A 52,173-nucleotide genomic window follows, 5' to 3' on the forward strand; every position below is an offset into this window, starting at 1 on the left:
CCTCGGCCTCCCAAGGTGGTGGGATTACAGGCGTGAGCCACCACGCACAGCTTGTTTTTGTTTTTTTGAGACAGTCTTGCTCTGTTACCCAGGCTTGAGTGCAGTGGTGCGATCTGGGCTCACTGAAACCTCTGCTTCCCAGGTTCGAGTGATTCTCCTGCCTCAGCCTCCCAAGTAGCTGGGATTACAGGCGTGTGCCACCACACCTGGCAAATTTTTATTTATTTTTGTTTTTAAATTTTTTTATTTATTTTTTATTTTTTTATTTTTATTTATTTATTTTTTTTTTTGAGACACAATCTCGCTCTGTCGCCTGGGCTGGAGTGCAGTGGCCGGTTCTCAGCTCACTGCAAGCTCCGCCTCCCGGGTTTATGCCATTCTCCGGCCTCAGCCTCCGAGTAGCTGGGACTACAGGCACCCGCCACCTCGTCGGGCTAGTTTTTTTGTATTTTTTAGTAGAGACGGGGTTTCACTGAGTTAGCCAGGATGGTCTCGATCTCCTGACCTCGTGATCCGCCCGTCTCGGCCTCCCAAAGTGCTGGGATTACAGGCTTGAGCCACCACGCCTGGCCTGTTTTTAAATTTTTTTTAATTTTTATTATTTTTTATTTTATTTATTTTTTTTTTTTTGAGACGGAGTCTCGCTGTGTCACCCGGCTGGAGTGCAGTAGCGTGATCTCAGTTTACTGCAACCTCCGCCTCCCCAATTCAATCAATTCCTCTGTCTCAGCCTCCCGAGAAGCTGGGACTATAGACGCACGCCACCATGCCCAACTAATTTTTTGTATTTTAGTAGAGACAGGGTTTCACCATGTTGGCCTGGATGGTCTCCATCTTCTGACCTTGTGGTCCGCCCATCTCGGCCTCCCAAAATGCTGGGATTACAAGTGTGAGCCACGGCACCCGGCCTAATTTTTTGTATTTTTAGTAGAGACAGAGTTTCACCATGTTGGCCAAGCTAGTCTCAAACTCCTGACCTCAGGTCATCTGCCTGCCTCGGCCTCCCACAGTGCTGGGATTACAGGCGTGAGCCACTGTGCCCAGCCTCTTTTTTCTTTTTTTTTTTAAGCCTGGAGTGCAGTGGATCGAACACGGCTCACTAGTCACTGCACCCTAGGCCTCCTGAGCTCAGGTGATCCTCCTGCCTCAGCCTTCCTAGTAGCCGGGACCACAGGCATGCACCAGCACACCCAGCTTATTTTTGGATTTTTTTGTTTTGTTTTGTTTTTGTTTTTTTGAGACGGAGTCTCACTCTTTCGCCCAGGCTGGAGTGCAGTGGCGCCATCTTGGCTCACTGCAAGCTCCGCCTTCTGGTTCACGCCATTCTCCTGCCTCAGCCTCCGGAGTAGCTGGGACCACAGGCGCCCGCCACCACACCCGGCTAATTTTTTATATTTTTAGTAGAGACGGGGTTTCACTGTGTTAGCCAGGATGGTCTCAATCTCCTGGCGCCGTCATCTGCCCTCCTCGGCCTCCCAAAGTGCTGGTTATTTTTGTATTTTTTGTAGAGAAGGGATTTTGCCACATTGCCCAGGCTCATCTTGAACTCCTGGTCTCAAACGATCTCCCCACCTCAGCCTTCCAAAGTGCTGGGATTACGGGCATGAGCCATCATGCACAGCCCAGTATATTCTTAGGAATTCTTTTTACCCTCTGATTTCTACCTTGCTCACTTCCATTTCCAGGAGATGGGAAAAAAGTGAACATTCCACAAAATCTTGTTTTCAACTTTTAGTAACTTGAAAACTATGAATGTGTGTGAATCATTTGAAATCATTAATACTTTCTAGGCTATATATTTTCAGCGTTTCACATCGTGAATCTGACCCACACATAGAAGAATCAAATGAGTTTCTTGAGTTCATACTGGTAGAATACAAAGGTAATAGCTAGGCTGGGTGCGGTGGCTGACACCTGTAACGCCAGCACTTTGGGAGGCCAAGGCAGGCGGATCATGAGGTCAGGAGTTAGAGACCAGCCTTGCCAACACAGTGAAATCCCATCTCTACTAAAAAAATTAGCCAGGCATGGTGGCACGCACCTGTAGTCCCAGCTACTCAGGAGGCTGAAGCAGAAGAATCGCTTGAACCTGGGAGGCAGAGGTTGTGGTGAGCCGAGATGGCGCCACTGCACTCCAGCCTGGGCAGCAAGACTCTGTCTCAACAAATAAATAAATAAATAATAAAGATAATAGCTAAAGGCTGGGTGCTGTGGCTCACGCCTATAATCCCAGAACACTGGGAGGCCAAGGCAGATGGATCACTTGAGGTCAGGAGTTGGAGACTATCCTGGCCAACATGGCAAAACCATGTCTTTACAAAAAATACAAAAATCAGCTGGGCATGGTGACAAGTGCCTGTAATCCCAGCTACTCAGGAGGCTGAGGCAGGAGAATGGCTTGAACATGGGAGGTGGAGGTTGCAGTGAGCTGAGATCGTGCTACTGCACTCCAGCCTGGGGGATAGAGCAAGACTCTGTCTCAAAAAAAAAAAAAAAAAGATAATAACTAACACTATATGTCAAACACTGTTTAAATGTTTTTACTTACACGATCTCATTTATGTATGTAAATGCATTTAATAAATAGAGAATAGTGCAACATGGCCGGGCGCGGTGGCTCAAGCCTGTAATCCCAGCACTTTGGGAGGCCGAGACGGGCGGATCACGAGGTCAGGAGATCGAGACCATCCTGGCGAACACTGTGAAACCCCGTCTCTACTAAAAAATACAAAAAACTAGCCGGGCGAGGTGGCGGGCGTCTGTAGTCCCAGCTACTCGGGAGGCTGAGGCAGGAGAATGGCGTGAACCCGGGAGGCGGAGCTTGCAGTGAGCTGAGATCCGGCCACTGCACTCCAGCCCCGGCGACAGAGCAAGACTCCGTCTCAAAAAAAAAAAAAAAGAGAATAGTGCAACATGGCTTAAAGAAAAAACGTTTAGGTTGGGCACAATGGCTTATGCCTGTAATCCTGGCGGAGGCTGAGGTAGGCAGATCACCTGAGGTCAGGAGTTCAAGACCAGCCTGGCCAGCATGGTGAAACCCCATCTCTACAAAAAATAGAAAAAGTAGCCAGGTGTTGGGGTGCATGCCTGTAATCCCAGCTACTCCAGAGGCTGAGGCAGGAGAATCACTTGAACTCAGGAGGTGGAGGCTGCAGTGAGCCAAGGTCGAGCCACTGCACTCCAACCTGGGCGACAGAGGGAGACTTCGTCTCAAAAAAAAAGAAAAGAAAAATAAGTTATATATGGTGAGTGCATTATACACTATACCTTAGAAAACCTGGAATCTGAAAAAATCAGGGTATATGATACAAGAAAAGGCACAATAGCTGTGGACTTTATCGGGGCTAAGGGTTGTGTTCCTAAATATTCTTAAAGAAGAAAAAAGAATAACAACGCCTTTTTTTTTTTTTTTGAGACAGCGTCTTGCTCTGTCCTCCATGCTCAAGTGCCACGATTTTGGCTCACTGCAACTTCCGCCTCCTGGGTTCAAGTGATTCTCCTGCCTCAGCCTCCGAAGTAGCTGGGATAATAGATGTGTGCCACCACGCTTAGCTAATTTTTGTATTTTTAGTAGAGATGGAGTTTCACCATGTTGGCCAGGCTGTAAACAGCCACTTTTAAAATGACCTTAGGGTCTGGCATGGTGGCTTATGCCTGTAATCTCAGCACTTTGGCTCAGCACCAAGGCTGGAGGATTGCTTGAGTCCAGGAGTTTAAGAGCAACCTGGGTATCATAGCGAAACCCCATCTGTATAAAAAATTTAAAAAATTACCCAAGTGTGTTGGCTCATGCCTGTAGTCCCAACTCCTTGGGAGGCTGAGGTGGAAGGATCACCTGAGCCTGGGAGGCAGAGGTTGCAGTTAGCTGAGATTGCGCCACTGTACTGCAGCCTGGGCAACAGGGAGATCCTGTCTCAAAAAGTAACATGGCCGGGCGAGGTGACTCATGCCTGTAATCCCAGCACTCTGGGAGGCCAAGGCGGGTGGATCATCCGAGGTCAGGAATTTGAGAACAGCCTGACCAACATGGAGAAACCCTGTCTCTACTAAAAATACAAAAGTAGCCGAGAGTGGTGGCGCACGCCTGTAATCCCAGCCACTCAAGAAGGCTGAGGCAGGAGAATTGCTTTAACCCAGGAGGCGGAGGTTGCGGTGAGCCGAGATCGCACCACTGCACTCCAGCCTGGGCGACAGAGCGAGACTCCGTCTCCAAAAAAAAAAAAAAAAGGTAACATGATTTTAGTCACCTCTTGCTCTGTCTGCCTTAAATTAGAATTTAAATACCAAAATTAAGTTGTTTTTTTTAAAATAATATTATTTGTTAAATAACATCACAGATTAAATCACTTTTTAATTTTTAGCCTCAGAATGTTCAGGTAAATCACATTATCTTAAGTTACTTAGGTAATGACCATTTTTGTAATTTTAATTTTTTTTTTTTTTTGAGATGGAGTCTCACTCTGTTGCCCAGGCTGGAGTGCAGTGGTGCGATCTCGGCTCACTGCAACCTCCTCCTCCTGGGTTCAAGCTTGAAGTGTTTGAACCCGGAGGCAGAAGTTGCAATGAGCTCAGATCATGCCACTGCACTACAGAGTGAGACTCCGTCTCAAAAAACAAACAAACAACATTTCATCTAGGTGGTTATGTTCATTTTGTTTTTGCTTGCCTGCATTCTCTTTCTGTATTACACGTACATTATCTGTTAACTTAAGTTCAAAATAAAATTAAGAATTCATATCTTGAGAAAAGAAGTATTTCATTGATAACCCAGGCCTACCAGGCATGTGAAACCTTGTATATATATATAGCTAAGTCAACAAAGGAATGTGGTGAGAAAAGAAAGGAACCAATTTAGACCTATCAGCTGTGTTAGGAATATTGAATAACCTACTAACCCAGGCATGCTATTTAGCTCTTTCTTTTTTTTAGGGGTGGGGCAGGCAGAGTGGGAGCAGTGGAACAATGACAGCTCACTGTTACCTGGGCTTATGTGATCGTCCCACTTCAACCTCCCAAGTAGCTGAGACTACAGGTGCATGCCACTACGCCTGGCTAATTTGAAAACTTTTTGTTGAGACTCAAAATATTGGGTCTCACTATGTTGCCCAGGCTGGTCTCAAACTCCTGGCCTCAAGAAATCCTCTTGCCCCAGCCTCATCCTCCGAGTAACTGGGATTACAGGCGTGCGCGACCGCACCCAGCTAATTTGTTTTATTTTTAGTAGAGACAGGGTTTCGCCATATTGGCCAGGCTGGTCCGGAACTCCCCATCTCAGGTGATCCACCCACCTCGGCCTCCCAGAGTGCTGGGATGACAGGCGTGAGCCACTGCGCCTGGCCGAAAATGTTAACTTCGTAATTTTTTTTAGGCATATAAATACATATAACAATTTGGGTGATACAATGAGTTATCTGATTTTTCACTTTATAGCTTGAACAACTTTCCATTTAAATAAATACATCATTATTCAAGGCTACATAGTAAGACTGAAAAATGACATTTAAAAATAACCTGTTATTGGGAATACAGAAGAACCGTACTCAATCCTCAACTATGGAAACATTATTGACTTAATCATTGGACTTATGCAAGATGGGTAAGCTGACCCGGGGGACGGGAGTTCATTTCCCTACAGACATTCCACTTCCTGGCTACTCAGGCTTTCTTGTCACAAAGCCTGTGCAAGGAAGCTATTGGCCCTGCTCCTGGGCCCAGGAATGCTGCCGCTGCCTTGAATAGCTGTGTGAACAGTCCTTCTATGGGCAACAGGCAGCCCGCCTGGGTACCTGAATGTTTTCTGATTTGGGCCTGTGCTGCCCATGCTCACCCTGAAATTCAGACCAGATGCATTCTTATGGCAAAATGACGTGAAACTTGAAGTAGAAGAGAAAGCCTGCGGTTCTCATTTCAGAGGTGGAATAAAAACAAAATGTCTTCTAGAAAGGCTGCGCGGACCTAGACCTCGCTGGAACCAGGGAATGATAGCCAGCTCCCATGCGCCTGGCCTGCTCTGGGACCCACGTGGGCGGGCGCCTTCCTCAGGAATGCGTTCTCAAAGGCCCACCGGGTGTAGGGGGGGCTGGAAAATGCACAAACTCAAGTGTCCTCTGCAAAGCAGCAGTGCTGGTGGTGAAATAGGGGTCTTTTCTAAAACTGAGCAAAGCCTACCTTCCACTGAAGAAAAAATGGCTTCCATGGGAGGGCTCTTTTTTCCCTACAAGTGACATTCAAAGAGGTGCTGTCTCTATGGGAGCTAAAACAAGGGCGATTCCTTCTTTCACCATTCCCCACCACAATACAAGTGAAGGGAGGACTGTGCTGAGTGGCATCATCTCCTAGTTTCAAGGCGGTCTCCCATCTGACTTTGAGCCCTCGCTCTTTGTACCCAGTTCCCCTCTCATGGAGTCCGAGCAGCTGCTGCAGGGAGGCCCGGGAGCCCCTCGGGCGGGCAACCCGGGAGCCGGCAGCTGCGCCGCAGGCTCTGAAACTACAACTGCGCCTGAAGCCGACTAAAGTTAACGCCTGTGTGGTCGAGTCAGAAGCTCCTGCAGGAACACAGGAATGGGGCCGACTACTGGAATCCGGCCCCGAGTCACTTATAAATGCGCCAAGAAAAAAAGTCATCGAAAAACTTTATACGCGTTCTTGCTTTGGTCCAGAATGCTAAAAAGCCTATCCTTTGAGTGTGTCCCGTGATGGGGTTAACTAGCAACCCCTGAAACTAGTGGAACTCAAAAAGCAAAACAAAAAGCCATTGTACCCAGCCGCCCCAGGACCTGGGCCGGCGCCCTTGGGACGTCTGGCGTGAAAGGAGGGGTGGCTTTGGTTTCTGGGCCGAGCTCGCCTCTCCCGGGTTGGGTTCAGCAGCCGGGCCGGGTGGGTCATGGGCAACCCCGGGAGGCCCCCGGTCCCGGCGCACGGCGAAGCCGCCCTCGGAGCTGGCACTTGTCACTCACTGTCCCCGGCCCGGGTGTCAGCTGGAAGACGCGGAAGGGCGGAGGGAGGGAGCGGACGGCGGTGACTCATACTGTGGAGCCGGGGGCGGGCGCTGCGCCGGTGGCGGGCGAGCCCGCGCTCGCTGGGGGAGGCAGCGCCGGACACGGAGGGGTTAAGGGGGCGGTGCCGACGTCTCCCCGCCCATCCCGCCCCTCGAGGGCAGCGGCGCTCCGCCCTATTTATAGCAGCGGTGCCGGGCGCGTCGCGTTTCTCCGCAGGCCCCGGCCGCGGCGTCACCGGCAACGTAGCGAAGGTGCTATGGAGCGGCCGGCTCCCCTAGCCGTGCTGCCTTTCTCGGACCCCGCGCACGCCCTGAGCCTGCTGCGCGGCCTGAGCCAGCTCCGCGCCGAGCGCAAGTTCCTGGACGTGACCCTGGAGGCGGCGGGCGGGCGCGACTTCCCGGCTCACCGGGCGGTGCTGGCCGCCGCCAGCCCCTACTTCCGCGCCATGTTCGCGGGGCAGCTGCGCGAGAGCCGCGCCGAGCGGGTGCGCCTGCACGGAGTGCCTCCCGACATGCTGCAGCTGCTGCTCGACTTCAGCTACACGGGCCGCGTGGCGGTAAGCGGCGACAACGCCGAGCCGCTGCTGCGCGCCGCCGACCTGCTGCAGTTCCCGGCCGTGAAGGAGGCGTGCGGCGCCTTCCTGCAGCAGCAGCTCGACCTGGCCAACTGCCTGGACATGCAGGACTTTGCCGAGGCCTTCAGCTGCTCGGGGCTGGCGAGCGCGGCGCAGCGCTTCATCCTGCGCCACGTGGGCGAGCTGGGCGCCGAGCAGCTGGAGCGGCTGCCACTGGCGCGCCTGCTGCGCTACCTGCGGGACGACGGGCTATGTGTGCCCAAGGAGGAGGCCGCCTACCAGCTGGCGCTGCGCTGGGTCCGCGCTGACCCGCCGCGCCGCGCCGCCCACTGGCCGCAGCTGCTGGAGGCCGTGCGCCTGCCCTTCGTGCGCCGCTTCTACCTGCTGGCGCACGTCGAGGCCGAGCCGCTGGTGGCGCGCTGCCCACCCTGCCTGCGCCTGCTGCGCGAGGCGCGCGACTTCCAGGCGGCGCGCTACGACCGCCACGACCGCGGGCCCTGCCCCCGAATGCGTCCTCGCCCCTCCACCGGTCTCGCCGAGATCCTCGTGCTCGTGGGTGGCTGCGACCAGGACTGTGACGAGCTGGTCACTGTCGACTGCTACAACCCGCAGACGGGCCAGTGGCGCTACCTGGCCGAATTCCCAGACCACCTGGGCGGGGGCTACAGCATCGTGGCGCTGGGCAATGACATCTACGTGACGGGTGAGTGAGCCAGGGGCTGGCTAGGCTCTCTGGGGTTAAGCCCCGCCAGTACGGGAGCCCAGCTACTCGCGGGGGAAACGCACAGAGCCTGGAATCCTAGGGCCTCACCTGAGTCCATGCTGGGGCCCTGGTGACTACATTTATCTGGGCTATACTTTCAACCTTGAAGAAGGGCCCCTTGTGTGAGCCGGGACAAGTAGCTGCTTGTGGGTCTCTGTGTCCCGTGCGGCCGGGGCTGCCAGGCTGAGCCAACTCCGTGCCCCGGAGGTGCCTCCCCACTTGGTTGGAAGATACTGGGGCATTCACCCCGCACAATGGGTGCTTTCTTTTTCTGCTTAAGGAATCCAGGGACAGGCAGGAGGCCGACGCCCGGTGAGGCATCTGTTCCCCACAAGCCGGGGAATTTCTCTCTCCCTGCTGAGCCACAGCGGGCCCCCTGACTCACTCTTTGTCACCGGTGACAAAGTTCCCTTGGGCTTGCACCTAGGCTCTGTGCTCTGGTCACATGGTGTTTAGGCTGAACTCCCCAGAGACTGTAAACATGGTCACATGTTAAGAGGTTTTCTTCCAGTTACTTGGCCCAAACCCCAAAACACTGCCGAGTCATGGTAGGCGGGTCCCAATCCGACTGAGTTTGGGCTTCTACAGTTTTTATTCAAGATAAATCCCAGTTCAAACCCGAGGCTACCTCCTTTGCTGGGGTGAGGAAGGGCGGTCTCTGTGACTGCTATATAAGGAAAGAACCCACCAGGCAGGCATGTGAGGCGGTTATCAGGCAAGGAGGTGGGGACTGGGATGTCACAGCTGCCGTGCCCAGCCTTGCTTGTTCGCGAGAGAGCCCACTCTGGGACGTGCTCCGAGTTCCCGTGGGGCTCTGAGGTGTCAGGGGACAGTTGCTGGGCTCTGTTGCCACAACTTCCTTAGCCTGCAGCTCTGAGTCCAGCCTCTACTGGATTCTGCCGGAATCTGTGCCTCTTTTCAATCCGAGGTTGTCCCCAAGTTGATTGGGGACTGTGTCCCTTCCCTCTCCCCAAAGTCTGACTAGTGGCTTTGAGCAGAGAATTCCTTCCCGGAACTGGTGAGACTGGCCCCAGCTTTCTGCACACCCTTCCATAAATGTCCCAGCAGAGCAGTTAATCCCTCGGGTTTAGGCAGGTGGCTGGGTCATTCCTTTCAGCTGCCTTTCACACAGCTCCATGGAAGGGAGTAGGCCGGCAGAGCTCACTTCCTAAGAACAAGAACTTGCTCTTCTCGCTTTAGCGCTCAGGGCTGTGAAACAGAATGTCCTGTATGCTGTGTCCTGTGGCGCCAGCCTGGGAGGCCAAGGGGTACACCCCCAGGATGCTTGGGTTCCCTTCATGTCCTGGGGTTTCTAACAGACCTGGTGTAATTTATGATTACAGCCAGTACTACTTTTTATTTTTAGCTTTTTATTGAAGTTAAAAATACAGGGCCGGGCGCAGTGGCTCTTTGTAATCCCAGCACTTTGGGAGATCAAGGTGGGTGGATCTCTTCAGCTCAGGAGTTCAAGACCTGCCTGGGCAACATGGCGAAACCCCGTCTATACAAAAAACATAAAAATTAGCCGGGTGTGGCGGCGCTTCCCTGTTGTCCCAGCTACTCGGGAGGCTGAGGTGGGAGGATTGCTTGATCCCAGGAGGTGGAGATTGCAGTAAGCTGAGATCATGCCACTGCACTCCAGCCTGGGTGACAGGCAAGACTCTCTCTCAAAAATTAATAATAATAATACAGGTAGAAGAGTATGTATGTACATGTGTGTGTATATGTGTGTGTGTGTGTATATATATACGTATATAAAATGCTTACACAGCTTCATGGATTTTTCTAAACCAAACACAGCTTTGTAACCTGCACCAGAATCAAGAAGTGGCCTCGCAGTGTAGTGTTAGGTCTCTTGCTTACAGCAGGAAGTGGGTTTCCGCTCATCTTGTCCTGACAGAACCTTGCTTAGAGGGTGCCCAGGAAGCCTAGGAGTTAGTGAGCAAGTCCCTGTGCACCCTACCGACAAGCTCTGTGGCTCCCCAGGAGAACTGTCCCAAGGCCCAGGGCTTTGGTCTGCTGATGTGTATGCATGGCTGTGGGGCAGTGTCGAGAGGAGGCTGCTGGATTCTTCACCGTGGCACCCAAGACCTTTGTTTGGTAGAGGCTTGGTGGCAGTCATCTTGCTGGGCAGTGGTCAGCGTGTGCTTTGCCTTAGCCACAGCATGGGGCCTGGGCTTTGGGGAGAGGATGTGTGTCAGGGGTGAAGTCCAGTGATGTTAATTCCTCCCAAGAGAGAGGCCCTCGCTGAAGTTTGGGAGGGTGCAGTTGGGTGACTCACCTCGAGTGGGCTGACCATCTGTCCATCATGCGTCCTGGCAGGTGGGTCCGATGGCTCCCGGCTCTATGACTGCGTGTGGAGGTACAACTCGAGCGTGAACGAGTGGGCAGAGGTGGCACCCATGCTGAAGGCCCGCGAATACCACAGCTCCTCTGTGCTGGACGGACTGCTGTATGTGGTAGCCGCCGACAGCACCGAGCGCTATGATCACACCACCGACTCCTGGGAGGCCCTGCAGCCCATGACCTACCCCATGGACAACTGCTCCACCACCGCCTGCCGTGGCCGGCTCTATGCCATCGGCTCCCTGGCGGGCAAGGAGACCATGGTGATGCAGTGCTACGACCCGGACACCGACTTGTGGTCGCTGGTGGATTGCGGCCAGCTCCCGCCCTGGTCCTTCGCCCCCAAGACTGTGACTCTAAATGGACTCATGTACTTTGTCAGGTGAGTTCCAGGTGCCGAGCCCCACTGTGTGTTTGGCGGCTCTTACCAGGCCCTGTGCTGAGCACATCGTGGCTGGTCTCCCTTTCTACAGATGAGAAACTGAGGCCTAGCTGGGGTCGGAGCCTGGGTCTGGCTCTTTTTGTTTTGTTTTTGATTTGTTTTGTTTTGTTTTCCAGACAGAGTCTAGCTCTGTCGCTCAGGCTGGAGTGCAGTGGTGCCATCTCGGCTCACTACAAGCTCCGCCTCCCGGATTCTTGGCATTCTCCTGCCTCAGCCTCCAGAGTAGCTGGGACTACAGGCGCCCGCCACCACGCCCGGCTAATTTTTTTGTATCTTTAGTAGAGACGGGGTTTCACTATGTTAGCCAGGATGGTTTCGATCTCCTGACCTCGTAATCCGTACGCCTCCGCCTCCTAAAGTACTGGGATTACAGGCATGAGCCACCGCGCCCAGTCTGTTTTTTTTTTTTTTTTTTTTTTTTTTTGAGACGAGAGTTTCGCTTTTGTTGCCAAGCTGGAGTACAGTGGCGCAATCTTGGCTCACTGCAACCTCTGCCTCCCGAGTTCAAGCCATTCTCCTGCCTCAGCCTGCCAAGTAGCTGGGGTTATAGGTATGCACCACCATGCCCGGCTAATTTTTGTATTTTTAGTAGAGACAGAGTTTCTCCATGTTGGTCAGGCTGGTCTAGAACTTCTGACCTCATATGATCCGCCTGCCTCAGCCTCCTAAAGTGCAGGGATTATAGGCATGAGCCACAGCGCCTGGCTTTGTTTTTTTCTTGGAAATGAAACAATTTTTTTTTTTTTTTTTTTTGAGACAGAGTCTCGCTCTGTCGCCAGGCTGGAGTGCAGTGGTGCAGTCGTGGCCCACCGCAGCCTCGACCTCCTGGGCTCAAGCAGTCCTCCCACCTCAGCCTCCCAGGTAGCTGGGACCGCAGACATGCGCCACCACACCTGGCTAAGTTTTTGTAGAGACAGGGTCTCGCTGTATTGCCCAGGCTGGTCTCAAAATTCCTGGCCTCAAATGATCCTCCCGCATTTCCCGCCTCCCAGAGTGTGGGGATTGTAGGCGTGAGCCCCACATCCAGCCAGGCCGGGTGTTTCGGAGCCCAGACTGCTTGTTCCATTCCTCTGGGTGTAAGGAAAACCCCAGGCTTTCTTTTAAGGGATTTCACGGGTGGTGGAGTTGGGCTTTTCCAGCAAGAGCAGGCTGTAGCCTGGGCAGCACGGAGCAGAGACAGGCAGCCTGTGGGTCATCATGTGTCTCCTGGCCTTGATGACCTCTCTGGTCACAGCCAAATGCTGCCTCTGACTGGTTGGTGGGCATCAATGATGGCACGGGGCAGACCCTGCCTACTATCCTCTGCTGCTTGTTCACACATCCTGCTGCTCCCTCCCAGCCTAGAGCCTGCCTGAAGCTCTGGGTCCAGGTGGGCAGGGGAGGAACTGAATGACAGTCCCCACTGTGCCCTTTTGGTCTGGGGCATTGAATGGGGAGCTTGGGGGATGGGAGCTCCCTGCTCCTCGGCCTCCTGCCTCATACCGCCAGAGCCGCCCTGGCCTTGGCGTATGCCCCACCGTCCCCCCAGGCAGGAGGCTCCTTACCAGGCTTTGGAGTGACCACCAAGAAGAACGGGTGGCATTGCTTCTCATGCAAGTAGCTGGGCACCACCATGTGCCCAGAACCAATGGTCTTGCTCTGAGAAAGCCCTCGAATCTCAGCCAGCTCTGGTCCCATTATGAAACATCATCTGACCCTTTGCCCAGCTCTCCCTCCCTCAAGTTGTGAAGGTGTCTTCAAAGAGGGGGTGGAGATGGCTATAAATACAACTTATCAGAGCGCCAGAGCCTTCCTTTCAGCCCCTAGGCAGTGGTGCCAGGCCCTGTGCCTTTGAGAGTCCTCCTCCCCTCCCCCATCTGTCCCCAGGGAGGTCTACCTGCTGGGTTAACCTTCCCACAGGGAAGCATGAGGGTCTGCCTCCCACCATCCCCCCACCCCACCCACTGCTAGCCGTTACAGGGGTTTCCTGAGCCACCTGCGCATGTGGGAGGAAGCGGTGCTCTGGAAAGGCTGCATCCGTTCATCTTACTAATGTGACCTGTGTCAGAGGACAGAGGAGGGGCGCCCAGGCTCGGCCTGAGTGGAGGCTGCTTGAGCCCGAAAGAGAAGGCTAGGCATGCAGGGGCCCTGCCTCTCACTTTGGGATCAAGACCCTTCAACTTCATCTGGTCCCCCCAGGGTATTTGTCCCAGTGTCACCTTGTCTGTGCACTTTGACTCTTCAAGAGCCACATAACCCTCTGCCCAGAACACCACCTGTCTTTGGGCAGCTTGTGCCTAGGATGTGCCATTTTCAGGGAGGCCACAGCCTCAGCCGTTGTCCATGTGACCCACAAATGACCTGGGCCTCCCTCCCCTTGGTTCTGGTACAAGATGGCTCCTTGGCTGGGGTGTAATAGCGCCCTCTGGGAATGCTGGCGAGCTCTGTCCAACCTCTGGGCTGTGGTTTGCAAGTCTCTGCTGGGGAAAGAGAAGGCAGCCTAGCAGGTTCCAGTGTTTAATCACCACCACCACCACCACTATAGGGCCCCCAAACTGAGGGTGGCTTTGACATTTTGAAATGATTGGAGGCAAGAAATCAAGACAAGAATAACATTTCAAGTTAGACGAGATGTAAATGTCTGTCCATGGATAAAGTTTTCTTGGCTCACAGCCAGCCTTGTGTCTATGCATTGTCTGTGGCTGGTTTTGTGCGGCAGTGTCAGGTTCACAACTACTATTATTTGTCTTGTAGTATCTTTGCATTTCTTTTTTTTTTGTTTTTGAGACGCAGTCTCACTGTCACCCAGGCTGGAGTGCAATGGCACACTCTTGACTCACTGCAATCTCCGCCTCCCAGGTTCAAGCGATTTTCCTGCCTCAGCCTCCCGAGCAGCTGGTATTACAGGCACGCGCCACCACACCTGGCTCATTTTTGTATTTTTAGTAGAGATGGGATTTCACCATGTTGGCCAGGCTGGTCTCGAACTCCTGACCTCAGGCACTCCACCCGCCTCAGCCTCCCAAAGGGCTGCATTGCAGGCGTGAGCCACAGTGCCTGGCCTAATCTTGGCTTTTCAAGGCTGTGCCTTTGAGCCTTTTACTCTGGGGATATAAAGGGTGTCAGATGAAATTGAAGGGTCTTGACCCCAAAGTGAGAGGCACTTGAATATGGTAGTGAACAGGACAGGGTCGGGGCTCACGGTGATATTGGGGACAGTGGCAAGGAGTGTTCCAGGGCACGTGAGGATGCACAGTGGAGCAAGGAGCCTTTTTTAAGATCTGAAGGGAGCTGCTGTAGCCTTGGGGGGTGGGGGACAGCCACCTTGGTACTGGGTGATGGGGAGGCACTGAATGGGCTTCAAGTACTCAGAAGCCTGATCTTCAGGTTTGGGAGTGAGGATTCTGGCCCTGGAGGCCTGGCCGAGTGGGCACAGGGGACTGAAATTGGCTCCTAAGAGCTGGGGATGAAGCCTACCTTGCAAGGGTGCTGCTGGATGGCATCAGAAAGATCCAGGTCACTGGAGGAGTCAGTGACTCAGGGGAGGACTCCACTCCAGAGCTGCACACCTGAGGGCACTTCCTCCTGGCTCTGAGCAGTCGTCCTCCTGCTGCCCCCTCCACAGGGACGACTCCGCCGAGGTGGACGTGTACAACCCGACGAAGAACGAATGGGACAAGATCCCGTCCATGAATCAGGTAAATGCAGGCGGGCCAGTGTTGGAAGCACAGGCTGGTCCTGATTTTGCAACCCCAGTGTCATGATGAGTGTTTGGGATCCACAGCCATGATGGGTGGGTCTCATTTCAGTTAATAGAAGGCTGCTCTTATCCTCATTCTGCACTTGAGGCTCACTCCCTGAGACATAGACGTTCAGTAATATCCCAGGATGACACAGCTTAGCACGCATTTGAGCAGTGTTTACTGAGTATCTACTGTAAGCCAGAGAGCAGAAGGAAGTGAGGGAGCAAGGCATGCAGTCATCTGGAGTCACCTGTTCCAGAGAGGGACAGCAGGTACAGAGGCCCTGCACCAGGGCAGTGGCTCAATTTTGGCTCACTGCAAGCTCCGCCTCCCAGGTTCACGCCATTCTCCTGCCTCAGCCTCCCGAGTAGGTGGGTCTATGGGCGCCCGCGACTGTGCCCAGCTAATTTTTTGTATTTTTAGTAGAGATGGGGTTTCACTGTGTTAATCAGGATGGTCTTGATCTTCTGACCTCATGATCCCCCCGCCTCAGCCTCCCAAAGTGCTGGGATTACAGGCATGAGCCACCGCACCTGGCCTTACCTTTTTTATTTTTGAGACAGGGTCTTGCTCTGTCACCCAGGCTGGAGTGCAGTGGTGCAATCATGGCTCACCGCAGCCTCTACCTCCTGGACTCAGGCAGTCCTCCCACCGCACCTTGAATAGCTGAGACTACAGGCGTGTGCCACCACACCCAGTTATTTTTTTTTTTTTCTCATATGTAGATACTAAAGAATATTCTTAAAATTTTTGTAGAGGCAGGGTCTTGCTGTGTTACCCAGGCTGGTCTCAAACTCCTGGCCTCAAATGACCCTCCTGTTTCAGCCTCCCAAAGTGCTGGGATTACAGGCGTGAACCACCATGCCCAGCTGGTTCCTGAGGAACTCACTGTGGGAATACTGCTTTTTTCTTTTTTTTTTTCTTTTGAGACAGAGTCTCGCTCTGTCGCTCAGGCTGGGGTGCAGTGGCCCGATCTCGGCTCACTGCAAGCTCCATCTCCCAGGTTCCTGCCGTTCTCCTACCTCAACCTCCCAAGTAGCTGGGACTACAGGCGCCCACCACCACGCCCAGCTAATTTTGTTTTTGTATTTTTAGTAGAGAGGGGATTTCACTGTGTTAGCCAGATGGTCTGGATCTCCTGACCTTTTGATCCCACCCGGCTCAGCCTCCCAAAGTGCTGGGATTACAGGCGTGAGCCACCATGCCCAGCCCACTGTGGGAATACTTCTATTAAGCACCTACTGTGTGTTCTGAATAGGACAGCCAGGGTCCACTCCTTCTCTCTGAGCTTGTTGAGAAGAGGGGTGCCCTACCTGACAGTGTGATGGGACGGGGAGGCCTCAATGCCATTTGGCCATGTGAGCAATCTCAGTCCAAGGTACACATTATACTGCCTACAGCCTTCTTTCCTATGTCTTCCAGCGTTTCCAAACCCACACTCTGTGATATCTAGCCTCACAGCTTACACCGCAGCTTAATGTCCTTGCAGTTAAGATACCCAGCTTTCTGTTTTCCCCACAGTAAGCTGCACATAGTCATAGCGAATTTGGGAAAGATAGAAGGAATCATCCAGCCTTGTGGTTCAGAGCCCAGCTCTGCCAGAGTCAGCCATGCAAGCCTCAGTTTTCCCATCTGTAACATGGGGAGCAGAGCACTGCCCAGCCCAGAGGGCCACTGCAGAGATTCTGAGAGAGAACCTCGGAAGCACTGCTCAGCACCACCTGCACACGGGGAGGCCTGGCACTGCAGCGGGCACCCTCATCACCATAGGGAAGGCCCAGCTGCCCCCGGGGAGGCCTGTTCTCCTAGGCAGGGTGTGGGAAAGGAGTTGGCCTCTGCTGCTTCCTGGGAGAGCCAAGGCCACCCCGTGGGGTGCTGACGGGGAAGCCTTGTCTCCAGTGGTTCCCCAGGTGGGGCCTTGCCCTACCCCCTCCTCTGGCCTCCACTCACTCATCCCTTTGACCCACAGGTGCACGTTGGGGGCAGCCTGGCTGTCCTTGGGGGAAAGCTGTACGTCTCTGGGGGATATGACAATACATTTGAGCTCTCGGACGTGGTAGAGGCCTATGACCCAGAGACTCGCGCATGGAGCGTGGTGGGGCGGCTCCCAGAACCCACCTTCTGGCATGGCAGCGTCAGCATCTTCCGCCAGTTCATGCCCCAGACCTTCTCAGGTGGGCGCGGCTTCGAGTTGGACAGTGGCAGCAATGACATGGACCCGGGCCGACCCCGGCCGCCGCGGGACCCTGACGAGCTGCACTAGCCCCGGTCTGGCCCTGCATGGGCCTTGGTGCAGGTAACTGGCACCTCTGCGGGGCAGTGCCCCACTCCTTTGTGCACGAGGACAGGTTGGGCTCACAGGAGGAGCACAGGCTCTTGGGTGGCCGAGCAAGCCCAGGATCCATTACCTGGAAGGTTTCTGTGCCTTGAGAGCCTAAATCTGAGGCCATCGGGAACGCCCTTTCCGCAGTTGAGGAAGAGCTACCTTCCTGCTGGCACGTTTCTGGGTCTTGGAGGTCACCCCCACCCTGCGGATCACAGCTCACCCACGCGGCGCACACCCCTCCTGCTGCTGTCATCTGCACCTACTTGCTCCCATGTTGGGAGAGGAGGACAACTTGGGAGGGATGCGTGAAGGGAGGAGGGGTCCTCCCATGAGGCTGAGGATGGCCTGAACCTGAAACAGCAGACCAGGCACCAGGCAGAGGCTGAAGTGGGGTCCCAAATTCCACATCCAGAGGTGTGGGGAGCCTGCCTCCCTAGCTCCTGGCCCCTGCCAAGGGCTTACATCAAAACACCTCGGAGTGCGGGTCTCCAGAGGCTGCACCCAGGACAGTGGGACATGAGCAGGGGTGTGGGCTGGGAGGGTGAAGAGGATGTGGCCATATCAGATGCTGGACCTCCCCTGCCATAGCCCCCCGCTCCCGCCCCCTGACTGGCTGTTGTGTCCTCACCTCTCACCCTATCCTTCACCGGCCGGGGACAGAAGCCCAGGGGAGGTGTCAGCGCTCCTGAAAGGTCATAGCTCCTTCCCAGGAGGCGGTCATTGACACCCAGCCAAGCAGACAGCTGCGGGTGCCCAAGCCCTTGCTGGACCTGCGCATGAAGAGTCCCACCACTTCCAAAGGAAGTCCTGGGTAGGAGGTGGCCTTGGTGGTTGGTTCCAAAGTGGAAAATGCTTGCAGTTTGACCTTAGAAGAAGAAGTGGGAAGGAGAGGGAGCTCTACGGGGTCAGCTTTGTTCCATTTTTCGAGTCTAGAAAGTCCTGTCGCCAAAGCTTTCTGCAGGAGCTCCTGGGCGAAGGCCGCAGCTTGGCGGCCCCTGGTTTTCTTAGAAATGGTCAGTTTCCCCTCCAAGTACCCAAAGTAGCCGTGGCTTGAGTTTTTGTCTTTGCCTTCCTTTTCAGAGAAGAGGGCGTTTAGACTGCATCTTCCTCGTTAAAGAAAATTAAAGCAAATGTGTGTTGCCTTTTCTAGTGAACTAACTTGTAGAGATGTTCTCAGCAGGAAGACAGTCTTAGCACTGTCACTTAGATTGCACTTAAGACCCTTGTGCTGGCCAGATGGCATGGCTGGTTGCCTTAATATGTCCCCTAGGAAGGGCTAGGGGACACCTGACAGGGCTGCCTGGCCTCTCCCTCGTGCTCTTGAAGAGCCCAGTCCATACACTGTGGATGTCATTGCTGTCGGGTTAGAAAGTCTTGTCCTAGAACGCCCTGGCTGGTGTGGTTACAGTTCGTGGCGGCTCTTGTCCCTTGAGTCATGGTCATCTCCCAGCACCTGCTGTGTACCAGGTGCTGGTCGGAAGGCCGAGGATGGGGGCCCAGCACTGTCCAGGCCTGCTGGGACCTGGCTGAGAGTCCTGTGGGCAGCGTGGAACATGCAGCTGGGCTTCCTGCGACCAGGCGCCCTCTGGCATGGTTGCTTGCCCTGTGCCCTGGGCCTTTTCCTGCCTTCCTCCTTCCTCTGCTCCCTTGGGGCTACCCCTTGGCCTCTCCTGGTCTGTGCAAACTCCCTCAGGGAGCTTCCCTGCCCTGGAGCACTCACTTAACTTCCTAGGGGACTGCTGAGCCCATCCAGAGGTTGTTGGAGCTCAGTGGGGCAGCTTGTCTCCCTTGGCAGCAGGGGCATAAGGGCTGGGTTTGGCCATACAAGGTTGGCTATGCCCTCAATCCCTGACTGTCCCAGGCACTGAGCTCAGCACCCAAGGAAGGACATGCTGTCCAGACTGTGTGATGACTGCCGGCACAGGGCATCTCAGGCAGGCTGGGCTGTGAGGCCTTGCCTCTGCGGAAGAGAACTCTGGGTTCCTGTTTTCTCACTCACTCTTTGCGGCTTTGCTGTGGTTGGCAGCTGCCGTACTCCAGGCCTGTGGTGGCCACTCAGACCGGCTGTGGTGCGAGCCAGTGCAGGAGAGCTGGGTTTGGGATTGTACCCTTTCCTGTGTCTGTCCTCCGGACCTGCCCAGGTCTCCACCATCAGGACCCCGTCTTTGGGTTTAGAAGACCAAGTATGGGGAAGAGCAGGCACCAGCCTCTGCAGCAATGGGTCCCTCTAGCCTGTGGACACCAGCTGAGGGATCCAAGGTCAGGCCCTCTCCTTTCCCCAGGTCCCCTCTGCTGTGGGTTCTGGGCTGTCATGTCCCCACCACTTAAGGATGTCTTCACACTGACTTCAGGACAGATGCTGGGAAGCCTGGGCATGGCCACGTGTTATGTGTACAGAATTTTGTCTACAGCACAAATTAAGTTATGTAAACACAGTGACTGGTATTTAATGCTGATCTACTATAAGGTATTCTATATTTATACGACTTTAGAGACGCGTATGTAATAAAGGACGCCCTCCCTGCAGTGTCCACATCCAGTTCACCCCAGAGGGTCGGGCAAGTTGACATATTTATTTTTGTCTATTCTGTAGGCTTCCATGTCCAGAATCCTGCTTAAGGTTTTGGGGTACCTTCAGTACTTTTTGCAATAAAAGTATTTCCTATCCATTTGGGGTCACTGCCTTTGTCCTCCTGCTACTGTCTTCTGGGACTCCTTTGGGCTGAGGCCAGATGTCGGGGGAATAGGCAGCATGGAGTCGAGGGCTCACACTGAGGGTCTTAAAAAGCCTTCCAGGCCCTTTCTCATCTCAGATTGTAGCAAGAGATGAAGCACTGGAAAAGACATGCCCGAGAGGCAGGGTGTGGTGGCTCACACCTGAGATCCCAGTGCTTTGGGAGGCTGAGGAGGGAAGATCACTTGAGCCCAGGGGTTCAAGACCACCCCGGGCAATACAGGAAGACCTTGTCTCCATTTAAAGAGAGGAGAGGCTTGAGAAGTAAATGCTGTGGCGTGGATGATGCCCGGGAAACCTGCCTGCTCCAAAGCTGGTCTCTGCCTGTTTGTCCTCGACCCAGGCCCAGCTGCCACAGCCCTTCCTGAGGTTGCGGTACATACAGGTGGTGGTGAGACTCCCATCTGCAATGGGATGGCCTTTGGACCTGGGGAGGTGGAGCCCTTCAAATACGGTCCCAAACCAGGCTATGAATCCACAAAATCTGTCTGGCTCAGGATGTTTTTCACATCTGCAGAGTCCGTCTGAACCTGAGGGAGAGGCCAGTGTCTTGGCTGGGAAGGGGAGCAGTGTTGAGACCACAGTTTTGTTTTGTTTTGTTTAAGACAGGGTCTCATTCTGTTGCCTAGGTGGAATACAGTGGTGCAATCTCGGCTCACTGTATCCTTCACCTCCTAGGTTCAAGGGATTCCTGTGCCTCAGCCTCCCGATGCGCCACCACACCCAGCAATTTGGTATTTTTAGTAGAGAAATGAAACTGTCAGTAACTTGCCCAGGGCCAACTTAGGAAGAAATTTAAACATAAGCAATCTGCTCTAGGGCCCACGTGCATTTGCTCCTTGACACACGTACCCCACAGCTGTAGAACGTGGGGACCAAAGCCTCCTGGACACAGACCAGGCTGCTCTTGAGGGAAGGGCCCCAGCCTCCTCAGGCCCCAGGCGTGCTTAGCTACACTAACTGGGCCCAATCCTTGATTCTGCCCAACAAGGCCAGCCCCATGGGTCCTGACCACTCGACTGAACTCCAGAAGCTTAGTAATGAATTCTATCCTCAGAAGCTGGTACCACCTCAGCTCTAAATGAGGAACACTAGTGCTCTATCTAGACCCCACTGTAAAATCTTGCAGTAACGAGGAACATAATATAGAGGTGGAGAGCAGCCAAGGCCAGAGGTTTGGTCCCCAAAGGAACCCCATCCAAGCCTCACTCAGCTGAGGTTTCCTGACAGGAGGGAAAGCTGCCAGCTGAGCTGAGGCCCACACAGGACCGGGCAGGACACCACTCTGTCCTGAGGGCATGGGTGGGAAGGCAGCACTTCCCCGACTCCAGGACACTGGAGAAGAGACTGTCAGGCTGAAATACGTGAGTCCAAAGCCACATGGTTTATTGGGTGGGGCCAAGTGGGCTCTGGCGGCCAAAGTGGGCTATGTGTCACAGTCCTCGGGGACAGCAGCTGTGATGATGAGGGAGGGCTCCAGGACACCTGGGCTGGTGAAGCTCTCCTCTGTACACAGTCTCTGGCCTGGGAGCTGGGAGGCCAGGCCGCCCTGGGCCAGGGACTCCACAATGACCTCCGCTGAGCCCACCTCCAGCTCCGCAGGCGGCTGCAGCGCCACCACCACCATCTTCTCGTCCTCGATGATCAGGTTGCGGAGCTTGCGCTGCCGCGGGTTGTAGTTCTCCACCCGGTCGTGGATTTCCATGTGCCTCCGCAGGTGGGCCTGGCAGGGAAGGAGAGCTCAGGACTTCAGGGGATCCTGGGGGAGGGGAAGGGGCCCAGGGCCTGGCCTACCTGCCGGGTAAACTTGTAGCCGCACTCGGTGCACTCGAACTTCCTCACCCCCTTATGTCGTCTGACATGCACACGCAGTTGCTCCACGGCTGCAGGAGGGAGGAGAACACGGAGGGGATCGTGCAGGAGCCCCGGGCCCCGGGACCCTCAAGGAAGCCCAGCAGGAGGTCGGGACAGGCAGCAAGGGAGGGGACCAAGCCATGGGCAGGGGGTTCTTTCTGCAATATGCGGGGCCAGTGGTTTAAAAGTGCTGCACAGGCCCTGCCAGGCTCTCCAGTGCCACCCAAGGTCACTACTGCACAGGACACCCCTGCCTTCGAAGCAGGTCCACTCTCAACTCTACCGTGTGGGGCACAAGAGAGGTTCACTGGCAAGAAAGGAGCGTTTCCTCCTCAGAGACCCTCCAACTCAGATGAACAGGAAAAGGCTCTCCCAGGGTCGCCCAGGTACCTTTGAAGGTCTTGCCGCAGATCTGGCAGAAGTGGGGCCGGCCCTCCTGATGGCGGCTGGCCACGTGCCTCAGGAGGGGCCCCTTCTCAGTGAAGCGCTGTTCACAGAACTCGCAACTGAAGGGCCTTTCCCCGGTGTGAGTGCGGTTGTGCTTGTCCAGGCTGGCTGCAGGTACAAGGCAAGAGCTCAGCCTGGGGCCTTGGCCTCGGGATGGGGATGGGGAGGGGAGGGGCGGGGCATACCTCACCTTGGGTTCGGAAGGTCTTGCCACAGAGGTGGCACTGGAAGGGCTTCTCGCCCGTGTGTGTGCGCAGGTGCATGTTGAGATTGGCCTTTTGGGTGAAGGCGTGGCTGCAGAACTCACACACGTGTGGCCTCTCATTCCTGTTAGGGTGGGGACATAGGGCAGAGGCCATCACCAAGGGAAATGACCCCCTTCGCTCTGCTACAGCTAGGAGCATGGCTGGTGGAAAGAGGGCTTGGGCAGTGCTAGGAAAGGGGCACCACCTCCACCCCAGAGCAGGACAGTCTATGAGCAGGGAATCACAAGACACTAAGGAAGCTCAGAATCTGCCCCGGAGGCACAGAGGCTTGTCGGAGCCTGAAACAAGTGCCCCCAGCCTCTCTGCCTGGCACAGCTGCTTGCCCTTCGGGTCCCACTACCCCAGAAAGGCTGTAGGCACTAGATTCAGGGTGGAGGCCGAGGGCACACTCATCTGTGTAGAAGTCAGCAAACTCTTCCCTGCCGGTGCAAGCCTGGGCTGGCAGCAGGACTGGGCCCCAGGAGTGAACAGGTGACACACACCTGTGCTTGGCCTTGATGTGCATCTGCAGGCCATTCCGGCTGGAGGCCCGGTGCCCACACTCCTCACACACAAACAGCTTCTCACCACGGTGCTTGAAAGCTTCATGCAGCTGCAGCTCTGTCCGAGACAGGAAGCACTTGGCACAGGTGGGGCACTGCAGGCAGACCAGGCAGGCAGAGGGAGGGACCAGGGCCAGGGTGAGAGTAGGGAAGGGCTGCCTGAGAGACCCACAAGCCCCCTCCCCCTGAACAACAGAAAGCACACGGCTGGCTGCCCACTCTGGGCACAGCTCACTCTTGCTCATGCCAGCATCAAAACATGCCCAGCCCTGCCTGTCACTTACTGCATGGGGCTTTGGGGCTCCATGCAGCTTGATCATGTGGCTCTGCAAGTCCTTCTTCTGCATGAACTGCTGGGAGCAGGAGGAACACTGAAAAAGAGGCCCACAGTCATGTCCAGGGCAGCCTGCACCCTCCAGGGCAGCCTGCACCCATGACACCCTGCCACCCACCCTTGGACTGTAGGGCGGGAACAGGGGGCCCCAGGGAGATGATACTGAGAGGACCCCGATCTGGTGTGAAGGATGGCGCAAGGAAGGGCCCTCAGAGCTCAGCTGCCCAGAGGATGCCAAGCCTGTCCTCCATGGAAAGAAACAAGGGCCTAATAAGGACCCTGGAGGTGAGGCTGCAGCCAGCAATCCTGTCCAGATAAGGGGGCGCTGGACAGGCAGGGAAGGCAGGCTCCCTGACAGCTACTGTGAGGGAGGTGCCTGATAGCACCCCACGTAAAAGGCTCAGCAGGAGGGATCCTGGGGCTACCCACCCCTGGCCCTGGAGACAGGCCAAGCCTGACCTTGTAGGGCATCTCCCCCGTGTGAGACACCATGTGCACCCGCAGCTCCATCCTCCGGCGGAATGTCTCCTGGCACACGGAGCACGTGAAGACCTGGCAGTGTGAGGGGCAAGCAGGGCCGGCATCAGCGGGGGCCTCTGCCTGTGACAGCAGCCTCTGCCCGGGCTTCCGCTTGCTGCTGGGAAGAGTCTGTCTGGACGGGGGGGGGATGCTAGGGTAGGAGAGGGCAACAGGTAACCTGCCTGGCCTGACCGTCACTGAGTGCTGCAAGCCCACCGCACACCAGGCCCTTCTCAAGCCCAGACAGACTGGGGGCAGGGTCCGAGTGGCCTCACCCACAGTCCCTGGCCCCAGTGGCTGCTGACAGGCCTCTAGAAAAAGTAGGTCTGGGTTTCAGCAGGCCCTGACACAGAAGCCAGCAGTGGGGTTGCTGGGGGTGGCCAGGGGGCCTTTCCCTGCTGCCATTCCCTGTAGAGGCTCCCCTTCTCCAAAGCCCAAGGTGGAGGTGGGCAAGGGGCCTAGAAAGGCCAACCCCAAATGCCTCCCACAGAGTCCCTCCTATGCCTGTCCCTTCCGCCTTCAGGACCTGTGTCCCCACCTGTACCAGGGCATGGACCTGATGACATCCAAGGACCCCACAGCTTTCCTGAGTTTACAGTACCCCTCTCAGACAGTCTCCTGGGGCCCTTCCCGGATGGCAGGAAGACAGGGAGGCCAGTGTGCCCTGCCCACAAGTACCTGGGCCAGCTCCCAAGTACCTGTTCCGAGCGATTCATGCAATTCCGGGCTTCATGCTCCAGGAGGTTCTCCTTCCGAAAGTAACACTTGCCACACTTGGGACACTCAAAGGGTTTCTCCCCAGTATGTTTCCTGCCAGGAGAAGCCACAGGGGTGGGGTGGCTGCGAGGGTTTCCCATCTCTCCCTCACCCAGGGCCCCTTCTGGGTCCCTTCTAAGGGGAACAAGTGTTCTGAGGTGACACCAGCTGGTTAAGGTGCAGGGACAAGCCCAGAAGCCTCTCCCAGCATGGAGACTCTCCACAAGGGAGAGAGCCGTGGCAAGAAGCTCACAAAGGTCCTAAGAGGCTGCCATGATCTGACCAGCACAGAGGCCTATGGGGAGGCCCAGGTGGCCGCATTCTGTCTGAAGACAGAGGCAGATCTTGGGTCCTGGCTACTAGAGAAGCAACTCAAGGCTTCCAAGAGCTTCAAACCCAAGGCCAGATCCTCACCTGACTCCACTGCCCCACCTAGCTCGGCAACAGTTTCTCCCGGGTAGCCAGGGGAGCTGCCTATCTGGTCTCCCGGCTCTGTGACTGCCTCCCCCACAGGTTTCAGTTCAGGAGCCAGAAAGACCCTTTAGTTTAAGGGAGACCTCAGCACCTCTTGGCTCACATATCCCCAGTGCTCCCCACTCAAAGGGCCCGGGAGCCCCTCAGGGCAGAGGCAGCCCTCCCCTTGCCAGGGTGTCATCTGGCCACCTGGATCAGGCATGTGCCTCCTTGCTGCCCCTGTCACGCCCCCAGGATCCTCCTACCCCAGCGCCCTGGCTCTCCCCTCTACCCAGATGCTCCCCAGTCACCCACTTGGTCAACTTCTTTGCCTTTGAGTCTCTGCGTAAATCTCACCTTCTGAGTAAGACTGCCGAGACCCTGGCTACTTAAAATCGCAATCGAACCCAACCCCCAACCCCCCAACCCCTTGGCCCGCCTCTGCTTTTTTTTTCCACAGCACTTCCTCACCATCTACTGCAGGCAGATGGACTTATCTGTTACCTGCATTGCCCGGCAAGCAGGTCGGCTGCACAAGGACCTTTATTTAGTTCCCTTAAATGCATCCCAAGCACCCACACAGCCTTGCTGGCCACCTGGTAGACTGTTGAATGAATGAACTAAATGAACTCGACCTCAGAGTCCCTGTGCAGCCTGCGACAGCCCCTCCCACCTGCCAGAGGCCAAGCAACTCTCTCATCCTCTTCCTCTACAGCAACTATCTTCATCCCCCATCAAAATGACTTCATGAAGCCATCCCCTCCCAGTTCTCAGGGCCAGTTCAGCAAGCTGAAGCCCAAGGAAGGGATGGAAACCACCCCAGCCTTACCCCGGCAAGGCACTTGAGAGCGAGCATCCAGTAGCACACAGGCTGCCCCAGGACCCCCCCCACACTGGAGTCATCCCAACATTCCACTGGCAGCAGCTGCCCCAAACACGGTGCACAGGGACAGCAAATAGATTTCCCCCTGCTCCCATTCCAGGTGATTACTCGTGTGCCGCCCTACCTGGCTTGGCAAAAAAAAACACCATGATAGACTAGTGATGTCTTGGCTGGGAGTGGCAGCATTGGAAGGCATGTCACTGGGCCACCATTCCCACAGGGCTTGAAGGGACTCCAGAGCAGTGCTGCCCAAGGGGACTCTCCATGATGATGGAAATGTGCTATGTCAGCACTGCCCAATTCAGCCACCCGGAGCCACGTGGTTCCTCACCACTTCAGATTTGGCTAACATATCTGAGGAACTGAATTTTTATTTAATTTAAAATTTTAAGTTAAAATAGCCCCTGGGGGCTGGGCACAGTGGCTCACACCTGTAATCCCAGCACTTTTGGGAGGCCGAGGCAGGTGGATCGCAAGGTCAGGAGGTTGAGATCAGCCTGGCCAATATGGTGAAACCCGTCTCTACTAAAAAGTAAAAAAATGGCTGGGCGCAGTGGCTCACACCTGTAATCCCAGCACTTTGGGAGGCTGAGGCAGGCGGATCACGAGGTCAGGAGTTCAAGACCAGCCTGACCAACATGCTGAAACCCCGTCTCTGCTAAAAATACAAAACAAATTAGCCGGGTGTGGTGGCACACGCCTGTAATCCCAGCTTCTCAGGAAGCTGAGGCAGGAGAATTGCTTGAACCTGGGAGGCAGAGGTTGTAGTGAGCAGAGATGGAGCCACTGCACTCCAGCCTGGGTGACAGAGAGACTTGTCTCCAAAAAAAAAAAAAAGTAAAAAAATTAGCTGGACGTAGTGGCGTGCGCCTGCAATACCACCTACTCAGGAGGCTGAGGCGGGAGAATCACTTAAACCTGGGAGGTGGAGGTTATAGTAAGTCAAGATCATGCCACTGCACTCCAACCTGGGCGACACAGTGAGACTCTGTCTCAAAAAAAAAAAAAAAAAAAAAAGGCCGGGCATGGTGGCTTACGCCTGTAGTCCCAGCACTTTGGGAGGCCAAGGCAGGTGGATCACGAGGTCAGGAGTTTAATACCAGCCTGGTCAAGATGGTGAAACCTCATCTCTACTAAAAATACAAAAATTAGCTGGTCGTGGTGGCAGGCACCTGTAATCCCAGCTACTCAGGAGGCTGAGGCAGAAGCATCACTTGAACCTGGGAGGTGGAGGTTGCAGTGAGCCGATATCATGCCACTGCACTCCAGCCTGGGCAACAGAGTGAGACTCCGTCTCAAAAAAAATAAAGTAAAATAAAATAAAATAAAAAATAACATAGGCCAAGCGTGGTGGCTCACACCTGTAATCCCAACACTTTGGGAGGCCGAGGTGGGCAGATCACAAGGTCAGGAGATCAAGACCATCTTGGCCAACATGGTGAAACCCTGTCTCCACTAAAATACAAAAAATTAGCCAGGTTTGGTGGCGCATGCCTGTAATCCCAGCTACTTTGGAGGCTGAGGCAGAGGAATCGCTTGAACCCAGAAGGCAGACATTGCAGTGAGCTGAGATCGTGCCACTGCACTCTAACCTGGTGACAGAGGAAGACTCCAACTCAAAAACAAAAACAAACAAAAAAAACATAGAATAGCCCCTGGGGGCTGGGCATGGTGGCTCAAACCTATAATTCTAGCACTTTGGGAGGCCAGGGTGGGTGGATTGCTTGAACCCAGGAGTCTGAGACCAGCCTGGGCAACACAGCAAAACCTTGTCTCCACTAAATGTAAAAATAAAAATTTTAACAGCCCCTGGAGTTCCTGGTTACTTTATTTGACACTGAAGGTTTAGGTAACTGGACTTTAATACTCCACTGACACCCCAGAGTGAACACTTCCCTGGAAACACAGGTAGCACTGACCCAAGGCTCAGCACTGTGGCCCAAAGCCCACACTGCCAGGCTTCAGAAACACCTAAGGTTGGGCCTCAGCTCTAGCACACGGGCCACAGGTTTCTCATTCTGTCAGCAGAGGCCAGCTGAAGGTCAAGGTCCACAGTGGGTGGAACCTGTTGACAAGATGTCCACAAACCCATCTCCAACCACAGTCCTCACAGGACAGTGAGGAAGAAGAATCTAACCCAAAGCAGACTCTCACTTCCTGATTGTCAGAGGTGTGCCAAGGCCAGGCACTACGTGGGTCCGCGATGGGTCCCCCAGCCCCTACCTCACCCAGAAGTGGGACGTGCAAGACCCCTCCCCCGACGCGGGAATGGCAGACAGGAAAATAGAAAAACAGAATGTTTACCTGTTGTGGACTTTTAGATAATATTTGCTGAGGAACTTTTTATGACATGTGGGGCATTCGACCGGCACCGCTGTACCTTTTCTGTTTTCAGCAGGCTCAGCTGCTACGGAGCCCGCGCTCAGGGCTGGCTCAGCTGCACAGGGCTTTCGGATTACATTTGACTTCCTCCTGGTCAGCACAGCCTCAGGCTCAGACATGTCATCACCATCCCCGTCGGCCTCCACTTGAACCACCACTTCCCACTAGAGCACAATAGGCAGCAGGAGGGGGTGGGGTCACCAAATGAATTAGCAGGAGTTGCAGGGACCCAGCTCCAGTTCCATCCCAAGCCCCAACCCTGACAAGTCCCTTCATCAGACACTGTTCCTTCAGGGGCCCAAGGCAGAGCATCTGAATCTTGGATTCAGAGGAAAGTGACTGTGTGTGTGGGGAACCGGAAGCTCGGATGGAAACACTACCCTGGGGAAACACCTGTAACCCTGATGCTGCCCACTCCTCTCAGGAAGGTGGCAACCATGAATAGCTGGGGCTTGCACAAAGGTCAGCCTGAGATCACCAGCTTCCTTTGTTTGGAGAAAGCCTGTTCCAAACCCACATTAACAGAGATTGTCTTAAGGTCTTTTTTTTTTTTTTTTTTTGAGACAGGGTCTTGCTCTGTCACCTAGGCTAGAGGGTAGTGGTACCATCTCAGCTCACTGCAACCTCCACTTCCTGGGCTCAAGTGATCCTCCCACCTCACCCTCCCAAGTAGCTAGGATTACATGTGTGTACCACCACACTCGGCTAATTTTTGTATTTTCTTTGTACAGATGAGGCCTCGTCATGTTGCCCAGGCTGGTCTCGAACTCCCAAGCTCAAGTGATCCACACCCCCCTTGGCCTCCCAAAGTGCTAGGATTACAATGGACTTCGTCCATCCCTGTCGCCTTCCACTTGAACCACTCACGTGAATGAGCCATCACACCCAGCCCAGGGTCCCTATTATACCAAAAAAAAGCGTCTGTTCCCTCTACTTGTCTCCCCAGTCCCAGCACCCTGGGCACAGTACCTCATTACTCCCGCCCTGTAGCTGGCCACCTTCAGCCTCGAAGGGCCTTGGGGGCACTCTGCAGTCCTCAGGTTCCTTGTCCTCGGGGGAACAAGGCTTCAAGGCCTGCTTGAGTTTCCCACAGAGGGAGGAGGGGCTCTCTCTCTGAGCTGGGGAATGGAGCTGGGGCCTCTGAGGACTATGACTGTCTCTGGGCTCCTGATCTCTGGGGACTAGACCCAGAGTCCTCGAAACTTCCTCTTCTTGCAAGCCTGCCGGCTCCTTGACGAGGCTGTTCACATTCTGGGAGGCAGGGAGCCCCAGCCCACTCTGGCCACCTGCTGCCTGTCCCACTGAAGTTTTGGGCTTGAAGCTCTGGCACAGCTCTACGGCCTCTGGCACTCGCAACTCCCTGGCTGCCAGAAGCACCTGATCCCGGTTCCCCGAGGTGAGAGCGAGGTGACCAGTGTAGAAAAAGTCCAACAAGAGGCCAAAGATCTCAGCGAAGCCAGCAGGGAGGACGACACTACCTCCTGAGCCATCCCCGTAGAGGCTCTGGAAGAAGTGGCTGCAGCAGGCAAGGACACTCCAGTGCGCCTTAAACACCAATCCCCCCACGTCCAGAGTGGCGTCGCAGTACTGGCCCTTCTCCCGCTGCTTGTTGAGCTCCTGCAGAACCCTCACACTGTGCTGGACGAAGGAGCCGTCCATGGTCTGGAAGGCGGGGAGGCAGAAGTGACACCCTGGCCAGCCCAAGCGAGGGTATGCAAGAGAAAGCCCCTGGAGTCGAAGAGAGAGAAAGGGGAAGTTGGCCTCCACTCAAATAATCACATTTATCAGCACGAGGGCTTCGGTCAAGGTGAGGGGTGCACGCGGAGGGCAGGAACACACTTGACAGCCTCCCGGGGACTGGGGGCCATATTGGATTGGCCAGGGGGGATGCTGACGGGGGGTCAGGGTCATGAAAAAGGGCCTGGTGGGAAAAATCCAAGTTTGGGGAAAGAAGGCACGGGATGAGCGCGAACTGACGCCCGGCAGTGAGAGGATCCTGGACTGGGAAGGACGGCGGCCGCGGACAGGTGAGCGGAGCCCACGCCGCGCCCACAGGTCCCGAGTGGCCGAGCGGAAGGCAGCCACGGCGGCCCGCAGCCCCTCCCTCCCTCACCCCGCGCCCTCCTCACCCAGGCAGGTCCTCCCTGAGCCGGCCCCACCAGCCCCTGGCTCCGTCGCCTCCACAGCCCACGAACCAACGTGCCCCGCCGACCGTGCGGAGTCGCCGCCGTCTCCGCGCCGGACGTGACGTCAGAGCGTGCCGGCCAGGAGGGGAGCCTCGGAAGCGTAGAGCTTCTAGCTCCGGCACCCGCGGGCGGGGCCCCGCAGAGAACGGCCAATGGGATGAGGGGATGAAGCCACGCCTTGTTCTTTTGGCGCTGGGCCCGCCTCCGGGGTTGCCTAGCAACGTCAAGCTGGGCATCCAGCGTTTTCCAGGTTCTGGGTTCAGACTTGAATCCGCGACACCTCACCCTCTTCCCCGACAGGAGACCAGATACGCATTTCACTTCTTTATTTTGGCAGCCCGGAGCCTGGTCTGGGCCCTCCCGGGCGCTTACACGTCCCAACCCCAGACTGAGGTGCCCAAAGGCCTCCCAAACAGCCCCGGCCTGCTCGACCTTCGACCCTCAGGACAGAGAAGGCTACCAGCTATGCCTGCTGATCCCACTGGTCAGGTGGTGCCGCGGTGCCTCGTGTAGTCCTGAATGGAGGCCTGGAAGTGCTCTGTGCTGTTGAGGTCTGGGCGGCAGAGGATCACGTAGCACTTGGGCAGAAAATACCCGCCGAAGCCGCTGCTCAGGCTGCTCAGCCCAGCCAGCATGTTGACCGCGGGCAGATACTTGCCGTCGTAGATGCTGGCCGTGGTGAAGAAGGCGATCCAGGACATGAAGTTGAAGAGCAGGCTGAAGGTGACACATTTGGCCTCGTTGTAGTTCTCTGGCAAGTCCTTGCCCAGGTAGCTGCAGGCAAAGGCACTGATGGAGAGAAGGCCATTGTAGAGAAAGGCCAATATGAAGCCCAGGGAGTTGGCCTCTGTGCACTCAAGCATCACCAGATGGGGGAAGCGCTGGTATTCCCTAGTGGGCAGCGGAGTCCACACCACCAGCCAAGTTAGACAGATAAGCAGCTGAGCCGCTGAGCTGATCATCACAAACAGGCCAGCACCATGGTTTTGGACCCAGGCGTGGTAGAATGTAGGTGCCTTGGTGGAAAACTTGAAGATGATGATTAGTTGGAAGGAGCGAACTGTCAGGCAGGACAGGAAGATGGTGAAACCAAGGGCAAAGAGGGCCTGGCGCAGCAAGCATGCAGGCCTCGTGGGCTCCCCAAAGAAGCCATAGAGGCTGCTGCTACCTGCTGCCAGGGAGCCCAGCATAAGAAAGCACAGGCGGCCCCCTGCTGACCTCACCACAGGGGTATCTAGGTGCCAGGCAAACAGGCCAGCAGTCCCAAGCAGCAACAGCAGCAGCAGCGTGTTAGCTGCCAGCAGCACCCAAGAGGTGTGCTCTTGACAAGCCAAAAACACCACAGTGCGCGGGAAGCAGGTCTGGCTTCCCTCAGGTGCCCACTCTTCTTTCCCACAAGGCTGGCATCTGTAGAGGTCTGAAAGGGAAGGCCAAGAAGGTTCCTGAGAGCCAGATGAGCAGAGTAGGAATAGGAAATAGGGGCCTGCAAAATACTGGGAGAATTGTACCCAGGCAGCTAGACTGTGCTAGGCATGGTGGGATGGGGGTAGCCGGGAGTGGGGCCTGAGGCCAAGCATTTCCTCAAAATGCCTGTATTAATTACAGACTCTGGAGACACACAGGTCAGTTCTATATGGCTCATGATCCCATGAAGGTTTTGCAAACCCTAGGGAGGACCTTACCCTGGTAGCTCTGCCCACATAACAGAGAGGCTACGATCCAATGGGAACAGCCTGCTCCCAAGGGAGGGCATTTTAACCCCTCTCTCTCTCCAGCATTTCCATGAACCATTTTCCTTAGCTGCTGCTCTGTGGTTTCTCTGAGTCCTGACCCTCTGAGGACAGAAGGGAAGTATTCCTGTCCCTACAGAGATGGTGAAAGGAAAGAATGTGGCCCCTGGACACCAACAAAGGACATGAGTCCTTAGCTATTTAATTTGCACTCTGTTCTTGATCTTGCATTGCTGGATGGGGAATGCTGTTTTCTTCTCTGTTGCAGACATGCTAGTATCTGTATTCAGGCCAAGCTGTTCAAGGAGCTAGCTGTCTTTGGCATGGGCAACAGAAGGGAGAGTAGGACAAGAGGGTACAAAGGGAACAATAGCTACATTCATTTAGAGAAAGAGGTTGAATTCAGGATACGGTTGCATTTGTAGGAGTTGTGATGACAGCTGTCTAATAGAGGACACACCTCGGTCTAAGGATTTCAGTTGGCTGACTCTTTCTTTTTCTTTTTCTTTTTTTTTTTTCAGATGGAGTTTTGCTTTTGTTGCCCAGGCTGGAGTGCAATGGTGCAATTTCAGCTCACCACAACCTCTGCCTCCCGGGTTCGAGAGATTCTCCTGCCTCATCTTCCTGAATAGCTCGGATTACAGGCACATACCACAACACCCAGCTAATTTTTTTTGTATTTTTAGTAGAGATGGGGTTTCACCATGTTGCTCAGGCAGGTCTCGAACTCCTGATCCTCAGGTGATCCTCTCGTCTTGGCCTCCCAAAGTGCTGGGATTATAGGCGTGAGCCACCACGACCAGCCTCTTTTTTTTTTTCTTGAGACAAAGTCTCGCTTTGTCGCCCAGGCTGGAATACAGTGACACCATCTTGGCTCACTGCAACCTCCGCCTCCGGGGTTCAAGTGATTCTCCTGCCTCGGCCTCCCGAGTAGCTGGGATCACAGGCACGCGCCACCATACCCAGCAAATTTTTTAATATTTTTGGTAGAGACGGGGTTTCACCATGTTGGCCAGGCTGATCTCGAACTCCTGACCTCAAGTGATCCGCCCGCCTTGGCCTCCCAAAGTGCTGGGGTTACAGGCATGAGCCACTGCACCCAGCGGCTGATTCTCTTTATCAGAATTCTGTCTGATAGCAGGAGTCCTCCAACCTGAAGCTAACTGGCAGCCAAGTGACTGGGCCCTGGATCTGGGGCAGGGCATGTGCACATGGGGACCAAGGGAGGCCTCCCTCCACCGTGTAGCCCCCGGGAGTGCTGGGTGGCTCGCCTGCTCCATTGCCCACTCACCACTCTTGTTAAGGAAGGTCCCAGCCCCACAGGGCACACACTCAAAGCAACAGTGATGGAAACCTGTAACCACTCGCTGATGCCCTTCAAGACAGTCACTGGAACACACAGACTTAGGCACCTGTAAGAAGCCAGAGGGGCCAGCTCACATGTGGAACAGAAAACAGAATCTCTGTGCATCTGCCCTCAGGGCTCACTCCCAGGGCAGGGCCCCGGTAATGTGAACTTCCGCCCCAGGGCATCTGCACACTCGCCTATGAATGTCTTCCCTGCTTCCCTGGCCAGGATGGGTAGAGTGGTGGCAGCTGGACCCCTGGGGTCCCCCTCCTGCTCCCTGTACACTGTGTCAGCATCACCCCCAGGCTCTAGGCTGCCCACAAGGCAGTTACCTGGTGAATGGCCACATCCCCATTACCTGGTTGTCCTTTCCATGCCACTGGATTTTGGTCTCATTTATGTCTAGCTGAACTGGAGACCACGTGGAGGAACCGAGGACGGTGAAGGTCCACTTCGGCCCACTCCAGTCCCAGGCAATTATGTTATAGCTACTGAGGGGGTCTCCATTGTCATTAAACATCACAGTGTCCTCGTGTAGAAGGAAATTCACCTTGTGGATCTGCTCCAAAAGCTGAAAGAAACACATATCACAAAGCCATCATAGACAGCACAGACCCACATGGTCCCAGAAGCAAGGGCATGGGGCCTTCCTGGGTTTCCATCCTGGTGGTTTCAGCCCATCGAGAAGGTATAGTCCCTTCCTTCTTAGGAAGCCCCTCAACCCTCCCCACCAACCTCCTGAGAGGAGGCCTCTAACAAAGGCTCCTTTACAGACAGTTTTAGCCCTGGACCTTGTCACTTGACACTTCCAAGACACAGTGGGTGAGAGAAGGTAAGGATCAGAGAGAAAGATCTGTCTAAGAGAGCTCACGCCTGTAATCCCAGCATTTTGGGAGGCTGAAGCGGGAGGATCACTTGATGCCAGGAGTTCGAGACCAGCTTGGCCAACGTGGTGAAACCCCATCTCTACTAAAAATACAAAAATTAGGCCGGGCGCAGTCGTTCACGCCTGTAATCCCAGCACTTTGGGAGGCCGAGACAGGCGGATCACAAGGTCAGGAGATCGAAACCATCCTAGCTATCACGGTGAAACCCCATCTCTACTAAAAATACAAAAACATTAGCCGGGCATAGTGGCAAGCGCCTGTAGTCCCAGCTACTCGGGAGGCTGAGGCAGGAGAATGGTGTGAACCTGGGAGGCAGAGCTTGCAGTGAGCTGAGATCGTGCCACTGCATTCCAGCCTGGGCAACAGAGCGAGACTCCGTCTCAAAAAAAAAAAAAAAGAAAAATTAGCTAGGCGTGATGGTGGGTGCTTGTAATCCCAGCTACTCAGGAGGCCGGGGCAGGAGAATCACTTGAACCCAGAAGGTGGAAGTTGCAGTGAGCTGAGATCGCATCACTGCACTGCAGCCTGGGCAACAGAGCCAGATTCTGTCTCAAAAAAAAACAGTCCTGGGCCGGGCGCGGTGGCTCAAGCCTGTAATCCCAGCACTTTGGGAGGCCGAGACGGGCGGATCACGAGGTCAGGAGATTGAGACCACCCTGGCTAACACGGTGAAACCCCATCTCTACTAAAAAATACAAAAAACTAGCCGGGGGAGGTGGCAGGCGTCTGTAGTCCCAGCTACTCAGGAGGCTGAGGCAGGAGAATGGCGTAAACCCGGGAGATGGAGCTTGCAGTGAGCTGAGATCCGGCCACTGCACTCCAGCCTGGGCAACAGAGCGAAACTCCGTCTCAAAAAAAAAAACAGTCCATAAGTTAGTCGCATTTATCACCCTTGGCATTTAGGGTGACCAGAGAATACCCACTCTGCTCATCTCAGGATTGGCTGTTCTGCCTGACAGAAGGTGCTGGGGTGGGCTCTCTTACCTGCCAGGGGTAGACTCGGCCCCTGGAACAAACTCCAGAGGCACAGCCCAGGAGCTGGTGGAGGCCATGGGCCACTGCATACACAGCCTGGTACGCATTGTAGGCAGAACTCATGGAGAAGCCTTTGAGCTTGGGCATCATGTGTGCCGTGAAAGCTTCACATTCTCTGCAGACCTGATTGCTGCTGCAGCAGGAGCTCTTGTGGCAAGGCCTAGGGGCTCCCTTGTCTGCCCGGGCATAGGCTTCTTCAAATGCCTTCAGGCCAGGCACAGTCCTCTTCTGGATGGCTACGCCCAGCACCATCCCAATGCGCTGGATCCCGGGCACCCCAGTGATGTGCCTGGAGAGGGCCCAGGCCTCTGAGGCGACCCACACCTTGCCAGTCAGGTTGGCCAGCACCACGGACTCAAAAAACACCCTGGCCAATGGCCGGTTGGAAAAAACGACCACAACGGTGGCCGTGGCCTGGGCCAGGTGGCGCATCAGGCGCTGCATCCTCTCATCGCCTACCTGGGCCGAGAAGGGCACGATGTCCTTGAAAGCAATGCAGATCCCCTGATCAGTGGCCTGCTTCTCCAGTGCCTGCACCCCTAGCTGCCCATAGTCGCCACTGCTGCCAACCAGAGAGATCCAGGTCCACCCGAACCTCTGCAGCAGCAGCACCATGGTCTCCACCTGGTACTTGTCGTTGGGGATGGTGCGCAGGAAAGAGGGATATTGCCGCTTCACGCTGAGCGTCTCGCTGCTGGCCCCATAGCTGATCTGTGGGAGGTGCCATTCAGCCAGTTCAGTGGCATAAGTCTCCACTGAAGGCCCCCCAATGCCTGGGCCTGTGCTGGGTGTGGGGATGCAGGGAGCAGGGGAGACCAGGAGAGCACCACTCACCCTGTGACACTGACAAATCACCTGCGAAGGCTCCACCAGGACGGGTTGTGGGGGAGGAGTGGGAATCTGCCTGGGAACAAGAGGGGAGCGGATGCATTCCAAGCAAAGGAGACAAAACTTGCATAGGAGTGAAATAGTCCCGTGTGTTTGGGGACCTTCAGGGACTTCCACTGGAGGCAGTTTGCAAGGAAGAAGAGAAGCATGTGTAGGTCAGGGCAGAAGTTAGGTCAGTGGCCTGTTAGGAACCATGCCTCACAGGAGCAGGTGAGCAGCTGGTGAGTAAGCAAAGCTTCATCTGTATTTACAGCTGCTCCCTTCCTGTCAGATCAGCACCAGCATCAGATTCTTGTAGGAGCATGAACCCTACTGTGAACTGCGCATGTGAGGGATCTGGGTTGCGCGCTACTTATGAGAATCTAATGTCTGATGACCTGTCTCTGTCTCCTGTCACCCCCAGATGGGACCATCTAGTTGCAGGAAAACAAGCTCAAGGCTCCCACTGATTCTACATGATGGGGAGTTGTAGAATTATTTTATTATATTAATACATGATGGCCAGGTGCAGTGGCTCACACCTGTAATCCCAGCACGTTGGGAGGCCGAGGTGGGCGGATCACGAGGTCAGGAGTTTGAGACCAGCCTGGCCGATAGGGCAAAACCCCATCTCTGCTAAAAAATGCACAAATTAGCCGGGCGTGGTGGTGAGTGCCTGTACTCCCAGCTACTTCGGAGGCTGAGGCAGGAGAATTGCTTGAAACCGGGAGGTGGAGGTTGCAGTGAGCTGAGATCACACCACTGCACTCCAGCCTGGGTGACAGAGTGAGACCCCGTCTCAAAAAATATATATATTTTTTTATAATAAAATATATTTATATATATATATTTATTTATAAATATATATAAATAAAACAATGTAATAATATAAATAAGTGCACAATAAATGTAATGCACTTGAGTCGTCCTGAAACCAACCCCTCACACACCTGTCCATAGAAAAATTGTCTTCCACAAACCCAGTCCCTGATGCCAAAAAGGTTGGGGGCCACTGCTGTAAGCTACAGGGAGGCCCTAAGGACATCCGCAGAGAAGTGCTATGTTCGGACTTGCATTTTTTCTGAGACAGAGTCTTGCTCTATCGCCCAGGCTGGAGTGTGGTGGCACGATCTCGGCTCACTGCAACACCTGCCTCCTGGGTTCAAGAAATTCTCCTGCCTCAGCCTCCTGAGTAGCTGGGATTACAGGTGCCTGCCACTACCCCCAGCTAATTTTTGCATTTTTAGTTTCACCACGTTGGCCAGGCTGGTTTCCAACTCCTGACCTCATGAGCTGCCCACCTCAGCCTTCCAAAGTGCTGGGATTACAGGCGTGAGCCACAGCGGCCAGGACTTGCATTTTATGAGCATATCTCTGACTTCAGTGAGGAATGAGTTAGAAAAGATTCAAGACTAGAATCAGGGGGAAGCCTTAGGACACTGATGGAAGAATCTAGTTGAGAGATAATGCTAGTCTGAATTCCAGCTGTGGCTGTGGCAGTGGAAAAGGAGGCCAGAGAGGACGAAAGACGGGGAGCAGGGCAACGAGAAGCGGCAGTGGGCAGGACTCTGGGGTGATGGCTGCTCCATCACTACCCTCCACCAGAGGGGTGGGGCCAATACAGGAAGAAAAGAGGCTTTTGTTGTGTAGGGAGCTAAGGTCAATCTGTGCTCTGCTGGGTCCATGATATGGTGAGGTTGGGCCAGCGTCAGGGGCTCAGATCAGAGGGGAGGGGACTGAGAATGGGAAGTTAAGCCACGAGCCCACAGCCTGCCTGGGAACTGGAAAAGGGGAGGAGAGGAGGGTGAAGCTTGCTCCGGGGAATCACCTACCTTTCCAGAGGAAGTGGGGCAAGAGGAGAGAAGAGCTGCAAGTGAAAGCCAGGCGCGGGTAGGGGGCTGGCGGGGCATAAATTCCAAGGAAAGACTCTCATAGGAGGACTGGTCTAAAATGTCACAAAGGGCACGGTGGCTCGTGCCTGTAATCTCATCACTTTGGGAGGCCAAGGCAGGTGGATTGCTTGGGCCCAGGAGTTCCAGGCCAGTCTAGGCAACATGGTGAGACCTCCATCTCAACAAAAAATACAAAAATTAGCCAGGCATGGTGGCACATGCCTGTGGACCCAGCTACTTGGGAGTATGAAGTGGGAGGATCGCTTGAGCCTGGGAGACAGTGAGTCAACATTGCACCACTGCACTCCAGCCTGGGCATCAGAGTGAGACTGTCTCAAAAAAAAAAAAAAAAAATCACAAAGAATTCACCTAAGATAGGCCGGGCACGGTAGCTTACGCCTGTAATCCCAGCACTTTGGGAGGCTGAGGCCGGCACGAGGTCAGGAGATCAAGACCATCCTGGCTAACATGGTGAAACCCTGTCTCTACTAAAAATTAGCCAGGTATGGTGGCAGGCACTAGCTACTCAGGAGGCCGAGGCAGGAAAATGGCGTGAATCCAGGAGGCGGAGCTTGCAGTGAGCCGAGATCGCGCCACTGTACTGTAGCCTGGGCAACAGAGTGAGACTCCATCTCAAAAAAAAAAAAAAGAAGTCACCTAAGATAAAGGACTGCAAAGTAAGATTTGGAGACCTAGAAGGTGTCCCAGCTCACAGCAAAAGCAAGAGTGGTAGGGGCAGCCCTCAGGGACTGAGAGGCAATGAGGGGAGGGAGAAGCCAGCAGGAAGCTTCCATGGGAAGGGGCAGGGAGTCAGTGCTCAGTGTAGAGAGCCTGGAGGAGGGAGAGGGATGACGGCAACCACAGGCCAGGCAGGAACCCATGGGGAAGAATCCGTAAGACAAGGAGGGGCTGTGGTCCAAGGTACAGGGCAAGAATAAGCACAGGGACAGGACTGACCTCAGCAAGGTGAGGGATGTCAGCACCTCTGAGCCAGGAGGGAAGAAGGAAAGGCAGGCAGGAGAGACTGGGATGATGTGGAACAGTCTATGGGGTGGGAAGCAAAGGGTGTCCTTTTTGGGGGGTGGTGGTGGGGGGACAAGGCATCAGTCACCTAGGCTTGAGTGCAGTGGCACAATCTTGGCTCACTGCAACCTCCACCTCCCAGGTTCTAGCAATTCTCCTGCCTCAGCCTCCCGAGTAGCTAGGATTACAGGCACACACCACCACTCTCGGTTAACTTTTGTATTTTTAGTAGAGATGGGGTTTCACCATATTGGCCAGGCTGGTCTCGAACTCCTGGCCTCAAGAGATCTGCCCAGCCTCCCCAAGGGATTACAGGCATGAGCCACAGTGCCCGTCCAGGGTGTCCATTCCTAACAAAGGCAATGGAACCTCTGGAGGGAGGAGGGGAGTGGAGGGCAGCAGGAGTGCAGCTGAGTGGCAGTAGTTCCCAAGGAGAATGGGTTTTCCCATGAGAGTGGAGGCAGGGATCTAGAAGCAGCCCTGGAAAGAGAGGAAGGCTGAGGCCAGAACCACGCTGGGCAGGGACCCCTGACTTGTGACTAAAGAGCAGTGACCACCCAAGAGATCCAGGGGACCTTGAGGGGACAGCAGCTCTTGCCCACGTGCCCCAGCCCAGACTTGCCTGAAGGGAGACGGGCAAAGGTCTGAGGCTCCAGCTTACCAGGGGCATCAGGAAAGGGCTCAGCAGGGCGGCTGTGGTGGCAGCACGGTTGGTGGTGTCAGGCCCAATCACTGCCAACACCTTAGGAGAATAGTGGAGAAGGTCTCCTTGGAGCTCTATGTGGCGTGGCCCTGGTAGGGAGAGCACTCTCAGCGTGGCGTACACATTGGCAGAGTCAGAGCACACATCATACAGCTGGTACCCCAGGGTGACGTTGGGCAGCAGGGCCGTGGAGTTGTTTATCTCCTCAACCCCAAGCCGCATAGCCTGGAAGAGGTGGTAGCCATGCTCATTGAAGCTACCAGGCCTGTGGAGAAAGCCAAGCAGAGAGAGCTAAGAAGGACAAGGCCCTGCTGAAACCCTCTAGCCTCCTAGACTCTGAGGCTTGGGGGTAGAAGGGAACCTTTGAGGTCATCGGTCCAGTTCCCCAAACCACAACTTCAACAAGGGCTCTGAAGCTCAGCAGGAGGAACAAGCTGGCCCTGATGGAGAAGCGTATTAGCATCAAAAAGTTCCTGAGGTCCTGGAGCAGAGAAACCTGCTACATTAGTCAGTGTTTTCTAGAGAGAGAGAGTGAGTGAGAAATTTAGTTTAAGGAATTGGTTCACATTGTGAGGGCTGGCAAGTTCAAATTTTGCAGGACAGACCAGCAGGCTGGACATTCTGTAAAGAATTGATGTTACTATGCTCTTCAGTCCTAAGACGCTATGGAGGCAGAATTCCCTCAAGTCCCTCCTTATACAGAAACTTCAGGCTTTTTTTTTTGGTTTTTTTTGAGATGTGTTAGGGACCCAACCCAGCAAAGGCCCTCCACCAAGGCAGATGTTCCCCCCCAACCTGTTTGTTTTTCTCCCTCTCCTGCTTTTCTCACCACCTGCAGGCCCTCTGCCAAGGCAGATGTTCTCCAGCTGTTGTTTTTTTTCTCGTAACATCTGCCCATCAACCAGGATGTGGCTTTACCCAGAAACAGCTCCCACTCCCTCCCTAAAATATACTTATACCCCCTAGTCTGTAAGCCTGGGCTGCTGCCTCCTCTGATTGCTGTGGAGCAGCCCAGCAGGTTAATAAACTTGCTTGCCTGACTTTGGGTCTCGGCTAACCTTATATTTTGGTGCCGCAACCCAGGAATGGGTAGGCTTTGGCCGGGCATCCCCAGAGGACTTTCTGTCTCTCTCTCTGTCTCTCTCTCTCTCTCTCTCACTCCCTCCTACCCTCCTTCCCTCCTCCTGGGCTGTGTGCTAGATAGAGCCTTTCCCCCTCATCCCACCTCTCTCCTGGCCACCCTCCCCTTCCCGAAACTGCCGAAGACCTGGAGGATTTCTCGGACTCTCCCATTGTTGGCAACCTCATTCATCATTAGAGCTTCTGCAGAGGTGAGTAAAAGAGACTCTTGCCATTTACCCAGAATCCTTGACCGTCTCTGAATTCCCAAAAGACCCAGCGCTGGGCCAAGGGCTTCCTCTGGCCTCCAGGCCTCTGGCTCCTCCATTTCAGGGACGTCTGACTGAGTGGCTACCTCCTCTATTCTGGACAGGGCTTGCAGGACAGGGGACACCCTCTCCTGCCATCCTTGTTGACCGGCAGTCTCTTCTTCCTCTACCCACCCCCCTCCATTCACCAGAGGAGTTTCTCATTCTATGCTTCCTAAGACCACCCCTCTTGGGTGTCTTCTGTGCAACCTCAGTGTCCTCAGGCTCCGTTCAAAGGTCCATCCTAAGAAGCTGCTTTTCTACTCTAATACTGCCTGGCCTCAATACAGATTAGACAATAGCTCCCAATGGCCCGAAAACGGCACTTTCAATTTCAATGTACTTAAAGACTTAGACAACTTTTGCCACCGCAATGGGAAATGGTCCAAGATTCCTTAGGTTCAGGCTTTCTTCACTCTCCGTAGCCACCTTTCTCTCTGCCGGTCCTGTTCTACTTTCCAAATCCTCCTCGCCTGCTCCAAACCCAACTTGCCCTCTGCCACTCTCCTACAGCCCCAGTCGATGACTCCTCTTCTTTTTTTTTTTTTTTTTGAGTCAGAGTCTCACTCTGTTGCCCAGGCTGGAGTGCAGTGGCCGGATCTCAGCTCACTCCAAGCTCCGCCTCCCGGGTTCATGCCATTCTCCTGCCTCAGCCTCCCGAGTAGCTGGGACTACAGGCGCCCACCACCTCGCCCGGCTAGTTTTTTTGTATTTTTTAGTAGAGACGGATTTTCACCGTGTTAGCCAGGATGGTCTCGATCTCATGACCTTGTGATCCACCCGTCTCGGCCTCCCAAAGTGCTGGGATTACAGGCTTGAGCCACCGCGCCCGGCCGACTCCTCTTCTTTTAACCCCGCCAATTTCCCCCTCGCCACCATCATGGTCCTCCATTAAACCACCCCAATCCCCCACCTTATGTCACCATTCCTATTCTGCCCCCTTCTCCCCATCTCTCCAACCACTCTGCCTCTGACTCCGAATCCTCACCGTCTCTACCCCTTACCCATTCTCAGGCCCAACATGCCCCTTAACCAGCCCCCTCACGTCCCCTCCGGGAGGTGGCAGGAGCTGAGGTGATTGTCGGTGTCCACGTCCCTTTCTCCCTCTCTGACCTCTCCCAAATTGGAAAATGTCTTGGGTCCCTCTGCTCCAATTCCAATACTTATAACAATTAATTTAAATATCCTACCCATCTTATGAATTCACTTGGCATGATCTCTACATCATCCTCTCTTCCACCCTCCTTCCAGAAGAGAAGAAAAGACTGTGTCTCGGCCGGGCGCGGTGGCTCAAGCCTGTAATCCCAGCACTTTGGGAGGCCGAGACGGGCGGATCACGAGGTCAGGAGATCGAGACCATCCTGGCTAACACGGTGAAACCCCGTCTCTACTAAAAAAAATACAAAAAAAAAATTAGCCGGGCGAGATGGCGGGCGCCTGTAGTCCCAGCTACTCGGGAGGCTGAGGCGAGAGAATGGCGTAAACCCAGGAGGCGGAGCTTGCAGTGAGCTGAGATCCGGCCACTGCACTCCAGCCTGGGCGACAGAGCGAGACTCCGTCTCAAAAAAAAAAAAAAAAAAAAAAGAAAAGACTGTGTCTCGCAGCCCAGGCACACGCCACCGATCTTCATCGGCAAGATCCTACTAAGCCTGTAGGAGTCACTGCTGTTCCCCAGGAAGAGCCTTCCTGGGAGTACCAACCCACACACCCTGGCCGGGCATCCCATAACCATATGATTACCTGCCTCATTGCAGGCCTTAACAAAGCTGCCCATAAGGTTGTAAATTTTGAAAACCAGCCGGGCGCGGTGGCTCAAGCCTGTAATCCCAGCACTTTGGGAGGCCGAGACGGGTGGATCACAAGGTCAGGAGATCGAGACCATCCTGGCTAACCCAGTGAAACCCCGTCTCTACTTAAAAAATACAAAAAACGGCCGGGCACGGTGGCTCAAGCCTGTAATCCCAGCACTTTGGGAGGCCGAGACGGGCGGATCACGAGGTCAGGAGATCGAGACCATCCTGGCTAACACGGTGAAACACCGTCTCTACTAAAAAAATACAAAAAACTAGCCGGGCGAGGTGGTGGGTGCCTGTAGTCCCAGCTACTCGGGAGGCTGAGGCAGGAGAATGGCATGAACCCAGGAGGCGGAGCTTGCAGTGAGCTGAGATCCGGCCACTGCACTCCAGCCTGGGCGGCAGAGCAAGACTCCATCTCACAAAAAAAAAAAAAAAAAAAAAAAAAAACCCCGAGCCATTAATCAGGCAGTCCGCCATATTCACCCCATAGTCCCTAACCTGTATACACTTCTCTCTCTCATCCCCTCCAATACCACCCACTACACTGCTATTGACCTAAAAAATGCCTTCTTTACCATTCCCCTACATCCTGATTCCCAAAACCTCTTTGCCTTCACCTGGGCTGACCCTGACACCCTCCAATCACAGCAACTCACATGGACTGTCCTTCCCCAAGGCTTCAGGGATAGTCCTCATTTCTTTGGGCAAGCCCTAGCCCAAGACCTCACCTCCTTAGACCTTTCCCCCAGCCGTCTTCTTCAATATGTGGATGACCTCCTCCTCTGTAGTCCCTCCCTAGAAGACTCTCAGACTCACACTATTACCCTTCTAAACTTTCTTGCTAACAAAGCGTATACGGTCTCCCCCTCCAAAGTACAACTCTCCACCCCAACAGTAACATAATTAGGAGTCCAACTCCTAGCTTCATCTCCCAAATCAGCCAACAGGTTTCTCAGTCCCTCGGTGTCCAGTGGCGCCTCCATATCCCATATCAACCCCAGTCATCAGGAAAAGTTGAAAGGGCAAATGGCGTCCTTAAAACTCAGTTACCCAAACTCACTCTTGAAGTCCAAAACGCTGGACCTCCCTTCTGCCCATAGCCCTAGTCCGCATCAGAGCCAGCCCAAAAGCACCCTCTTTCCTCAGTCCATTTGAGTTAATGTATGGACGCCCTTTCCTCTTACAAAACAGGCCCTCTTCTAACTCTCAGCTAGGAGAATACATCCCAACACTCTCTCTCATCCACCATCTCCTTCATGAACAAGCTGACCAGGCCCTCCCAAAACCCCATGAAGGCTCCACCAACCAGACTCTCCTTCCAGGAAAGCATGTCTTCTTAAAAACTCTTAACCTGACCAGCCCCAGGTCTAAGTGGGAAGCCCCTTTCCAAATCATCCTCACAATCCCCACTGCAGCCAAACTCTCAGGACATGCTTCTTGGTACCAACGTTCTAGATTAAAAAGGGCTCCTACAACTGATCCGCCTACAACTGACCCACCATTGCCTTCCGCCAATTCTCCAGTACCCTCCTTGGCCCAACTAAACTCTGCCTCATGCCTGTCCATAAAGGAGACACTTAAACAATACCCAGACTCCTCTTTCTCCTCCTGACAATCGCAAGTACATTCCTGATTTCTCTCCAATGCCCTGTTCCTGCCTACCTTGCCACTTCACTCTCATCATCCTTTCCACCAAGACATCTCCTGGTTTCAGCTCCAAACTCCCACTCTGGACTCTCTTTTAGAGTGGATAGATGACCTCCTCTTTCAAGGCACCCTATATGACTTTTCCCCAGATGAAATGCACTTATTTATTTTCCTACTTACTCTTTGCCTATATAACTCTCCTAATCCATTGGCTGCTCCACATAGCCACACCTCCCCTTCCAATACTACCCAGCTACCTCTACAAGACCCTTAGCTTAACTCCCTTCCTACGAAACCAGTCCAACCCCATCCTAGCAAAAGACTGCTGGCTCTGTATCTCCCTATCAACTACCACCTATGTTGCCACCTCTGTTCCCTCAAAAGACTGGGTTCTTACTAAGTTAACCTATCACCCCTGTTATGAAGGAAAAAGCCCTTTACAACTTTTAGACATGCAGTCATTGGCTAAATTTTCTGTCATAGATATGACAAAAAACACTCTGACAGGGCGCATAGTACAACTTTTACGCTCCTGTATCTCCAGCCTTACCCAATATACAAGTAATGACAAGCCCATTCACGGCCCTGCGACCACCAACGCCGGTCTGACTTTCCAAGCCCCTGTGCGTATCCAATGTAATCTGCCCTCAGGTCTACCTTTAGGTCACCTACTGTCCCATCAATGTAACCATACCTTACAGCTTCAAGCCCCAAACGACCACCAAAATTTTAAGGTCACCAAAACGGCCAAATTTAAACAACTCGTCCACTTTTCAGGACCCCCAAAAGTCACCACCAGCTCTTTACTAAACAGTCAAGATTTTGTAATGGCAGACATACAGGCTGTATGGCCATTCACCCATGGACCTCTTGCAGCACGGCTCCCCTCCTGGCCAAATGCCTCCTTATACCCTCTTTCAATTACTCTTTTGAATGGCTCCTGGTAGACACAAAACAATTCTTTCTCCAATGGGAGAATAAAACACGAGGAGCCACTCCAATTATCCCTGCAACTCCTTTTCAGCCACTCACTGGAGCCGCCTTAGCAAGCACTCTAGGCATGTGGGAGAATGAAAACAATAAACTCACATGCTTTTTCAGTATACATAACCAGTTCTTTCTGCCCAGCCAAGGTATATCTTTCTTGTGTGGAACCTCAACCTATGTCTGCCTCCCTACCAATTGGACTGGCACCTGCACCCTAGTCTTCTTAAACCCCAAAATTGACATTGCCCCTGGAAATCAGAGTTTACCAATCCCTATTAAAGCTCAAGTCCGTCAACGCAGAGCTGTACAGCTAATACCCCTGCTTACAGGACTAGGAATTACTACTGCAACAGGAACAAGGATAGCAGGCTTGTCTGTTGGGAGAAAAACTGAGTGATGGGAGAGAAGCTGAGGCAGGCTTGCATGTCTGACATAATGTAAAAGAGTCTTGGAACATGTCCAGGGTTTAAAACCCCTCATGGCCTGGCCAGTCGCTGTGGCTCACACCTGTAATCCCAGCACTTTGGGAGGCCGAGGAGGTCAGGAGATTGAGACCATCCTGGCTAACATGGAGAAACCCCGTCCCTACCAAAAACACAAAAAATTAGCCGAGCGTTGTGGCAGGCACCTGTAGTCCCAGCTACTCAGGAAGCTGAGGCAGGAGAATGGCGTGAACCTGGGAGAGGGAGCTTGCAGTGAGCCAAGACTGCACCATTACAGTCTAGCCTGGGCAAGGAAGCAAGACTTTGTCTCAAAAAAACAAACAAAAGAAAAGAAAAAAAAACCCTCGTGGCCTTTGGAATGTTTCTAGACTTGCTGGCTCCTTGCTTCTAGCACTCCCATTATCTCAAGTAGCCATATGTTTCTAATAAAATGCTACACCCTCGCAGCTGTAGCTCATTCACTTGATACAGGGCTTCCTTTCAACCCCCACATCCTCACCACCTGTTTCTTTGTTTCATCACCAATAAATAGCGTGGGCTCCCAGAGCTCAGGTCCTTCGCAGCCTTCATACTAGAGTTGGTCCCCTGGTCCCACTTTCTCTCGTGTCTTTTCTTATTCCTTTGACTCCGCTGGACTTCGTAGCCCCCATGGCCTGGTGTTGGGCCTTTTCACCCCAATACTTGTCCACCTCTCTGCCCTACTACACGCTGTCTCAAAAGATCGCTCGGACAGCCTACAAGACATAGCTGAATCTATCCTTATTCTCCAATCCCAAATAGACATTTTTTTTTTTTTTGAAACAAAGTCTCGCTCTGTCGCCCAGGCTGGAGTGCAATGGCGTGAGCTGGGCTCCCTGCAAGCTCCGCCTCCCAGACTCAGGCCATTCTCCTGCCTCAGCCTCCCAAATAGCTGGGACCACAGGCGCCCGCCACCATGCCCAGCTAATTTTTTGTATTTTTCGTAGAGACGAGGCTTCACCGTGTTAGCCAGGATGGTCTCGATCTCCTGACCTTGTGATCCACCCACCTTGGCCTCCCAAAGTGCTGGGATTACAGGCGTGAGCCACCGTGCCCAGCCCTGAATAGACTCTTTAGCAGCAGTGTCACTTCAAAACTGTTGAGGTTTAGATCTCCTCACTGCCGAAAAAGGTGGACTGTGCATCTTCTTAGGAGACAAGTGCTGTTTCTATACTAACCAGTCAGGACTAGTGCGAGATGCAGCCTGACGGTTAAATGAAAGGGCTTCTGAAATCAGGCAGCGCCTTTCAGACTCCTGGCCCCAGTGGTTTCGTAACCCCTAGGCACCCTGGCTAATGCCCCTCCTGGGCCCTGCCATAACCCTTTTTCTCCTTTTAGCATTTGGCCCTTGCCTCCTACATCTCCTTACCCAGTTTTTACGGGACCACATTAGAGCCTTCACCCATGGTGAGAGGTGACAACGTGCTAACAGCCCTCGCTCGCTCTCGATGGGTCAGTACAAGACATGATGCTACTTTAAGAATACCAGCAGCTTCAAGAACAACTGTACCAACCCCACAGCCTTTCTCCCTAAACATCGCCCCTCTTCAGCTAGAAGCAGTCAGAAGGCAACGACGCCCCTTCTCTATTACCTATTAAAGGCTGGAATGTTAGGGACCCAACCCAGCAAAGGCCCTCCGCCAAGGCGGATGTTTTCCCCACCCCTTGTTTTTCTCTGTCCCCTCTTTTTCTCACCACCTACAGGTCCTCTGCCAAGGCAGATGGTCCCCAGCTGTTGTTTTTTTCCCCTAACATCTGCCCATCAACCAGGAAGTGGTTTTACCCAGAAACAGCCCCTAGGCAGCCCTGCTCCCTCCCTAAAATATACTTATACCCTCTAGTCTGTAAGCCCAGGCTGCTGCTTCCTCTGATTGCTGTGGAGCAGCCCAGCAGGTTAATAAACTTGCTTGCCTGACTTTGGGTCCACTCGTTCTTTCTCTCGGCTAACCTTACAAGATGGAGTTTTGCTCTTGTTGCCCAGGCTGTAGTGCGATGGCATGATCTTGCCTCACTGCAACCTCTGCCTCCCGGATTCAAGTGATTCTCCAGCCTCAGTCTCCCGAGTAGCTGGGATTACAGGTATATGCCACCATGCCCAGCTAATTTTGTATATTTAGTAGAGAGGGGGTTTCTCCATGTTGGTCAGGCTGGTCTCAAACTCCTGACCTCAGGTGATCTGCCCACCTTGGCCTCTCAAAGTGCTGGGATTACACTGAACCACTGCACCTGGCTTTTTTTTTCTTTTTGAGACAGAGTTTCACTCTTGTTGCCTTGTTGCCCAGGCTGGAGTGTAATGGCACTATCTCGGCTCACTGCAACCTCCATGCCCCCGACCCCAGTTCAAGCAATTCTCCTGCCTCAGCCTCCAGAGTAGCTGGGATTGCAGGTGTGCACCCACATGTCCAGCTAATTTTCGTATTTTTAGTAGAGACAGGGTTTCACACGTTGACCAGTGCAATGGTGTGATCTCTGCTCACTGCAGCCTCCACCTCCCAGGTTCAAGCAATTATCCTTCCTCAGCCTCCCAAGTAACTGGGATTACAGGCGCATGCCACCACTCCCAGCTAATTTTTTTGTATTTTAGTAGAGACAGGGTTTCACTGTGCTGCCCAGGCTGGTCTCGAACGCCTGAGCTCAGGCAATCCACCTGCCTCAGCCCCCCAAAGTTGCTTGGATTACAGGCGTGAGCCACCGTGCCCAGCTCAATTCTATTGATTTAAATGTTTACTAAATCTAAAAAATACCTTCTGGCTGGGCACAGCGGATCACGACTGTAATCCCAGCACTTTGGGAGGCCAAGGTGGGCGGATCACTTGAGCCCAGGAGTTCGAGACCAGCCTGGCCAACGTAGCGAAACTGTGTCTTTATTTATTTACTTTTTTGAGACGAAGTCTTGCTCTGTCGCCCAGGCTGGAGTACAGTGGCGCGATCTTGGCTCACTGCAAGCTCTGCCTCCTGGATTCACACCATTCTCCTGCCTCAGCCTCCTGAGTAGCTGGGACTACAGGCGCCCACCACCACACCCGTCTAATTTTTTGTGTTTTCAGTAGAGACGGGGTTTCACCATGTTAGCCAGGATGGTCTTGATCTCTTGACCTTGTAATCCACCCGCCTCAGCCTTCCAAAGTGCTGGGATTACAGCCGTGAGCTACCATGCCTGGCCGAAACCCTGTCTTTATTAAAAGTACAAAAAATGGGGCCGGGCTCGGTGGCTGATGCCTGTAATCCGGCCACTCACTCCAGCCTGGGCGACAGAGCAAGACTCTGTCTCAAAAAAAAAAGAGCAGGCTAAGCCAGGTGCAGTGGTCCATGCCTGTAGTCCCAGCTACTCAGGAGGCTGAGGATGGAGGATTGCTTGAGCCCAGGAGGTGGAGATCAGCCAGGGCAACACAGTGAGATCCCAGCTCAAAAAAAAATTGTTCTTTAATGGCTGGCACAGTGGCTCACCCATAATCCCAATGCTTTGGGAGGCCCAGACAGGAGAATCACTTGAGACCAGGAGTTTGAGACCAGCCTGAGCAACACAGTAAGACCACCTTCTCTACAAAACATTAAAAAATTAGCCAGGAGTGGTGGTGCATGCCTGTAGTCCCAGCTACTTGGGAGCTGGGGCAGGAGAATCACTTGAGCTTCAATGAGGCTCAAGTGAGGCTGCAGTGAGCTATGACTGCACCACTGTACTCCAGCCTGGGGGAAAGGGCAAGACCTCATCTCTATAAATAAATAAACCAACAAACAAATACATAAGGTGTGCTAGCCTGTTCCATTTTCCAGCCTCTTGCTTGTTAGAAGGGTCTTCCATGGCTTCTACCACTTCTGTCCCCTGAGTCACTCAAAGGAGGGGTCGTGCCTCCTGCCTGAGACAGTTCTTCAGGTATCTGAAGACAGTTTTCATGTCTTCCCTCCTCCTGCTCTACCCAACCTCTCTTCCCAGCCCATTCTCTTTATCCAGGTTTCCAGCTCTAGCCCTTCGAGTAGGCCATCATATACTAGGCTTTCCAGAAACTTCTTCCTGGGCCAACCGTGCTCGGCTACAACTATCTTTAAAAGAAAAGCAGGCTGGCAAGGCGTGGTGGCTCACGCCTGTAATCCCAGCACTTTGGGAGGCAAAGGCAGGTGGATCACTAGCTCAGGAGATCGAGACCATCCTGGCTAACACGGTGAAACTCTGTCTCTACTAAAAATACAAAAAATTAGCTGGGCGTGGTGGCGGGCGCCTGTAGTCCCAGCTACTCGGGAGGCTGAGGCAGGAGAATGGTGTGAACCCGGGAGGCGGAGCTTGCCGTGAGCCGAGATAGTGCCACTGCACTCCAGCCTGGGCGACAGAGCAAGATTCGGTCTCAAACAAACAAACAAAAAAAAAAAAGGAAAGAAAAGAAAAGCAGGCTGGGCGTGGTGGCTCACACTCATAATCCCAGTGCTTTGGGAGGCCGAGGTAGGCAGATCGCCTGAGGTTGGGAGTTTGAGACCAGCCCGACCAACATGGTGAAACCCCCGTCTCTACAAAAAAATACAAAAATTTAGCCAGGTGTGGTGGCACATACCTATAATTCCAGCTACTGCCAATGCTAAGGCATGAGAATCACTTGAGCCCAGGAGGAGGAGGTTCCAGTGAGTCAAGATTGTGCCACTGCACTCCAGCCTGGATGACAGAGTGAGACTCCATCTCAAAAAAATAAAAAATAAATAAAATATAAATAAATAAAACCCCTCTACCGAGATTGTTGACTTCACGATGGCACCAACCTAAGCTCCTAAAGCATCTAATGGGATGTGTCTTACCTTGCCACCCCATGGAGAACCACACTTGTCATCTGGGACTCTAGGGAGCTTTGAACATGGATAGGAGTGGAGAGAAGATAGAAGAGGGAAAAGGATGCCCTTCCTTAGGCCTGGCCATCTAGGTACAGTACAAAGCCAAGAACCAATTTCAATGGAGTTACAACACATTCTAACAGCAAGGGGGAAATAATTGGAAACTGGCTGAAGTGTCTAGGAAGGTCTAGCCAGCACTTAGGTGGCAAGTGGATTGATGGACAAGGCCTGGAGACAGTTCAAGGGGCAAAGGCAGAGGCAAGGTCCTGGTTGAGGATGGCAGCCAGAGGGGTCCTATAGCCAGAGGTCCCACTAAGTGTGGCTCTGCTGACCCCTCACTCACCTGTCATACAGGGTCACCTCGGGTCTGTGCCTCACCTGCAGACAGCCAGAATGGAGAGGGAACAGGCCTGCCAGCAGGTAATCCCCGGGGAGGGTAAAGTCAGGAGAAGGCTTAGTGCTATGGCAGGCAAAGGCCCAGCAGCAGGAAATGAGAAGCTGCAGGCCAACCAGGCAAGCTGTGCAGAGCAGCATGCTGGCCAGACGCCTGCGCCCAGCATGGCCAAGGAGTGGCCGCTAAGGAGGCCAGTTGCTTAAATAGAAGGCAGCTGCCGGATGCTTCCTAACTTCATGCCCCCGAAAGGGGTGGGACTTGGAGCCCAGTGGCTGAAGCAGGACTGTTTGCCTTGACATTCCGAGCCTGCGGTCCAACTCAGGAACTAGGCAGGACGAAGGCACAGATGCAAACCAGGTGGCACCCAGTGACCCTTCCTCTGGACGGTTGTGGGTTCTGTCCACGCTCTGTGACTTCACCTGGCTTAGAAAGGGAGCCCTGGCATTTTGGGGCAAGGTGGGAGGCTGGAACACAACTTCTCTCAGTATTGCGAGGTTTTAGAACTTTTTACCTGTGCCTCAGTTTACTAAATGAGACACAGCTTTGAGTCGACAACCCCCTACCCCAGACTCCAGTTTTCTGACATGAAGATTCTGAGCAAATCGTCATATACTTTCACCTTGTTACCCAGGGT

General features: G+C 54.0%; 3 protein-coding genes across 12 annotated transcripts; 1 reads left to right on the top strand and 2 right to left on the bottom strand.

Moving 5' to 3' along the window:
* Window positions 1-6,795: 6,795 nt before the first annotated feature.
* Window positions 6,796-19,840, top strand: KLHL21 (kelch like family member 21). Its single transcript, XM_033228573.1, has 4 exons — window positions 6,796-8,275; window positions 10,658-11,063; window positions 14,728-14,800; window positions 16,815-19,840. Exons 1-4 carry the CDS (start codon window positions 7,255-7,257, stop codon window positions 17,106-17,108), a joined length of 1,794 nt encoding a protein of 597 aa, XP_033084464.1. The 5' UTR covers window positions 6,796-7,254; the 3' UTR covers window positions 17,109-19,840.
* A 1,426-nt stretch (window positions 19,841-21,266) lies between these two features.
* ZBTB48 (zinc finger and BTB domain containing 48) lies at window positions 21,267-30,595 on the bottom strand. 7 transcript variants are annotated; one of them, XR_004441125.1, is made up of 11 exons: window positions 30,471-30,595; window positions 29,311-30,069; window positions 28,264-28,505; window positions 24,566-24,677; window positions 23,778-23,996; window positions 23,299-23,385; window positions 22,955-23,109; window positions 22,397-22,533; window positions 22,150-22,310; window positions 21,700-21,788; window positions 21,267-21,628 (listed from the first exon to the last, which is right to left on the bottom strand). XR_004441125.1 is itself a non-coding variant. In XM_033228571.1 (11 exons), exons 2-11 carry the CDS (start codon window positions 29,998-30,000, stop codon window positions 21,332-21,334), a joined length of 2,046 nt encoding a protein of 681 aa, XP_033084462.1. In that variant the 5' UTR covers window positions 30,001-30,069; window positions 30,471-30,595; the 3' UTR covers window positions 21,267-21,331. The 7 variants fall into 7 exon arrangements, 6 of the variants coding, with proteins under 6 accessions (XP_033084462.1, XP_033084463.1, XP_033084461.1 ...); XM_033228571.1 differs by having other exon boundaries at window positions 22,150-22,314; window positions 23,299-23,364; window positions 23,808-23,900; XM_033228572.1 differs by having other exon boundaries at window positions 22,150-22,314; window positions 23,808-23,900.
* Window positions 30,596-30,838: 243 nt separating this feature from the next.
* Window positions 30,839-48,078, bottom strand: TAS1R1 (taste 1 receptor member 1). 4 transcript variants are annotated; one of them, XM_033228563.1, is made up of 6 exons: window positions 48,026-48,078; window positions 39,971-40,277; window positions 35,477-36,238; window positions 33,964-34,176; window positions 33,549-33,669; window positions 30,839-31,944 (listed from the first exon to the last, which is right to left on the bottom strand). In XM_033228563.1, exons 2-6 carry the CDS (start codon window positions 40,232-40,234, stop codon window positions 31,013-31,015), a joined length of 2,292 nt encoding a protein of 763 aa, XP_033084454.1. In that variant the 5' UTR covers window positions 40,235-40,277; window positions 48,026-48,078; the 3' UTR covers window positions 30,839-31,012. The 4 variants fall into 4 exon arrangements, with proteins under 4 accessions (XP_033084454.1, XP_033084457.1, XP_033084455.1 ...); XM_033228566.1 differs by lacking the exon at window positions 48,026-48,078 and adding an exon at window positions 36,362-36,431 and having other exon boundaries at window positions 39,971-40,000; XM_033228564.1 differs by lacking the exon at window positions 48,026-48,078 and having other exon boundaries at window positions 39,971-41,171.
* Between the last annotated feature and the right edge of the window lie 4,095 nt (window positions 48,079-52,173).

This window comes from Trachypithecus francoisi, unplaced genomic scaffold, assembly GCF_009764315.1.
Source record: "Trachypithecus francoisi isolate TF-2019V2 unplaced genomic scaffold, Tfra_2.0 Lachesis_group12, whole genome shotgun sequence".
NCBI lineage: Eukaryota > Metazoa > Chordata > Mammalia > Primates > Cercopithecidae > Trachypithecus > Trachypithecus francoisi.

Bases quoted from the DNA above. Each gene is read 5' to 3' on its own strand.
- KLHL21 (XM_033228573.1), top strand. From the start codon at position 7,255: ATGGAGCGGCCGGCTCCCCTAGCCGTGCTGCCTTTCTCGGACCCCGCG. The intron at 11,064-14,727 runs GTGAGTTCCAGG...CCCCCTCCACAG, and splicing joins GGACTCATGTACTTTGTCAG to GGACGACTCCGCCGAGGTGG. The intron at 14,801-16,814 runs GTAAATGCAGGC...TTTGACCCACAG, and splicing joins AGATCCCGTCCATGAATCAG to GTGCACGTTGGGGGCAGCCT.
- ZBTB48 (XM_033228567.1), bottom strand. From the start codon at position 30,000: ATGGACGGCTCCTTCGTCCAGCACAGTGTGAGGGTTCTGCAGGAGCTC. The intron at 24,678-28,263 runs GTAAACATTCTG...TTCTCCTGGCAG, and splicing joins TATCTAAAAGTCCACAACAG to GAAACATACTGGGGAGAAAC. The intron at 21,789-22,149 runs GTACCTGGGCGA...TCCCTCCTGCAG, and splicing joins CTGCGGCAAGACCTTCAAAG to CCGTGGAGCAACTGCGTGTG.
- TAS1R1 (XM_033228563.1), bottom strand. From the start codon at position 40,234: ATGCGGCTTGGGGTTGAGGAGATAAACAACTCCACGGCCCTGCTGCCC. The intron at 34,177-35,476 runs GTAAGAGAGCCC...TGTTTCTTTCAG, and splicing joins GCCGAGTCTACCCCTGGCAG to CTTTTGGAGCAGATCCACAA. The intron at 33,670-33,963 runs GTAATGGGGATG...GGCTTCTTACAG, and splicing joins GGCATGGAAAGGACAACCAG to GTGCCTAAGTCTGTGTGTTC.